The sequence below is a fragment of the Pezoporus flaviventris genome, unplaced genomic scaffold (assembly GCF_033815535.1).
Source record: "Pezoporus flaviventris isolate CSIRO_AGI_PZ_B2104156 unplaced genomic scaffold, CSIRO_AGI_Pfla_v1 ptg000070l, whole genome shotgun sequence".
Lineage (NCBI taxonomy): Eukaryota > Metazoa > Chordata > Aves > Psittaciformes > Psittacidae > Pezoporus > Pezoporus flaviventris.
Window position 1 is genome coordinate 5,645,339 of NW_026892618.1, and position 58,171 is coordinate 5,703,509.

Sequence of the window (58,171 nt, forward strand, 5' to 3'; positions counted from 1 at the left end):
AAGAATGTAAACAAGCTGGTCTGGTAATGGAGCTTGAGGATGTTTTCTCATGTTTTAAATTCACATTAACTACGAGAAAGAAAATTCATTACTGATTCCTGGTATTAAGTAAAGGCAGCTGGCCCATAAAAACAAATTTGTTACAGCAATGTTGCTTTGTTTCACATTAGACATTAAGAGCTGTTGACCGGGTCTAAGTGCTACTTTGATATAATAAAAACTAAATGAAGGAGCCAAAGGATGTGGGCAATGTAAGAATCTCTTCCCTCTACATAGCTAAAGGATATTATATTCTACATAATACATAACACAAAAAGGTCACTCAATATTTTTAAAGTCATACATGAAAACATATCAGTCAACTCTACAGTGTGATGGAAGGGAAAGAATATAGGGTGCTCTTTGCCCCATTTTGCCAATCTTACTGCTTTCAACCTACCAGCAACATTAGCCCATCCAAGAAAAGGCTGATGCTACTCTCCTGCCCTCCCTCTTGGCACAGATTGACTTAACTCAGGGCACTGAGCAAAACCTAACCGTGCTGAAAGAGAACCCATTTTGAGCTGTTTCAGCTTCTTCAAACAGCTTGCCACCCAGCTGCTAAAGCATCACAGACAGTACATTAGAGAAGATAGAAGAAACAATGGCAGCCCTGAGCAACCTCAGTCCAAGCTAACGGGGCAGCCAGCAGCCTTAGAAAGGATGAGTTTGCTAACTAAGATGTAGGTTTGAAGGTGTGCCATCAGGGATATCACTCAAGGCTCTACCCAATAACACGCTAGTACCTCAGGGTAAAGAAAGGTTTACGTCAAGAAGAGCATGCTAAGTACAGGTGATGGTTTCCTTCACTCATGTGAAGGAACTCTGCTTCATCACACAGCGCAGAAGTTACTGAAGCAGAAAAATACTTGGAAATGGCATTTTTGGAAAATAAAACAATGTATCTAGGAATTAAACCCACAGATGGATTAAACCAGCTGCTTCGCCTTTGCCACTTGATTTTCCCTGAAGTAAACACTCATCACGTCTTCTCATGGTAGAAGACAACTCAAAGAAAAGCTGTGCTATATTCCAGCAATAATTACAACCACCACCGTTGTAAAATTGGCATAATTGGCATAGTGGAACAGACTAACAGAAATTGCAACACTTGAAAAAGGCTAACAACCCAAGGGAAATTTGGCTGCAAAAGCATGGCTTGCACTGAAAGCAGCATTGAGAGATCAGAAACGCAGCTGAGAGCAAAGGTGATGGTAGAACAGTTGTGGAATGACTGAACAGCCCCAGATTTACTTACAGCATTTTACTCAAAGAAACCAAAACATGAACATGACTAGAACATCACAGCAAGGAAAACAACTGAATTTAAATAATTAAATTACATATGACAGGTCAGCTCTCTCTTCTATGCCATTCCCCTTCCAAAGGAATGGTTCAGAAAAATTTGACTACTCCTCTATGGCTTAGATTCTGCTCCACTAAAAGCAATGTAAAATCTTTCTGGCTCTATTTTCAAGACCACTTGACTTTGCTAATTCTTTAATCAAACTGTAACCTAGCAAGAATGTTAACTTTGTCTGCACAAATAAAGATGTGTAATGAACAGAGAGGGACATGCTATTACACTTACAAGAAGCGAGCATGTTGCTATCCAGTTACGTATATATATATATATCAGAAAAGCAAAGGCCAGAAAAACAAGGTGGTCGTTGGAAGGATGATGCTACAGACAGTAAAGGATATGCCTCTTAAAGGTAATCATAAAAAGCTGACAAAACTTGCTTCTTGAAGGGATGCTGATTCATGACGAAGAATTAAGATCAATGCAAGCAGAAGAATGCTGACCTGGTCCCTTAATATAAAAGATTATCTCAGAAAGAGTCCTTACTGCTAAATGTTTTGTCGTACAAGATCATTACAGTACCAAGTGCCCCTTTTCAAATCCCAGATCGTGGAAAAAAGTACACTTCATTAACTCCTGTTAACAGCAAAAAGAGGAATTCTCTTCTGTTTTGGAAATTTATGTCTGCACGGAGCGTTTACTCCTTTGCCTGGTGTGCTGACAGCTCCCCCTTCTGTTTCAAACCTACTTTTAACCATCTTTCAGAGCATACACTTCCTTCCGTTAGGAAGCTGGTGTATCTGCTATCTATATTATGTCCCGTGCCCCTTAATATATGCAGGTCAAAAATACTATGCCCACATTAGAGAAATACAACCTGACTGCAAACCATAATCCACTCTCAGAAGCACTGTTTCTTCTATTAAAAGCCCTTTCAATAACAGCACTTTAGTAGCGTTTCAATGCAAGAAATACTTCCTTTTTGCCTTAATTAACATTCATACTTAAGCTTGAATTAAAAACCACCTATATTTCACACTAAACAGTATAGAAAGAATCTGAGACGTAGGGATTAGACACAAATAATCACCATTCTCAGCTCAATGCTCCCTAGTGCACTTGGCAATAAAATTTGTTACTGTCTTGCACTGTGTTTATGTTGAAACTGTGCTGCTATTCCGGTATGCCACTTAGTTTGGCATTAATGCCCCAGAATCAGAGCACCCTTCTTGCGGTTTCTCAAGCAGAAAAGTGAATTAAATCGGGGCTTTTTAGTTGTTCAGCATACGCTCTAGTAGTCTGCTATACACAATACCAGCACCAGCTGAGAAAACCTCATTGACCTAAGGTTTTTCAAGTATCTGGGGGGGGAGGGGGGGAGGAAATACAGCAACGTACCTTAAAAAAAAAAAAAAATAAATTAGGAATTGAGGATTTGAATCTTCAGCTTGATCCTCTTCTTTTATTGGAATGACCACTCGGAAGAGGAGGACTGGGGACAAACCCCAATGGCCAGCTCTTCCTCTCAGCTAGCTCTGAGCAGGTTTCCTGTGCTGCTGCAGGTTCCTCAGGGTGCCAGGTGGTTGAAGCTGCTGCTGCCCCTGAGAACCCCGGAGAAGATAGGCACTCACCCCAGATCACACCATCTTGTACCAAAGCCCATCGCTGTTTCTAGTGCATACACTTGAGACACCCTGCATCTCCATTACTAGGCACTGCATCAGAAGAGGCAACGCGGAAAAACTGCTCTTGATGCTTTATAGATAAGGCAATGAGCTGAAGGAAAGCACTCAAAACCTTTGTTGGAGCTCATGCCAGTATTTAGCCCAGATATTTCAAAACCACCAAGGAACAACAAAACTTCCCTGCTGATTGCAAAAGAGACTCCCACAGACAGCACTAATTATTTGGAGAGCCCATGTTCATTTACATCACCAGTAACTGGCCCTGCCAGATCGCTTCAGACAACTCTCCAGGCCACAGCTCTTCCACCAAGATGCTCAAGGGAGCAGGGCAAAGCCCAGTGTTGTTATTTCACCAGCAGCGCGGAGGCTCTCCCTGCTCTGAGGAGGGATAACCAGACACAGGCAGAGCAATCGTAACCAGGTATTCGCTGACGCCCAGGCCCTAATGACACACCGAAGGACGACCCTCACTCACTCGCCATGCCCCCGCCAGAGCACAACCCCAACCGCGCATGCGTCTTAACGGCTGCCAGGGAAATGTGCACGCAGCGCTCCGCACATGCGCGGTAGCGTGTGACGCGATTGCGTCAGACGTAGCCTCGACCTGGGGCGGGGGGGGGGTGGTAACGGCGCGGTTTTTCAAAATGGAGGTGCTGGGGGCAGATAGCGGCCGCGGGGCCCAGGACCGAGCCGGTCTGGGTCGGGCCGAACGGCCGAGGGTGCCGTAATGGGTAGCCGCGGCCGGAGCCCCGAGGAGAACTGGTAGCGGGACCCAGGGAGAGCGGCCGGCGCCATGGCGACCTGCATCGGCGAGAAAATCGAGGTGCGGAGCGCAGTCCCCCCCGCAGCTCACGGCCGCACCGCCATTTGCCGGGAGCGCGGGGCCGGTGGCGGGGAGAGGCCGGGCGGCGGCTACGGTCCTCTGCCGGCCGGTTGGTCTGTGGGAGGTGGTGGCAAGACGTCGAGCGCGGCTCCTCCCTGGCCCACCGCGCCCTCGCCGCCTGTCCCCTGGCTGTGGCGGGGCGGACCGAGGTGCCTCCCGGGCTGGGCCGCTGGCCGAGCAGGTGTGGAGACTCAGCCAGCCCGCCCCCTGCCCTGGGGCTGTGGAGCCGTGTTCCCCTAGCCCCGCGGAGGGGGGGGGGGGGGTGGCCTGGGCGGAGCGCCCGGGGTGGTGACACCCGTTTGGAGAGCGGCAGCTTCGCCGGCGCGCGTTTTGCGCGGTGATTTCGGCCCCCGTGGTGCTTTGTGTTCTCTGTGCCAGTGTTTGCGGGGCGTGCGGAGGTCACTCCCCACCCGCCGCTATAGGAGCGGGAAACCCAGGCGGGTGTTTCTCGGCCCCCGGGAGCGGCGGGAGATGCGGCGGGAAGTTGTCCGTGCCGCCCTAGGTAGCGCGTAGTGCCAGAGCCAGTGCAGGCTGGCCGCCGTGCGGGGTGGAGGATGCGGCGCGGTGTGCAACACGGCCCCGCCGCGGCCCGCCGCCCTTTCCCGGAGAGCTCCGTCCAGGTAGCCCTGGGGCGGCTGAGGGACTGCCCCAGCATCGGAGGTGTGGGCTCTCCCCAATTTTTGTGGAGAGTTCTGCGTGGGAGGGGAGGCAGGCTTCAAAGCTGGGTCTGACGGGCATGGTTTGTTCGTGCTGCAGGATTTCAAGGTGGGGAACCTCCTGGGGAAGGGCTCCTTCGCAGGGGTCTACAGAGCAGTATCCCTGAAAACCGGTCTGGAAGTGGCAATCAAAATGGTAAGGCAGCTAGCCAAGGGAATCTCTTGTTTTCCAAGAGACTGAACAAGGTCGAGGTTACATGAATGGCCATTCATGCCTAGGTTCCTTGTTTGTATGTAACTATTTAGATTAGGATTTGATCCTGAAAGATGCAGTACAACCAAATAGATTGTGTTGATAATTAACATAAATGCTTACAGTGCTATTAAAAGAGCTTAAGCTCAAATATTCAATGCTGGTTGACCAGCCAGCACTATAGTTCTTACTAAGAAATTTGTGACCACAAAAACTTCATTCAGAAGCTATGTGCCTAAAGAAATCCTGGAAAAAATGCCTTGAAAATTTTCCCTTATTGCTAGGACAGACTTTGAGAAGGGAGCTTGTACATTGCAGGTGTTTTGCCAGATTTACTTACAATCTATAATACTTAAGTTTAACCACCTTTTAACTTTAATTATATGTATCATATCTGCCTGTCAAAATCAGAATCAGGTTTCTCTGCATAAGTACCTCATGAAAGTTCTTAATTAGTATTGAAAATGCTAACACTTGTCTACTTTCAGAAAGTTGTGTTTTCTCCATTTACGATACTTGTTTATGAAAAGCATATATGAGGTTAAACTATGTGAAAATTTGTTTATATTTAGAAGTTTTCAGGCACATGTGCATTGAACATGAAAAATGTCAAGTTTGCTTGAAACTGATGTTCCTGTATCAGTGTTGCAGTGCTTGAAAAATATTGTGATCCATTTGCAGATAGATAAAAAAGCCATGCACAAAGTTGGAATGGTACAGAGGGTTCAGAATGAGGTGAAAATACACTGTCAGCTAAAGCATCCATCTATACTTGAGGTAAGAATCATGTTCTTGTAGAAAAGAGTATATGTGACTCGCTGGATAGTCAATAAAGTACATTTAAATGTTTCATTGTTTTATTAAGTTGGGGCTGTTCAGCCTGGACAAGAGAAGGCTGTGTGGAGACCTCATAGTAGCCTTCCAGTACCTGAAGGGGACCTATAAGGATACTGGGGAGGGACTCTTCATTAGGGACTGTAGTGATAGGACAAGGGGTAATGGGTTAAAACTTAGGGGAAATTTAGATTGGATGTAAGGAGGAAGTTCTTTACTGTAAGGGTGGTGAGGCACTGGAATGGGTTGCCCAAGGAAGTTGTGAATGCTCCATCCCTGGCGGTGTTGAAGGCCAGGTTGGATGAGGCTTGGGTGACATGGTTTAGTGTGAGGTGTCCCTGCTCATGGCAGGGGGTTAGAACTTGATGATCCTAAGGTCCTTTCCAAGTCTAACTATTCTATGGTTCTATGTTCTAGCTTTATAACTATTTTGAAGATAGCAACTACGTGTACTTGATACTTGAGATGTGTCACAATGGTGAAATGAGCAGATACATAAAGAACAGAAAGAAACCCTTTTCCGAAGACGAAGGTAAGATTATTTTTTTTTTCTTCTTCTATGTAGCTCTCAATGCATTAACTTTTTGGCTTATTCAGTATTTAATTCTAGTGAAGGAATATTTAAAACTGCCATCACTGAACCTCCTATAGCTTAAAATTTTGTGATATGTGATAATCTAGAGATTAAGTGCTATTAACGCATACATTCACTTGAATTTCTTCTTTTGGTTTTGTTTGTGCCATTTTACAGTAGCTTGGGCTATTCGGGGTTTAAAAAGAGACAGTGATTTTAGAAGGTGGAAGTACGTAGAAGGTAGAGCTTGCTTTAGTACATTCAGTGAAGTTGAAGTGTAGGTCAAGACAGGGAAGTTCCACAGAGGAATACTGGCAACTTCACATCCACAGATCTGTTCCCTTTGAGCTGTACCTCTTCACCTCAGCATTACTGTGTTGCATGTCACCAGTTAGCAAACCTTCCAGATTAGTTTGCTTGATGTGGTATTGGAAGTATTTACTGTGTTCAAGCTGCGTGTGGAAATGAAAGATAATGCACTTAACTGTGTTGCGAATGGCTAAGTTAGCAAGGAGATATCCAGTTTAACACTCCATCTAGAATTTTTGAAGGACTAGTAGCTGGGGAAAAATTCTGCTATAGTTTTACGTACGTTTCTGATGGAAAGCACTGAAATATCTATCTTTCATTGAGAGCTTGCTGTCAGAGTAACGCTGAAACTTTGTGGCTATGTTATTCTTTCAAATAGTGCTTTGAGAATAAAGTCTTGCAAATAAGAAATCATTTCACTTATGAATTTACTCACGTTTCATTTTCTTACAGTTGACAAAGGATTTCAGTTAGAACACAAGACCACTGAAAGCCTAACCACAATAGTTAAAATGAACAGGAAGAACCCCAGCAAAGCAAGCTGCAGTGTATAGTGTTTAAGGGTACAGCCAAACAAGCTGTTCTGGTTACAGCTGATCTAGACTCGGTGGTTATTGCCTCTACTGCTTCTAGACTTGCCATAAAGCCTCTTCGTTTGAGGAGAGGTTTCTACTGACATTTGTTAGGCACCTGTCTTTGCCCACTGCTAAGAGAAGAAAGAGGGTTGTAAATAGGTTTGCTCTAGAAAGAATGATTCTTAAAATTGCTGTAACTGCTACATCATAAATAAATGATACTGTTTTAGCCTGGATGAGGCTTTGCTATTCTTGCTGTAAGCTGTAACTCTTGAATATTCCCTGATTTTCTAATATAATTGAATGTAAAGGCTATCCCAATATCGTGAATTTAGAACTTTTGAGAATTTTTAATACTATAAGCCTTGCCAGTCTGCTAATGATAAAACAAATATCATCCAAATTGTCTTCTATATTTTTTAATATTTTTGCACATAGTGAAGGTGCTTGCTTTTGTGTATTTTCTGTTTCTGAAAATGAGGAACTACTTAACTTTTTTAGTTCTTAAGAACCTAATTTTAAAAAGTTTAGGCCAACTGAAAATATTTCCAGTCCTGTTTACGTTATTCTGTTAGCAATGAAATAAATATGATTACTGCATTAAAGAACATGTTTTAATGAACTTAAAGTCATGTTATGTTGCTTAAAGCAAAAACCAAATTCTATTCTCGTTAGCGTGATGTTTGAACATCCTTGTAAGCAAGACCAATAGCAGACTTCAGAAAGTTACTTTCACTGCTTTGATTTCACTTACATGACTAAAACATCTGGCTTTGTGTTTTGACAGCCCGACACTTCTTGCATCAAATTATCACGGGTATGCTCTATCTTCATTCTCATGGAATACTGCACCGGGACCTCACCCTTTCTAATATCTTACTCACCAGTAATATGAATGTCAAGATTGCAGATTTTGGACTAGCAACTCAGCTGAAAATGCCTCATGAAAAGCATTACACCATGTGTGGAACTCCAAATTACATTTCTCCAGAGATAGCCACAAGGAGTCCCCATGGACTTGAATCTGATGTGTGGTCTTTGGGCTGTATGTTTTACACTCTTCTTATTGGAAAGCCACCTTTTGACACTGACACAGTCAAGAACACTCTGAATAAAGTAGTACTAGCAGATTATGAAATGCCAGTCTTCTTATCAAGAGAAGCACAAGACCTTATACATAGGTTACTTCGCAAAAACCCAGCCGATCGTTTGAGTCTTTCCTCAGTGTTGGATCATCCCTTTATGTCTAGGTGTAGCTCTGCACGGAGTAAAGATTTGGGAACTTCGGAAGATTCCATGGACAGTGGAAATGCTACCATCTCTACAACTTTCACAGGCTCTTCCAGCATCAGCACCAGTGGTTGCTTGAAGGAAAAGAAGAAGCTGTTAGTTGGACAGCCACTCCCAAATAAAATTACTTTTTTTCCTAAAACCAAGAATTCCGGTAGTAATTCTTCAGTAGATGGAAGTGGTTCTTTTCATCAGTGGGGAATTCAGGGAAAAGAAATTGGCATAACTGGCAGGGGAAGAACCGTGCAACTTGAAGAGAGACCACATTCACGCTACCTCCGAAGAGCCCACTCTTCAGATAGGTCTGGCACATCCCATAGTCAGACTCAAGGCATATCGAATATTGTTGAGAGATGTCACTCTTTGGAACTGCTTTCTAAGCCTAAAGTAGGAACAAGAGAAAATACAGAATGCTTTTCACCTGCAAACAGCTATACTGATATAGGAGAAATATTTCAGGAGAAGATTTCCAGTAATTCTGGTTCTTTTGAAGGACAACTATCTCCGCCTGTAAAAGATGAACCACAGTAAGAATCAGTTTTTATTAAATTTATAGCTGCCTTATCTATTAAATGCATGATTTTTCTTCTGTAAGCTGTAGTAAGCCCCCAAAGTCCTTACGCGTATAGATAAAGTATACCACATAAGAGAGAGCATAGTTGATGCTGTTGCAGGTTTACCTCTGCACTGTCCCTATCTGAAAGTTCATAGATACAGCACAACAGCTAGCTAAATCATTGCTTTTATTTATCCAGGTTATACTCTATTATTATTTCTATGTGCAGCAAGTTGAGTATTTCTTTTCCCACAGTAATTGTATTAGCCTTGTTAATTCTTCTTTACAGAAGAGACCTAGACTAGGGTAGAAGGCATTTAGAGTGTTACTACCAATGTTTTTCTTTCTGCTCTGTTTGCTTTTAGGGGTTGCTTTTTTTGGTTGGTTAGCTGTTTTTTTTTTTCCTGTAAAGGTTAGACAAGGTAAAGGACAAACCCAAATTAAGTACAAGATTAAGTGACAGGTTATAAAACTGGTGTACTAGAAAGTTATCTTGGAGTATTATTTTTCTATCTGACCCTTGGTTGTGTCTTCAATTGTAGTTTCTGTGTAAAAACCTGACTACTTGCTGTATGCTGATAGACTTGCCCAGCTGATAAAAACTGATTCAGGTGTCAAACCTGCAAATGATGCTGGGATGCTTCTTGTGTTGTTGGAGGCCTCATCTTTGCCTCAAGGGCAACAAGAGCCTTTCTTTATGATAATTCAGTTGATGTTTGTTGTGGTTTTTTTCCATCAACAGACAATGCTTTCTGGTTTGAAGTTTTTCTTGACTATTCGTGTTTGACATAAAGCTTTGTTCAGCAAGCTCAGTGGACATGTGCATTCTTTCTAGTTTGAGAAATGTTTGATGAATCAAGAAATGATTTAAGCAAATGTTAACATAGTGCTCACTTGTATTCTCCATGACTCTTAATAGAGGCATGCTGAATGTAAATGTGGCAGAATATTAATATAAGTATGGGGATTAACTAAATGGTAACTACTTTTTTATATGATTGATTATATGAAAGCCTCTTGCATCTATAGTTGACTTGAATGACAATCTTAAATGGAAGGTTTTAAGACCTAAATTATATGCTTACATGTGGGAGGGGCTGGGGAAGAACTGAGTCCTTAGTGAAGTAATGATCATTGCGAGAAGAAAGAACAGACAAGGACAGGCTATGGGGATAGAAAAACTCACAGGAGTTTAGTGTGAATTTACAAGAGGTCTGCAGTAACTGGTTTTGTGTGTATTCTTTATTCCTCAATATGTGGATTACAGTTTGAGTTTACCTGTCACTATCTATGTGTCATGGTCTAAAAAGCTGCTAAAAAAAGAAAGCCCTTTGCAATTTTTGGGGTTTATTATATTTTACATAAACTCAAATTATTTTAGGTGATAAGGTTGCCTATGTATTTCAACTGCATATTTGTTAATGCTGAATGAGATCCACAGGGCATCATCCCTGTGGCTAGGCTGTGGATTAAGAACCAGATACAGGAACAGCCACGGCTGGCAGCATTATCAATGGCTCTTTCTGTTCATATGTGTCAATTCTAAGAGTCTACTAGTTAGTGCTAGAAGGCTTAAATTTGTCCTAAAAATTAGTAAAAACTTTAATTCCATTTGGTTTTTTTGCTTGGTTTGTTTTTTTTAATGCTTTACCTAGTGAACATTTCCCATGAAAAAAGAATATGTCCTTTGCTGTCTAGAGCTGCAAAATGCCACCTCTGTCTCTTAAATATTCTTAGAGTCTTTTGGTTTCTGCAGCTGTAACACTAGCTTTTGTTGTGCAAGTGCCTTTGCAATCTTGTTTACATGTGTAACTTTTATTTTGCAGCTCAAATTATCTCTGCCCAATGAAGCCCCAGGTTGGTTTGTTAGAGCAGAAGTCCCATGCTGAAACAATGCAGCAGTGGCTTGGAAGCATGCAAACAAATGGTGTGTTACTAATCAGTTGTGTATTTTTGCAGTCAAAAGTTGTATTATATTGTTGGAGATTTCCCAAATGAAAAGGACAGGAGACCCTAAACTGACTTGTCACTGAACAAAAAAATTGACACAGATGTTGAAAGAGGCATAATGATTTCCAGGATCACTAATCTGTAGAATCATAACTAAGCAAGAAATATCCCATTGAAAGCATTGCTCTGTTTTCTCTTTTTGTCTAAGCTGTCGCAAATGTGTTTCCTGAGACGGGAAGTTGGAAGGTTTTGTAGCTAGGTGTTCCTCTTAAGCTGTTGTCTTGGTATAAAGAATTGTATGTAGCTGCCTTCATAAGAGTGAAGATATTGTACATTGAATTTGTATACTTAGCTTCCTAAAGTAAGGTCATTCTCTTTTAGTATTTTAGAAAAAGGAGGGATTAAAAAGTAGGGGAAGAGGGGGAAAAAAAAAATCTTAAACAAATTCTGGAACTTGCCATAATTAGTCAGTTGTGACCTGAAGTGTGTAAGTAAATACATAACAAAAGATTGTCAGGTGACTCAAAAGCACTGTTAATTTAGTTGTACAAATGTGCCTTAAAAGAAAATGGGACTTCAGTGAATGAGAAAGATAATGAGGCTGCAGAAGGAGAGGTGGAGGAAAACACAAAAGACACAGAAGGGAAGGTGTTCTTTGTTATGCATCATGTTACATCATGTACAAATAATGTAATTTAATCATAAAACTAAATCACAAATCCATTCTGAACTTTTTTGTTTTAATATTACTGGACTCCTTCCCTTCTGTCTAGAGGGAATTGGAATAATATGACATATGGTCTGAATAATCCTATTTGGGTTTTTTGGTCCCTTCTCAACTGTTCTGCCACATGGCAGGAGGAGTGAGGAGAAAGTTGATGAAGGGCTTAAATATCAAAACTAGGGAAGCAATTGTAGGAAGTTTAAATATAAAACCAGGGTTTTGTCTTTTAACAAGTGACTGGAAATAAAACAAGGGGTTTGGAGCATTCATTTAACATCTTGGTTGCTAAAATCTCTGATGCTAACACACTAGTTAGATAAGCTGGAACTTAATGGTACTAGTGGTTATCTGAGCGCCAAGTAAACTGTTCCAACCAATTAAACATTCGTGCAAACTAATTCTTGTTTAAGTATCTATTTGAATTCAGTATGTTGTTTATGAATTATTTTGCAAAATGAGTGGATCTATATTAAGACTGAAGGCACTCTTAACTGAAATCTAGTAACAGTTTATTTCAAGTAGCACTGGAATTTTGTTAGCACTGGTATTGAACCATACTAAATTCATAGCCTAATGATATGGCCTAAGGACTAAAGAAATCCCATTCTCCACTTGAGCCTTCTAAGATGATACTTTGAAAAGCCTTTAAAAACACAATACCAGTTTTTTCTTCTGACTGTGACTCTTTGAATCTACAATGCACTTTATGATGCTTTCAGTTCCACTGAGACCACCTGCAGACCTAATGGGAAATAGTAACGCACATGGAGGTTTTCGGTATCATCTGGATGTGCAGCAAGATGCATCAAAAAATGCATGGAACACCTTAAAAGATATAAGGAATCACAATGCATCTGGTGACTGTCCACATTCTTTAAACCAGAGAAACCCAAAGAAATACAACCCTGGAGTTCTCTGTAAATCTGAGAAAATCCAGCCATCGTCTTCTACATGTGCCCTTTGGTCAGCTTCAGAAGAAAACCAAACGTGGGGCAAAGAACCACCAGCACATCAGAAACCTACACTGCGAAGTATAGTGTCACCTCTCAATGCTCATAGGCTTAAACCCATCAGGCAAAAAACAAAAAATGCAGTGGTATGTATCAGTTCTTAAATGGGAAACAACTTCACTATTAAATACGATGTGATTATCTCTTAAAAATCACTTGGTAAATTAAAAGCATTTTTCTCAGAAAACTTAATGTAATTTTAAATTACATTATAGATTAGTAAAATGCAGTTTAGTTTTTGCATGTGGAATATTTGTGGTCAGTTCCTGCAATGACATGGTGTTGCTTTTAGCTTACAAGCAAAGAAACTGTAAAGTAGACATAACAAATACTAAGTGCATATATACTTCCTACAGTTCTAGAACTTTACTGCTTAGCTGTACAGCTGCATTTAAGATTTTAACTACATCAAACACTTTAACAGATTAGATGAATAACCAGATTAGGAGTGAAAACAGTCTTGTTCTCAAGTGAAAATGTAAATCTTTCCTGTAGTGCTGCCTTTTCCCATTGGGTAGGAAAGGAAAACCAATTCTTTTAATCCTTACTGATTGCATGAATTTTTTGGTTAGTTCATTGCCTTTTGTTCCATTTCTTATAGTATCACTTATCCTGTCATTTTTCCCTCCCCCCCCCCCCCAATGTGTTCTTTTAAAGAACATGATAGATCTGACCTGTCTGTGTTTGATTTGTCATTCAGGAAGCCCCACCCCCACTGACCAGGCTTATAACCTTCAGTCATGTTGAAGTGCTCTGTTTTAATCGCACTAACAGCAAAAGTAATGGTTGTGTTGTTTAACTTGTATATTTAATATATTTTAGGTGAGCATTCTAGATACTGGGGAAGTGTGTATGGAGTTTCTAAAAGAACACCATTCACAAGAATTTGTGAAAGAAGTTCTCAGAATATCTTGTGATGGAAACATAGTGAGTACTCTTTCAAGTTCTTCAGTGTTGTATAAAGGCCTTGGAGTAGTCTGTTCTTTCATAGGTTTTTTATTTTCGTTTAAGTGATAATTTGCTTGGAGATGCAGTGTTTACATATGTACAGATGTAAGCTCCTTTTCCCCCTCATAGTGCAGCTACACAAATGCAGGTATCAAGCAATTACTAACAAGCAGAATTGGACTTGACTTTTGCAATAGGTGAAGTATTGTTGAGAAACAGCTGCTGTTATATAATTACTTAGAGAAATAGAGCAGTCATGGTAAATTACGGTAATTAATTAAACTAGGACTTAATTCCTTAGCCCTTAACAGTAGGGAGTGCTGTTGTAAATTGCAACTGTAAACACATTTTTACCCCTTTTGTAGGTTGCAGTTTATCATCCAAATGAAGGAAGAGGCTTCCTTCTTGATGGCAGACCTCCTGCTCCTCCGGAAGGCATCTCTATGTATAATTTTGACAACTTGCCAGGTAACCTGAAAGTTATTTAAAAAATATGATGATGAATGTGATGTTTAAGTAAATCTTGTTTGAGACTTTTTAGCTTTTAGCCACTGCTTTTCAGATAATTGTGAAGATAAAACTTTCAGAATAAGGGTCAAGCTACAGTTTAACTGGGAATTACATTCTGAAACTTCACAAGGGAGGATTTTAATTTATTTTGTGTGGAAGTTAAAAGGAGTCACCCCTTTACAATGTAGTGTACTAAAATTAAATCTTTCCTACTCTTATTCATATTGGAAGCTGCTTAAATAAGAGTGGAAGAAATATTATCAAGTCATTTTAAAATCAGCAATTTTATATTGTGCTTCTTAATATCCATAACTTGGGGGAGGAAAAGGAAGAATATATATTTGAAAGCGTTGACAGAGTATTTAATGTAGACAGATGAAGAACAAATATAAGCTGACAATATTAAGTTCTTGAGGCAAGCAGATTTCTCTGCTAACTAGAGATCAAAGCCAGGTTTTACCTAAAGCTGGGAAGCCAACTGGACTACAGTATCTAGTTAAATGGTATGTGCAGCACTATACTGTTATTCAGGTTCTGAACTGTGTTAATTAAAGCTATTCATGTGAAGCTATTTAATATGCATACTTTTCTAAAAGTTGGTGAAAATAAGCCTGTTTCTTTGAACATACTTCCATGAGGTACTTAAATACTTGATAGACAAAGGTTGTGAGTAATGCATATTTTCAATTAATACTTTTCAAGCTGGTGCACAGGGAGAAGTCTGACTTCTATCAAAAAGTTTAAAAATTTTTCTTTTTCAGAAAAGTACTGGAAAAAATACCAGTATGCAGCCAAGTTTGTGCAGTTGGTAAGAACAAAAACCCCCAAAGTTACTTTCTACACAAGATATGCCAAGTGCATGTTGATGGAAAATTCACCCACTGCAGATGTTGAAATTTGTTTTTATGATGGTATGTATTAATTTTTGTAATTATGCAAATAGTTATAGCATGTTATTAAAGCTGCACTAAAATATTCCTGAACACTAAAAATAAACAATTTGGGTTGAAGAAGACTCTATTTTGCCACTCTGCCTTCTTTTTAGCATCTGCAGATGACTTTTATTATTCCTTAGTTCCTCACTGATGTCTTCTCCAGGGAATAAGTGTTGCAAAAGTGTCATTTAAATTACACCTTGGTTTTATTAATGAGCTCTTCTTTGCATCTTCATTTGGTAGATAACCTGTTAGTGAAAGATGGGTCCCTACTCCCAAGCTTTCAATGTTAATGAGGTATAGTGTTACAAAGAACACTTGCTGGAGAAAGCAGTTGGCTGCCTTTTCCAACTCTGCCCTTTATAAACTTGACTGCACTGACAGTTGTTTTCTCACTATAGACTGCTATCAACTAGTTTCATTTGCCACATGCTTAGATAAACCCCAACAGGATTTATGACAAAAAAAATACCAGCTCTGTGATTCAGTGTAGAACTGTTATTGAAAGAATGGGTATCTCTTTTAAAACCATACTAAGATACAATAGAGCCTACTCTAACCAATTATTAGAGATGTTGGATTTGTCTCAGATTAGTGTTTAGAAGGGTAGCTCTTAAAATACGTAGTAAATGCATTATTCTGCCCATTTAAGTGGTGATCTTTGGCCATAGAGGACATTCCATTAACATCCCAGTCCCAATTTAAGTGGCTATTTATTTCTGCTAGATATAAAGCTTATGAAGGAGTGGTTTTATTCTTGCAGTAAGCAACTCTGTGAGATACACTTTAGTAGAGTAGAATGTAATGGCCAAAATATGTACTTTATAGATGCTGGTATCTTATAAATTCACAGTCTAAGCTTTTACCTGTTGTTTTTCCACAGGAGCAAAGATACATAAGACAGCTGGTGTAACTCGTGTGATTGAAAAATCGGGGAAATCCTTCACTTTGAAAGGAGAAAGCGAAGCAGGTTTGAAGAAGGAAATACAAGTTTATATGGATCATGCAAATGAGGTAAATTGTTTCATATAGGCCTTTTCCAATACAAAGCAACTTTCTGAGAATTCAGTTTCTCTTTCACAAATGTGCTTCTGATGCTGCTTTTCATAGTTTTCATTACACTAATAAGCAGGGATGATAAAGAGCAAATATCTATGTGGAGTAATGGTAACAATGCCTCGTTATGAAGACTTAGAGGAGAGTCTTACTAGTGTGTAAAGCAGGTTTGTCTGTTTGGAGAAATGATTTGAGCAGAACAGATGAAGCTGCCTTATACAAGCTTAAAAACAAACCTCTCCAAAAAAAAAAACCCCAAACACAAAAACCCACCCAGTGTCTGTCTAGCCTTCCTGCTGTGCTTTCCATCTCTTGTTTTATGGTGCCCAATTAGAAGTCAGAAGAGTAATTTTTCTGTTGATGAACTTGGGAAACAGTAAAAATATAGTACAAATTTCCTGTTTGGTCCTCCTGATGTTCTGTTACTTCCTGGACTAGAATTTGGGGGTCATCTAGTCCTGCTAAAAGGGGAGGACGCAATTATTAAGAGCATAATTCCAGATATGCTGAAGTTATGAAGAAGTCTTGCTGTAGTATAGTTTTTTGAGTTGCCTCCATCATACATGAGTGCAGCTATTGAAAAAAACTTGTGTTCCTTGTGTAGGCTCACCTGCCTTTATTAAACATGTATGAAATAGTTACTCAGTTCTCAGTTAAAATCTTTAACAAGCCCCTTCTAATTCCAGGGACATCGTATATGCCTTGCCCTGGAATCTGCTGTTTTGGAAGAAGAAAAAAGGAGTGCAAGTGTTCCATTTTTTCCAATAATTGTTGGAAGGTAGTATCTTTCACTTGGAATATTCAAATGCATAAGTATTTTCTACTAAGCAGCCTAATGTTTGCAGAAGCCAGAGTTGCTTAACAGAGGCTTATAGCCACTAGCAAGATAAATATTAACTTGAAAGCATGTATGAACACCTTATATTGGACCTGCAAAGCCTCCTTTGATACTAGGACAACATACACTTGTAGACTAAAACAGGGCAAGAATTAGCATGTGTAGAAAGAATTGTGCAGACCAGTGCTGTCAAGTGCTTTCCACGGTCCGTGGTAAACTGAAGGAAAAGCTACATCTCCTCACCTGTTTTAGTCCCTTTTGTACAGACCCTTTCCCAATTTTTCTCATTATTTTTCCAGAAAACCTGGCAATACTGAATCACCACAGGCTGTAGCACCTCCACTGCTGGACAATATCAACTGTGTAAAAGAAGCTGTGGCACTGGATGGAAATACAGCTGCTGGTTCTACTCCAGTTCAATCTCCAAACTGTACTCCTTCTGTAAGTACACAAGAATATACAGTAGTGGACACTACTCTCCAGTAGGAATTCAAATATTGCTAGTTTATTTGAACTAACGGAATTATGTTTGCATGGGTTGTAAGATTTTATTAGCCATTTGTGAGCATATTGACTAGAAATGTTAATGTTGATTTCAGCTAACTTTTGATAGCTGGATTCAGAGTCATCTGAAAAGATCAAAGTCTTCCAAAACTTTACCACAAATTCTTCATGAGAACATAGTTCGAAAATTGTTCCGTGTTACATAGTGCATCTTCAGTTTATTTTGGACAGCACTAACGTGCCCTCAGGCCTGTATATCACATGGTAGTCACAAAGGATATTAGCACTTGAGGCAGCTGTTCGGAAATAATTAAGTGTTAGCACATATAAAAAAACGTGTAAATGAACTACATTTATATGTACGGCCAACAAGGCTTTGTGTGTAATTTCATTTAGCTGGTTTAAAAGACCCACCAAGATTCAGTTTCTGCATCACAGCCCTGATGCAACTTCCCTAGCTGGACTGAATTATGTTGGGGTCTCGGCACACTGAGTTTTTATCATCCTACCTTTGCTGAATTTATGTGGCTGTGCATTTCTGTTCTTTTTATTGTGTAGCACATGTCCTCAGTGCAGAATCTGCTGGTTTTTGCTTGGCTGAAATGAAGCAGGCAACTAAAATGCCTGCGGGTTTCAGTACTAGTATTGATTCTTACACTGATTTAAGGTTACCCATCACCAGAGTTCCAATTCAAGGGTTCAGCATTAAAACTCATTCTTTGTTTGTCATATAGACTTCCACTGTTTGCTTTCTCTTCTAAAATGTCTATTTCTAAGCAAAATATCACAATGGCTGGTTGCCTTTCCACCTTACTCTTGAATCTTTGTCAGTTTCTTGATACTTGAACTAGGTCTCTGTATCCTGTGGTACAGCTTGTTGTTTCTTTCAGGTTCCTGTAATTATCTGGATCCTGATCTCTTTCCTGACCAAGCTCTCCTATCTCAGAGGCATCCCCTGACTTGCATCTTGTCACTGAACCCTGACTCTTAAATACTAATAAGCACACCACCTCATCTGTCTCCTCTCCGACTATGGGAGGAGGTACCGTAGTAGTAGAACTTCTAAGGAAGCAGATGTGTTCCTCCTAGGCATTAGTGGTGGTGGTGTCTTGAAGTCCTTAATACATCACTGTTGCTCTGTAAACCTAGAACAGCCTTTGCATGTGCTATAAAACTCTTGGATTTATGTTTCATACTCTAATTTCCAATTAATAGCAATGTCTATATGTCTGTAAAATATTGTGGTCATCTGAGTGAGGGCTACTGTGCTATTGATCTGTTATATGCTGAACACTTGCTGCAGATAGACAGTGTTTTGTGATAAATAAGGAAAAAAAAATGGGGCATAAGTAGAAAACGTCTGCTTAGGGAGGGTAATCCCTTTGAGTACAGGGAAGTGGTAGGAAGATCTGTTGTAATACTGAGTCTTATGAAGCCCTGTGGGGTTTTTGTAATGTAATGCTGGTAACTGAAGCATACAGGCTAAATATTTCTGTATATATAGAAAGATTAAAACGGGTGGTAGTTGACCACTTTAGTTCGTGTGTAATCAGTTGATTGATACCAAGGCTGCTAATACTACGTATTTCTGGGTTTTAGGTGGTGTCATTTGAAAAGCCTATGTTCCTGACTAATACTGTGGAAACTACATGCTCCTCTGTTCATCAAACAGAATGCAGCCCAAATACAGCCCAACTTTTAAAATCTGTCTTTGTGAAAAACGTTGGTTGGGCTTCTCAGGTGAGGAATACTCATAAAGGAGGGGAATCTGTTCTTTTCCTATTAAACTTGAGATACATATTTTTAAGTCATTAACTTTAAACTTGATCTGGGAGGGATGCACTCATACGTGCTCTGGTACAGTTTAAATCTGAAAACGGGTATGTGGCAGAACTGTTCCTAATACAGATCTTGGATAAATACCATGCTGAACTAGGTAAGTAGAAGAAACCAAAATAATACTGAAGTATTTCAGTTATCACAGTTTTTCTGTGGTAGTTATTGCCTATTTCAGGAAGTCTGATTCTTGAGACTGTGCGAGACTGCATACTCCAAAGTAGTATACACGCAATCTTTAAAAGACTGACCACGAGACTTTAAGTCACTTCAATTATTAGAAAAATTCTAGGTATGTAGTCTTTTATGTCCTCAAATCATGATGCAATTTCTCTCATTAGCTGACCAGTGGAGCAGTATGGGTTCAGTTTAACGATGGATCCCAACTAGTAGCCCAAGCAGGTGTTTCTTCCATCACTTACACATCTCCAGATGGCCAGACAACGAGGTAAGTCTATTACAGCTATAAAAATAGTTGCTGTCAGTTTAAGGTGGTTAGACATAAGATATACTTCAACTTTATAGCTGCTATTCATTTTGGTTTGGAAATATTAGAACTTAGCTTTTCAATCACTTCTCAGTTGATTAGCTTATATAAGCTTAATAAAGAGAAAAAACTATAGTTTTGACTGAGCTCTGAATAAATAAACAAAAACAAAATAAAACCCAGCTGCAAATGCATTTACTTGATCTCCAGAGTATAGCCACTGTTCATGTACAGTATTTAAAGGCAGGAGAGGGAGAAAAGCAAGGTTTTAATATTTGTTGTTGTTGTTTTAAGATACTGACAGATTAGGGAGACAAGATGTTGACACTGATGCAAGGCAAAGCTTTACCTGAGCACTATGGAGAGTGGGCACTTCCCATATGAATGCAGCCACTGAGTAACACGTTTCCTCTGTGCAAAGCTGGAGACAGTAGGATACAGTCTGTTCAGATATTAGTGCAGCTTAAACATTGTTTAGATATTTTCTTGATCTGAAACACTTTTCAGAATACATACAGGGAAAGGGAGCCTAGAATTCAGCCTTCAAGCTCCTATTAATGTGTCTTGATATGCTTAAAATCTCCTTGATTTAGTGTCTTGTCTTTTTACAGGCAAGTATCAAAATAAGCTGTCCAGATACAAATTATTTCAAGCATCTAATTTTTTTCTGTGCTTTATTTGCCTTTCTAGGTATGGAGAAAATGATAAGTTGCCAGAATACATCAAAGAGAAGCTGCACTGTCTGTCTTCTATTCTTGTGATGTTTACCAATCCAGCTGGTCCCCACTGATTAAAGCAATGCAGGTGTCTGGACAAAAGAGCTTAATAAACTCACTCACTGACTTTCAAGTGATGTGACTGTTCTTACTCAGCTTACACAGAAATTCTTCCAAAAGCTGGTAAAAAAAGGAAAAAGAAAAAATAGGAAGGGCAGAGTTGCTCTGTTTACGTGTAGCCAATTGCTTGTGAAGTTTCATACAAACTTTTTTCCCCCTCAAAATGATGGATAAACCTGCTCAAGCAAAACTTTGAGCAGCTTAGTTCTAGACAGCACCAACTTCTTGGAAATAATCTGAATCTGTTGGATTTTTTTTTTTTTTTCTTCCCCACTGCTTACTGAGTGCCAGCAATCAAGGAAAATGCATCTGTGCTGTTGAAGTGTTTGTATGTGTAAATAACTTATTTTTTACGTCTTGCAAGTAATATATGTAAATATGTATATGTTTTATAACTGGTTTTAGATCTTTTTGTAGCAGCAGCTTTAACTTTCCTGCACAAGCATTTTATATAAAAAAAAAAATAAATGCAGTGGCAATTGTCCAGATCTGTTTCATGTTCGTGTGTGGTTTAGTGAAAGCCCTTTCCTCTAGGTATTAAGCTACATTTATAACAGGAGCTGCTCTGGTATCTTAGAGCAGTATGTGGCTGGAGTTTAGGATTGCTTGAAGCTTGGGAAGACATGGTGTAAAACTGTTGAATGATGTTAATTCTAACTTGCTGAACTGACAAAATGCACTAGGGTTTGTGTATTTGATATTTTTACCTCTGGTCTATATATGAATAAAACCAGAATCACATTTGATAGGAAAACAAACTACATATAATATAGTAACTAATTCAGTTTGTTACTTTATAGAAATTTTATTAACTTTAGACACTTTTACCTTGTCTTAGACATTATTAGCATTAACAGTAGCACCTTTTAAACATTTTGCTTGACTTTATTACAAGTCTTTGATAAAGCAAGTACTGTCTGTAGCTCTTATGCACACTTTAAGGTTTTTTGCATGTACCTGTAGATACAAACATTGTAAATGCACATAAATGCGGCTTTTTAGAAGAAATGTTTTTGGTATGTTACTCTTAAATCAACCGAGTTTTGAAGTAGAAAGTCAACCTTGCCAAGATGTGGGTCAGCACTGAACGTGAGAAGCTTGCATTATCAGCCACACTGATTATTTTTACTTCATATGCAATCCAGTTTGATGCGCGAGCTGAAGGTACAAAGAGTTGAAGAATGCCTAAGCCACAGGCAGCAGAAAGGCATAAAGGCTTAGAAAAAATAGTTGGTAAGATCATAAGAAACGGGGTGATAATCCACTACAACCAAGCCACATTTTAAACCACAGCTGGCCTAAGGAAAATACAAACTACTCATGGCCAAAGAATTTAAAGCTTTGCTTTCTTATTTTAATCATGTAAACATACTAATGGGCCTGGTCTACCTTTTTTTTTTTTGGGGGGGGGGGGGGGGGGGGGAGGTGGGCAGGGAGATGTTGTGTATTCTACAGATATTCACTGCAGAGAAGAAGCTTGAATCTAGTTTTATCCTTAATCCTTTAAATAAGTTACAGGTAAAGCAATCCCTCCAAGTACCCAAGCATATTCTCGTTAAGTTTGAAGTTAGCTAGCCTGAAGAACAACAGTAAACCACCTATGACATACACAGTTTGTCCTAACACTCAGCACAAACTGCGCTGTAGAATATGCAATCTTGTATTAGCCATTTTGAGAACTCCTGCATTTCTCACCAGTTTCTCATGGCTGAAGGAACTTTTGGTTGCTGAAACCAAGCAGTTCATATGGAAGCTTGTCTCCATCACTAAAACACAGTGTTTCTTGTACCATTTATTATGAATTGGAATATAAAAGATATGCTTATAAAAGCAAAGTCTTTTCTCACAGCATTTTGTGATTCTGCAGCAGGAAAACCCCAGAGAGAATAAAACTTGTTGATTCCCTTCTGTCAGTATTGAAAAAAAAATAACCCTTTCATTTTAGTATTTGAACAATTGATGACATGGGAATACTTAATTACATTTATTAAATTCAGTAAGCATCAAGTATTAGACACAGTAAACAGCAGCTACAACTCTCATACTGAAGTTATTACAGATTTATTTTTACCCAACAGTACTGAAATAGATAAACCCATACAGATAAGCTTAGGCCCCATTATGAAAGAAAATAATCTCACTTTTTAAAATAGAGACTGAATGATTCAACCACTGTAAATTCCTGTTTCTCATACTGTATTATCAGGAAAAAAATCTACACGTAACAGCACGTGAAGAGCCAGTGTTCTCTGTAATTAATATGAACTGGTTGCTCAGCACAGTGTATTCATTCTCTCAAATGGCAATGAAAGTGTAAACTATCATGCTTAGTATTTCCTTCTTGTAGTTAGGAAAGGCTGTGCATTATTTCAACTCTGTGCAGGTTATATTTCTTGCTACAAAAAGGCATTCAGCAAAACAGCAGAAAAAAATTGCACATACGGTTCACTGTAGTTCAAGTAACACCCACTAAGGCTGCGATTTTCAGTGGCTCTTCACCAACTTAAATACCCAAATCCCACATGAGCAACTTGTGAAGTAGGCACCTACCTTTCTCTACAATTCTGTCACATTTCATTTGAAGTCCTGGAGAAGACGTGCTGACAAGTACCAGTTTCCAAGGTAACGGATGTTGTATTAACCAGTGCTTACAAGCTAGCAAACTGAACATCCGGAGGTTCACTGAAGCAGTGATGTTTCCATACAAAGTGCATGCAGCTCAACTAATCTTGTAGTTAGAAAAGAGTTAACTAATCCCGATTCACAGAATCAAGATAATACTTCTTTTACTTCTTTCTGGAAAGGATGCACGTAATCTGCGACCTTCACAGCTGCATTCCATACACAGGTGCATCATTTAAACTGTACATACTTCAAACGTTCACATCTCACTTGTTCGCATCTCTTCCTCTGCTGCTAGAAAGGCAGAATACAAATGCTCCATTGCAGGCAGGCATAACCATCTATTAGGGTATGGCCAAGTTACGTGTTCTATCAATGTGTAAGTACCACATGTACAGTTCTTAGCATACAGCCAACAAGGTCAGGGAGTCCTCATTAAAAAGTAGTAATAAATTTAAGTATTGTTTCTGGTTGGTTTGACTTTAAAAAAAAAAACGCACATATTTAACAATTCTCTTCTTGCATTCTTCCGTATCTGACAGAAAATGCAATTAGTCTCTTGTATACTATCTCCAAGAGTAAGAGAGAGATTACAACTACACCACATATTAAGCTAAATGCCCAGCGTGGTCCCAGATGAGTGTATATTTGGCTTACAAAAACAGGCCCAAGTATTCGTGCTCCACTTCCAGAGGCAGTTAACCATCCCATGTAGACACCCTACAGAAGATCAAAAGCTTACGTTAGTGATACAGGAATTATTGGGCTGCCCACCAATTGCCACCAGTTATCCTAACTGGAAAATTTAGAAGTGTTTAAGCAACTGCTTCTCTTTGTTAACTCATGAAGATACTGAGTACTTTGTTTCCAAGAGTACTGCTCAGCTTCTTTTAAGCATTAATTCAGATTCCACTGAGCTACATGCACTATAGCTTAAAGCATTTAGTTTCTTACAGCAAAATATAACATACAAAAAAATGAGGTAACTGGTGAAGAAGGAAGAAAAATTTTTTTAAGCAGCAATATCAGTTTGCTATGTGTTTCACCACTGTAAAATATCAAAAACTGGAGGTATCACAATATTTCTAATCTTCATGTAATAAACTTAGTAAGAGGAACATTATTCTGTACTGATGTTCCAAATATATAATTGGTTGTTACAAAAATGGCTCTTCCAGAACAATCATGAAAGCCACAAGCTTTGGTCTTAGCTGTCCTGAAATTTCCACACTGTAGGATTGTAGTACAAGCCTTGCTTTTCAGTTCCTCTTGGGAGTTGCCTTGAGTTTTAATAAAGATTAGAGTCCTGAAAACTTCTACTCTGGTTGAAATATACAATTATTTGGCTGATGACAAAATGAATTTTAGCTAGATCCTTCATTCTAATAAAGAGGGTGCAAGTCTTGGAGAGAAAAGGAAATAAATTGTTCAGGCATCATGCTTACCTGAGGCTTTGGTCCTAGGATTTTTGAGTATAAAGTGTAGGACATGACATTACAAACAGGATAGCCCAATCCTATTAGTATGTCAGAGCTGATATACTGGGCCAGATAGATCATGGGAGTATTCAGACACCAGGACTGTGTGACAGGGCAGCCCACAGGTTCTACTGTGTGGTTGGAGGGAAGTGGCTTTGCTTGCAAACTCCAGAAAGGCATTAACATTTCAGTGGCAGCTGTTCTGGGAATGGAGTTATTCCTTATTTCTGCAAAAATAAGTTATGCACACCATTAAAAAAAAAAACAAACAAACAAACAAAAAAAAAAAACAACAAACCAACAAAAACCAAAATAATGAAAAGTTTTTTTAAAATCCCTCCCACATTCTGATGATAGTTTAGACTTGACAGTTTAGACTTGAATACCTTGCCACTGGATATTTGGTAGCTTTTTCCCCCAAGGCAGCAAGATAAAGAATCCAACCAAGACAATCAGTAAGCCTCCATGGAGTATGGCACGCTCACCAGTCCTATCAAACAATGAAATTACAATTAAATAGATCATTTAATTAAGGTAAAATTTATAAAGGATCTAACGAAATAGTCCATTGGTTTGTGGAAAAGATGCCTGGCCAAAACACCTGCAAGAAAAATTTAAAAATCACAGTAACCTGAAATCTGTTTTTCTTGTGATCCCAGGGTAAAAGGAAGGGGGTTATGTTAACAGAATAAAGAACAACCACAGCATCATGGCCACGTCAAAATTCAAAATATTTCATTATCATAGTGAACCCAAACTCATTAATGAGTAAAAGATCAGAGTGATACAGATTTGGCCCTCCCATAAAGCTTTTCACATTTAGCTAACATCAGGAAGAAAATTCCAAAAAGCTCCAACAACTTACTTTTTAGATAGCATTTTAACCACCATGAAAACAATAACGGATTCAATGCCAACCATGCTAAGGATTATTCCATTGTAGAAAACAGCTTCTTTCCTGGTCCAGGAATACATATCCATCGTCAGTGGAGTAGCTATACTAAAGTGACAGGACAAAATTACATTAACTTAAAAAAAAACCTTCTTTTATGCAGTTGTTTTCACACCTACGCTGTCCCAAACATCACATACAGCGGTAGAGAAGCCTTTCCTTCTGATGGGAATATCAGAAAGTACAGGCTAGTTATAAACTAATGCAGTCCTACATCATTTATTAAAACTAAACCCACCAGACAAAGTTCACAACTGTACCACACCAGCCATACTCTTATTTCTGACAGTTCATGAAAAGATAATGGAGTTAAAGCAAAGCAAGAGCAATAGAGATAGATAAAAACTAGGTCCTGTGAGTATAAAAATAGTAAACATCGAATACTGTTTCAGTTTTAGCAACTAATCAATCTCTAGGAACTGAATTTTCTAAAAATAATGCAATTAAGACAGAGACATATTGTTAAAAAAAAAAAAGAACCACATTAGAGCTTGAAAACCTCACAAAATAAATCTTACATCCTTCTAAGTATTTTATAAGTTAAAAAGACGATGTATACTTCAGTCTGAGGTAATGATAGTTATGTTTTACTTCTTTTCTTGCGCACGGAAAACTAGGAGTGAATAACATACCTCCTGAGGTAAAAAAAAACAGCCTTGTAAAACAGTGCAGCTGAGAATACAATTACATTTACAGTATCAAACAATTGTTCTAAACATTCCTGGAACTTTTGGAGCTAGTAAGAATCATACTAAGAAATTATCCAAAACTAAAATAAAAAGGTACTCAAGACAGTTTTCTCTGAAGATTTTTGGTAGCCCAAGTTAGGCTACTTTTTTTGGTTTTAAAACATTTAAAAAGCTGAGAATATGGGTCTGCATCCATTTCAAAAGCTTTTACATTGTTTCATGTACCACAAACTGCATGCTACGTATTTTTAGTTATTACTGACCTTTAATTCATTACTCTATATCAGTATATATCAATTCAATTGCACATGGTAATGGATTTCTATTCATGAAGAGTATGGTCAAGAAAATGAGTCTAACAGAAAAGCCTTTACATACATACTCAGTCTAAATACATTACATGGCAAAGTATTTTGAGAAAAAAATAGCCAAACTTACGTTTCAAAGACAGCAAACACAAACAAGATGACAAAGAAAAGAAAATTGATTGCTACCACAGCAACATGGTCAATGTTTCCTTCTGCATCCTGATCTGGAACATCACTTTCTGCAACAAAAGAATAATCTAAACTTTAAACTGATCTTTGTTTTCCACCATCACCAGTTACAAACAGTCATGATTTCTTTACTTTGTTAAGTATTTAACATGCAGGTTGGTAGGTGGCTAGGCAGTTATTGAGAATCTAAGGATAATGTTTTTAAATCAAAATGAAATTGTTGGAACTTCAACTCCTCTGACATGAAGGGAAAAATGATTTTCAAAATGGTTGTACCATCTGTTTTCCCACTGTAACGCTGGGACTGACAAGTCCTGAGTGACAGCAAAATAAGCAAACTTCTTTAAATATCTTAATGATGGAAGCCAAAACACTTTCTCTTCCTCTTGCAAGGTCAGAAGTACACAGTAGAATTCTCTGTTCTCTACACTATCACAGAGCCTCTGCTCCTCTAACTTGGGCATACGTTTTCATACACAAAACACCCACGTGTGGTGTGCACACAGTTCCCTTTTCAATCAGAAAACTAATACAATACCGAAACTGGTGACTTCCATCGGTTTTTAAAAAGGTTTAAAACAACCTTTTATTTACTTTTTTATTCTTTAAGTGAAAGGGATACTCACAAATGTTTTTGAACTGTGTACAAAAAGGGTACATATTGAACATAACTGTTGCACTATGTGGCAGTTACTGTACTTCAGTCTCACCAACCAAATTTAGCTATACAACTTTTAATAAGATGCCGTATGTGAAAGCTGCTATGCAATAACAATATTGCTCAGCATGATACAAAAGAAGAGAGAGGTACGAATGCAGAGTTGAAGTTACGGGAGATTTTTTTTTAATGTCCATACTCACTTAATCTTGTCTCTTGGAAGAGACAGTCCCAGGGTACCAGACAGCACTATGAACACACATGGACATAACATGGACATGAAGCAACTTCTGGACCAGTTAGAGACATATAGCCTATTTTCCACTTTAAGATCCCAATGCATCAAACTTTATAGTAGTTCTAAATGCTTGTATGTAATAAATTATAGTCACGGAGTAAGTTTTCAAGTAAATGTAGATACCTTCTCCTTCAAAACTGACACTCTTGCACTGCCGTCCCATGTCATCCACTTGATGCTCTCTAGAAGTTTAGAACTGTTTTCATTAACACACATATTTATTTGGTCTACTATTGTGTCAATTTTCTATTAAAATAATTCTAAATAGCATAATCTTATATTCTAATTACTCCCACTTCTTTTAAACATCATCTGTGTAGTTTACATTTGAGTGCAGTGAACACCATGATATTCAAGAAAGAAAATATTCTAGCAGGTTATCACATATCTGTGTGCATCTCTTCCCTCCCCTCACCGCCACCAATGGGATAGTGCATAAAAATCCCCCCTCAAGATTCTTAAAGGAAAGACATAGAAAATGAGAACCCTACAGACAAGCTAACCTTATTTCTCTGTAGAGAAAACACATACGCAAAAACCATCAACATAAAAAACCTATCAAGGCTAAGTGAATAATCTAGCAGCTCTAACTTTTTTCATCAGTTACATTCCAGCTGTAACATCACTTTGATTAATTTATGAGCTTAATGAAAAAGACAGGTATTAAAGAAGAAGAAACCCTGAAAAATAAATAACAGCTTCTAGTTTTAACACTCCATATTTCAATCTTACTACTTCTTCTGAGCAGTATATTGTTTGTTACAAGCCACCCACTAAAACAAGGTAGAATATTTCTTTTTTGACCTGATTACCTGAATATGGAAAAGAAGAGAACAATATTAATAACTCCTAAGAGAGCCGCAAATAAAACTGGTGCCGTATACATGTTCAGCTGAAGCTGAACTAATTTCCATGTTATTCCTTCTTCTCCAATAAGGGTAAAACATGTCTGAAAAACTTAAAAACACAATTGTATTAAGGAATTATTGAGAGTCATTATGAAAATCTGAGAAAAAAACAGAATAAACATAAAATTGTCAAGTAAAATTTAAACACTCTACCTGTTAAGCCTTTTATGTTTTGAGAATCCTACTCTAGATAAACTGATGGGTATCAGTGGGATCTCAACTAGCCAGAAAACTATTTGGTTACATACAAATACACTGTATAAATAACAGCATGACACTAAGAACTGGAACTGACTTCTGAGTGTACCAATGGTTAATTTTCTTGGCCATGTGCAGACAGCTGATCTCTTTTTCCTCTTCCTCCTACATGGAAAGCTTTGGTCCTGCGACTGAACTCTCCCACCCACTAAGGGCAAGCTAGAGAGAAAAAAAGTTGTGGGAGGTTTTTTAATTAAAATTTAAACTGGTGCTGAGAAAAAGATTTTAAGAATATTTGCTTACTACTGTTAGGAAGCAGACTGAGGGTCCCTGTCAAATTAGGAAAGGGAATTACCTAAACTTATACTCTATGCAAATCACACAAAGAAGGCAGAGTTTGTTCTTGTAGATCTTTTAATGCTCCATCAACAGTACTAGTAACAACCAGCTGGAGAAAAAACTTTCAGCCCTAAATGTTCACTTCATTATATTACCATACAGAGAGCACTTCAGTTCTACTAATTGCATAATCATAATCTCCAGCTATAGAACACAAGTAATCAGTGCAGGCTGTTCAGGACAAAACTGCTATTCTCTCTTTACAACACAAAGTAAGTCTAACACATTTCTCCATAAAGTAGACAAGAGTATCTGAGAAGCCACAATTACACCTGATTCCCAACATGGCTGCTGAGGTTTACTACTTCCAATGTCCAATTTCATCCTAAAAAGTATTAGAGGTGAGAAGAGATGCTTTACCTGGTCCTAATATAAAGCCAACCGCTTGACAGGCACTGGTATTGGCCATGGTACTTGTTCTTTCCGTAAGAGAAGTGGCACCTGCAATATATGATCGAACTACAGCCACATTTCCTTAAAAAAGAAAAACAAACAAACAAATAAGAAAGCATTCATACATATACAAAGTTATGTTCTTATTCTGAAATAATATAAAACCCAGCACTTCCTCTGGTATTTATACACAACTGCACAATTATAAAATTTTATTATAAAGTAATGTTGGCTGACTCCTTAAGTAATACAGTATCACTCACATAGTGGCAAACCTGGTACTAAAATACAACATTAACTACCTTACGCAAGACATAGGATTTAAGAATTTTCAGAAATGTAAATTGTGCTGTGGTTACCTGCTCCAAATCCCACCAGAGCACGTGCAGCCAACATGTAGTATCTGTTGTGTGAATGAGGAACACGGACGTAGGCATAAAGACAATTAGCAGCTACTGAAATAGCAGTAGAAATGACGAGAGGTTCTCTCCTTGGCCTGTAATTGGACCACAAGCCAAAGAGGGGAGAGGCAACCATTTGGCCAATGCTATATGAAGCTATAATCCAGCCCAAGAAACTCGCATCTGCTGTTGGATCAATCTGCAGAAACAAATTAATCAGTGCTATGGATAAAGTATTTCAGTATTTTATAAGATCAACAAAACTGTTTCAGAATCAATACCTGAACTATCTAAGACTCTCCACCATAATTCTGAGCATATATGGCACTATGCAATGCAGTGTCAAACCTAAGCTATTGTCAAATGAGTTGGTGTGTCTGCATGGCAATGTGCAGTGTCTAACTTAAACACACCGTTCCACCTCTCAGAGGCAGTTGTTTTCGTGCAGTATTTTGACTAGGGAAAATAAAGCTTGGCTGTCTTCAGCAATGCATAAACCCAGTAAAAATGCTTTGCTTCTGAGACTGGAAATGGCTTACTTGCAGCAAACTCAAAGTAGTTTCCATACAGCACTGCTGCTATTACAGACTGTAGACATAAACATAAGCAGTATAGTAAGCAGTTTACATGCCAGAAGCAAGGAATCACTGAAGTCATCTCTGCACATGCCTAAATCTTTCCTGATTTGTGAGGCTGTTGATGCATGTTCTTCTTCAAGAATTCAGCACCAGCCTCTAGGACCCTGCCCAGGATATGTTATTCCAAATTTGCATTTGAAACTGCCTTCTACAATTCCAGGGGCAGTAAAGTCCTAGCACAGATTAAATTAAGGTTTTAGACACCTTTTATGCTCCTTTTAACAAGGATGCAACAAAGAGGGAATAAAAAAAAACCAAACAAACTTAAAACACTATCGAGGAACAATGGCAATTCCCTGTTAAAAATATCAAGAAGGTCTGTGTGCAACAATCTGACATTTACAGAGCAACCGCTACCTTCAGCTTCCCTTTTTCTTTTTCCTTTTCAAAATGCAAACAAGTCTTCTGTATGTTTTAATACTATAAATGCATTCATATAAAGGGATTTCTATTGATTCACTGTCCAAGAAAACAGTGAAATTACACTGAAAAACATTTCTGGATTATGATGTACCTTTATCAATTCAGGAAATCAGCTGACAGATTTTACATGAAATAAGGAAAGCTGTCTAAATGGATGGTAAAATAAAAGTCTCTTATAACCACACACTTCCTTTTACTGTTTCTTTTCCTAAAGAAAATGCCAAGTTTTGAATTACATACTGAGAAGGAATTTTCTATTCTTATTAATTAAAAAAAAAAGATACAAACCTTTTGGAGATATGGCCACACAGACATAATTACAATTGAGAAACCTGCAATGCAGTAAAAACACAACTGAAGTTACTTTATTTGGCACGTTTATCACTAATTCCCTTTATTGAAACACCAATTACAGGTTCCTTCTGCTCTTAAAGTGCGTTATAGTCTAAAACTCTGCAGCAGTCTGTCATCTGAAAAAAAAAAAGTATTATATGCTTATTTTAAGGAGTGATAATTCCTCCTAACAGAAGAAACTATTTACAAAAGGACATTTTATAGGTGTGTACACACTAAACAGAAAGAGTTCCTATGGAAGGAATACTGAAATGCCAAGCAAACTGCATGGGATTTTTCCTCCCAGTGGAAAGACAACAAGGTCTCCAGAGTAAAAATTACTTCTTGATATACTGACATATTTATATTAATTTATAAAAGAAACTGTTAATTCATCAAATTAAAAAAATAATCATTGAAGTATGCTATTATTTTCAAGATAATTTCTAAGCCCGCAGAAAACCCCCAGAAAACAAAATCTACTGAAGCCATGTTTCCAGGGTCAGTTCTTTAGGAATGAGACAGTAGCATGTTCTGCAGTGGAGATGCAAAATCCCACAGGAGAGAATAAGCTCTCATACACATTGTGAAATATACACATTCCCACAAAGATCTTACATCTTAAGAACTCAGCATTATTTCTATTTTCGTTTCCTAGAGGATTCACTTTTAAATAAATAATAAAAGTGTGACCTTTGTGCTGTTTGGTTCTGCGCAATAATTTTTCTGTGCCACTACATTTTATTCCAAACTATTACAAAGCCATAACACAAAGATTTAATATACCATTTAGTTGTTACTTAACATACCTTACTAAATATAACTTTTTGTTTGATTTGCTAGTACTGTCTACTCTTCTGAAGAGTCAGAAAATGCATCTTTTTAAGGTTATAAAAAAACCAGTATCATTAAGGACACTATGTAGTTGAAATCTAGGAAACCCTGCAATTTTCAACCCAAAATACATTAAGAAAATAACATTGAAATCCACCTCTGTTTACTCACCTACACTACTGAGGAACATAGTAAGATACATAATCCAGATGGATCGCCACCTGCTCTTATAATGCTCTTGTGTTTCCACAACATCCCTGTTTTGAAAACAGAAGTCAAGAGAGAAAGAAATCATTATCAGATTCTCTTCTAGCTGTTCTTACAGCACACTGAAAACATTTTTCACAAATGTCTCAACACACTTGTATGAACTGTCATGCAGGAATAAGCTTCCATACAGCAATGAATAAAAAAAAAATATTTTAGAAGCAGGCTAATTTTTCACTGAAAAATACCAGATTGACAAATAATAAAAAAAAACCAATAGAAACACTGTCATGCACCACTGCATTCAAATGTTACACAAAGAGATCTTTATCTAAAGAGATCTTCAATTCTGCAACCTCTTTGTAGACACTTTGGAGCACCACATACACCATAGGCATGCTTTCAGAAGTGTGTTATAATCCATAAAACCCTAGACATCTTCTCAGAACTGTGACTTTAAAGCAAAAAAGCCCCCATCCTGAACCACTATCAATTAGACTAAATGGTACGGCCAGTCTATTCTTTTACATTGCATACTTATACACTGTAAAAACTGTGTGTAAAAGATATTGCTGAAGATTTTAAGGGCTGCAAAACAAAAGTCACAAACTTGGTGAGCAGTAAGTTATTTTCCTAAAATTCCTAAGCACCTTCCGAAATCCACAAAGTTTTTCAGAAGCAAGAACATTCATGGTTCTTCACTTCTTTTGAAGTATCCTAAATAAAATAATCTCTGTCCAAAAGATGCAGACCTAGGTTATGTATGCTTGAACATAGTTTTATGAACATGTTTGTATAGGTCCTACATAGACTTAGGCATATGTGCAATTTTAAAGCTAACAGACCATGATTTGTACGGAAATGCTTAGACAATTTAAGTGTTTTGGTTCAATTATACCTGAACCACATAAATGATGTTTCTAAATACAGTTCGCTCTCTTACTGCGCATCATGCTTGGAGAGAAGTCAGTCAAACACGTGGATATCCTATGTTTGGTTACTGCCAAGATTTTGGTTATATCAAGCGGTACGCACTATGTACGAGAACACTTCAGCAAAAACGGCGGCAGCGGCCACCCTCCGTGTGTAACATTTCAAGTCCTGTTGTTTTCCTGACAGGAGGGAAAAAGCCCCAGGCGACCACCTGCTGCCCACACAAGAAACGCACTATTACACACCGCGACTTCAGCACCACAGTAACCGAGTCTCGCCCTTATTACAAACTTCCCAAGCAAGTGCGGTTCGTTCCCGACAGCCGGAACCAGCCCCCGCCGTGGCAGCGGCCGCTCCAGGTCCAGGCTGACGACCCGCCGCCGCTCCGAGATTCCGGCAGGGCGCAGTGGGCTCAACTGTCCGGGCTACCGCAGCGGCCCGACCTGCCCTCCCTATGCCGGCTCCCGGGGAGGGCGGCTTGCCTCAGGTTTGGCCTTCCCTGGCTGAGTAAAGCGCCCACACCGGATGGAATGGGACTCGTCACACACAGGTGCTCCTCCAGTCACTCGCGGGGTGCCGCCTCACCACCTCAGAAAGGAAGGGCGCAGGATCGAATAAGCCCCTACCTGCCGCTGTCCTCCCCGTCCGCCTCTCCGGGACTCAGCAAAGGCTCCTGCCCCTCAGCAGCCACCTCCGGATCGAACACGGCGGCTGCCATACCGAGCTGCGGCCGCTTCCAAGACCCCCCCGGTGCTGCGATCCCCCTCACGGCCCGTCCCAGCCAACCTTCGCGGCGGCCTCCGCCGTCAGGGGGCGCTGCCGCCAACGGTGGGCGGGGGCGAGGCCGGGGCCGGGAGGGGTCGGTGTGCACTGGTCGCGCGCGCGCTTCCGCTGAGAGCCGTGCGTGCGTGCGTGCGAGCGTGCGTGCGTGCGTGCGTGCCCGCCCTCCCCCGCCCGCGCCTGGGGCTGGCCCCGCCCTTCTCCCTCTTCGTCTGTCTTCCCGCCCGCCCATGTGGTGCCCGGCGCCGGAACGCTGGTTCTCAGGTGAGTGACCTTCGTGGGGCGGTTCGTGTAGGAGGAGACGGGAAGGAAGGGAAAGGTGGCTGGCTACCAGCCTGCTCGGCTGTCCCCTGAGGGCGAGGAGGAGCTGTGCGCCGCCGGGGCTTCCCTCACGGCTTTGCCCAGTCCCGGGGGATGCTGCTGGTACGTCGCAGGCGCTGGCTGAGGTGGCCTTGCCCCGCGGCGAGTTACCGACCCCTGTCCTGGCTAGGGGGGACGCACTCCGTGTCCGGGGGGCCGCTGAGTCCCCGACGCGTTAACTGACTGTTAGGGGCGTGGCAGCCTGAGTGGGTTTCCCCAAGCATCCCGTGAGATATACGGGTGTCGGCGGGAAGCCGGCTGTTGAGCCCTGCACTTCGGACCGGGAGGTACTCGGGTTGGCACCCCAATCGCTCATAACTGAGCACAGGGCGGGTGGATTTAAAGGCGGGAGGTAGGCAGCGATTGGGAGCCGCTCAGCGGGCGGGCGGTGTAGCGCTTCAGGGTTAGGCCCCTTTGTTTATCCGCAGGTTCCTCTGTATCTGGCCTGTGAGATTGTTGTGGGGCTTGTTTCTGGCTTGTCAGCGTGACATTTTTGTGGTTTCTTGTCTTTCTTCTACTGAAAGACTGCTTTAAAAAAAACCGAAAAAATAAAGCATGACCTAACGTTAACTGGGAGAAAGGTTCTTAAGAAATAGTAATGGGGCAGGGAGTTTAAGGACTTGGCCTTCAAAAATAGGCATATCTTCTTTGCTTTTTCAGCTTGTTTGCTTGATGGGAGCTGAATGTTTGTATTCATGAATAGAAGTACTCTGGGCCTTTAATAAAGTCTTTATGTACTTTCCAGTGGTGTTTTTCTTGTAAGCAAAATGGCATTCATTGGGTAAAAAGGAACAGCTGACTTTTTATGTATTGAATTTTGGATGAATAATGTGTCTGTTTGTATGAAATAAGTCAACATGCCAAAAATGTGTAATTAATATGCAGCATGAGGATTCTGAAAGCAAAGCAAAACATGCTTTCTACAGCAAGGACGTAAGTATAGTTTATCTGTAGGTTTCCATGTCTTTATCTCTGGAAAATACTATATTAAAGTGCAGGGGGGTTTTAGTGCCACTTCTTAATGTGCCTTTATCTATTACAATTTCTATTCACAACTTTAAAGTTACGTAAAGCTTACAGCGTTAGCAGTATATTCATTAAATATTCATAACACAGGTACTGTATCTTGGGCTATGCAACTATGTGGGATCTTTATTAGGTCACTGTTTCCAGCTGGCCTGTCTTACAAAGGGATGGTGACGTGACACATGTGGAATCAAGTTGTGGAACAAACTCAGGTCTTATTCCAAAGCAAGCTCTGCTGATTCTTTTCTCAAGTTCACACTCTCGCTGCTAAAATACACTCTTTATTTCTACTGTGAAGTTGTAGAACTTCAGCCTCCAACAGCTGGGTTTGCCTTTTCTGACAGTGAAAGTATTTGTATTTGTCTTTCTATGTAGACACTGATGGGCAGTGACTGAGGCATGCCTGACCCTTTTGTTACTGAGATAAAAATAGGGCTCATCCTTCTGTTTTGTTTGTCTTGCTAATGTTTCTGAGAAGTTCCATACAACATACTTCATGTACTTGAAATATTATTTTTTGTTTGGTGTTTCCTGTACACTTTCCAGTAGTGGTGTAATCTTGAATATGGTTAATTGAAATATCCTGAATTACCTTGGAGTCTTTATTCAGTCAATGAACTAGAATATTCATAGGATGAGACAACTCTTTTTACTCCAGTCAATCTTCCATTTAAATATATTGGATTTGCTTAGAAACTTATTTTGGCATACTCTTGGTGCAATAGAGAGAGTTCATCAGGCCAGCTTTTGAACTTGCAGCAAAATCAACATCTTTGTGTTTCTCTCTTATTTGGCTTTTTTGGAGAGGATTGAAAAAAAACCACAACAAAACAAACAAAAAGGCCTAAACAACCAACTAACAAAACATATGAGTCTGCTTTGTTAAGCATCAAAGCATTAATTAATATTTCTTTTCACTGTTACTGGTAAGCAGTGTACCAATAGAAATGCAAACCCAGTTTCAGTATATTTTTGACAGCATTGATTTACTCCTGTGTACTCACTCTGAACTGTTTTCCCAGCCCCGTAGAGGGTCTGCTCTGTATTACTGTCCCTGTCTCTGCCACCCACTTCTCTTCAAACACCAGGAAAATGCCAAGCTGTCCCCCTGCTCCAAAAAGCAGAGGAGGGACCCTGCAAAGGCTACCAAACGCTTCCCATCTGACAACCCAACAGCATGTGTGGTCAATGGATATCTCCAGAATGGGCAAGGAAAAAGACTATATTGAAGTTGTGATTCTGTTAGACCAAGCAGGTACGGGTCAGAATAATGAGCTGACAGAGTCAGCTGTTTGCGACTGGTGGAGTACGAACTCGTGTTAAAATATGAGGTCCCTACTTTGACTCTCTGATGGTTTCAAGTATTTATTTCTGCCCTGTGGTGACAGCATATAGAACTGTGGTGGCTTTCTAGAATGCTTGTTCTAGTATTGATGTACCTTAAATTGTCTATAATTTCTGTTTTGGTAATAACTTATTCTAGGTGTTAAGAATCAATATATGGAAAAAAGAAAAACACTTTAAGCATTGGCTTTTTAGAAGTGCAAAGAAATGTGTTTGTTAATCTGACCACAATTTTTACTCGTTATATTCAGACAAGTGTATTTTAAGAATAACCATGTTAAAGTGTGGCAGAATAAATGAATTTTGGATTAAAATGGAAAAAAAAAAAATACCCTGCTTTGGAGTGCAATGAAGTTTAGTCCATTTAGTATGGAGGGACCTGGAAATACTAGAAAATAGTTGAAGGTCACTTGCTAACCATTTATTATTAAAATCTGTTGTTTTCTTAGGTGTACACAGACCTTGGAGGTTTTTTTTAATTGAATCACCTGTATCCTGCTAAGCAAGAAACCAAATTAAAATTCTCTTCCCACTTCCACACCCCCACCCCCCTCCCCACCCCCCTCATCGGGAAAGCACAGTAGTGGCTCCCTGTTTACTTCAGTAAGTACTGCTTATGCTCAGCTTGTCTAAAATCTTGTTTCCTTTAGCTATATTCGGGCTAGTGTATTTGCTAAAAGAGAAATTACACTGGTGAGGATTTTGATGGTGTGATATCTTCCCTGAAGGAAATGGGAGTATCACTTTCAAAAACATAAGGAATGAGTTGGTGAAATTTGAAAAGGAATGAGTAAAATAACGGTTAGGATATATGTTTAAGACTCCAACAAAGACAAGCTTACAAAAACAAGCTTTCTCTGCATCAGTACTTTTTTTTTCTTTCTTATTTTTTTAATCAATGAATAATTACATAGCCAGAGATCTAGTCTTCTAATTGTTTGAATATTATTTCAAGCTTCCTTTCTGAGATATGTTTGTGAAAGCCTTGTGTTGACTGAAAAACTTTTGCTGTTGCTGCTATATTGACAGGGCAGAGATCAATGCCACTCTTAGTTTTATCAGTTCAATTAAAGTACAAGTTGACTTTAGGACTGGTTGAAGATGTCGTTCTGTGACCTTGTGTGCCTCTTCATTTGGCTTGTCATCAGTTACTTAATAAATTTCTGCTTAAATTAGGCATGTTAAAACCCTACTCCTAAATGCCATTTTCCTAAAAAAAACAAAAAAAAAAAACCAACAAAAAAAAAACCAAAACAGGCAAACAAACAAAAAAACCCTACCTGGAGTTTGTATTACCTGCACTTGTATTTTGTTTAACATGAAGATAATTGACCTGAAGGTCAAGGTTAACTTCCTTGGAATAAAATGGTATGGCTTTTCATTAATAGAGACAACAGAATAGGAACCTGGTCTGTGTTACAATCAATGAACTTGCCACTCAGCCCGTTTAACTGCCTTGTTTGCATTTGTTCTTTTTTCTAGATGTCAGTTTGCTGCTAATGGGTGTAAGTAAATTAGATGTCTTGTACAGAAAGCTTCTCCTCACTAAACTTTTCATCAGAGGATGGGGAAAGCCAGAGGATCTGAAAAGGTGACTTGTTAAGGAATAACAGCATAAACAGTACTTCTTATTAAAAAAACCCTAACCCATCCCTTGAAGTATCAGCAATTGTTACTGTCCTGTTTTTAAAAACAAACAAAACTGTTTGTTCTGTTTGGAAAACCATTTTTTTTTTTAATTTAAAGGGAGAAACTGGTTTTAAAAGAAGTCTTTGAGTGGTTTGCTCAATGTTTGTGTTTTAAAAGGCTCTTCTTGAGAGAATGTATGTGTCCAGTTTGATTTTTCACTTATGCATATATAATAACATATTTCAAGCAGCATCTCTGAAAATGATTTTCTAAAAACAAAACTTGCTGAATTTTTGCAGAGGAGTTGTTCTGTGTAACATTAAAAAGGATCTGGCTAGCTTTCTATAACTTCTTAGTAATAGCAATGAGCTTTACAAGTGTAAGATGTAAACAGAAGTTTCTCTTGTAGCCCAAAGTAGTAAACTTGTTCTTTTTAGATTTCTTGAAAATAAGGAAAAGAAAAAATGGGAGTTAGTTCTTACTTTATTAGCTGATTTTTATTAGTTATTATTAAGAGTAACACCTGGAAGTTGAGCATGTGCATTTCTTAAGTTTAAATATTAAGTGAATGAACAATATGTATTGTGCATCACATAAGATTTAAATAGGAAATGATAAATTTTCTTCTAATAAGCTATTTCTTATGTATTTGAAAGTCAATAATGAAAATTTTAAAGTGAAATAAAATTTTGTTCGCTGTCGATAGCAATGAAATTATGTGGGAGATTATTTGTTTTTAAGTCCAAGTGAAATATCTCATCTTGAAATGGCACTTGGATTGCTTTATACGTCTCTTTAGTTGATTTTTCTCTTAGTAGCAGACTTTCCTGCAAAATAAGAATGCTGGCTTTTTAAAATGTTTACTGTTGTTGGAATAAGCAAAAAATGTTGGGTGTTTTTTATGGCAGCCTTTCTGTATTATGTTACATGTGCGTGTATCTGAAATAGTACATTTTAGTGTTATCAAAACCCTCTCTTAAAAACTATTAGGTTCTTGGTGAGACATGAAGTTTAACACCCCCATCCTCATTGCCCCCCTCCCCCCCCAGCAGAATTACTATCTATGTAGGGAAACTTCTGGCTAATTCTGCTTTTAGCTTTTGCAATTCTAGGCAAGGCTTTTCTCTTGCATGACATCCATAAGGGTACTCACACATGTCAAACAGAAATAAGGAGGCATTGCTGGTAGTAATAATGGGATTGGCTATTCATTTTTCATAGAAAGGGGGGAAGCCTCTCACATGAGATCAGAAGGAGTGGGGGAAACATGAGGCATGCTTGCTGGCCAGCTGATCTGGGACGTGGAAGAAGAATTTGTTCTATATATTGTTCCTGAATGGGAAGAAGATGAGCTGTTCCCCCACAGTTTGGATTCACGTGAAGAAGAAAGAATACCACCTCCTCCCAACTCCTCACACTGTCTAGTGGGAGGAGGGAGCACCACTCCCTATATGCATGCCAGAAACAGTGTCAGCATTCTTTCCCTTTTTTTTTTTTCTTAAGTGATTGCTGTGAGGCTCCATTAGAATAAATTATGTAATTTCTTAATCTTCAAGCATTAACTGAGATTAATTGATATTACAGACTACCCTGCCTACATGTAATCTGAAGTTTTGTGTGCACACCCTTGATGTGATGACTGTTGATGTCCTAATGCTTTATCCTTATTGACAAGAGTTGAAATTCCTCTGACACGTGCAAGATTTAGCCTTCATTATCCTCTTAACTGTAGAGGAAGTACATGAATGCAATATTTTTGGAAGATTGAGTGTGAAACAGAACATGTCTGCTTTTAGTTTACCTCCACACTCACGTGTGTATTTACAAGCACAAGAACAGGCAAGCTATTCTTAGCATAGAGTTATTTAAGGTTGAGGGGCCATCTTGAGGGCATCTAGTCCAAATCCCATTTCAAAACAAAGCTAACTTCTTTCTTACCTGATTCATGTCAGTTGGCAACGCATTCATTTGATTTAGAAAAAAAAATAAATCCCTTGAGGATAGAGATTATTTATAGTTTCCCTGGGCAACTTTTCTGGTGCTTGAACACTGAATAAAATCTTTTACTCTGTTCCAGTAGGAATTTCCTATGTTGTAATGCACAGCCGTTGCCTCTTGTCCTCTCGCTGTGTAACTGTGAGGAGAGTCTTGTTTCATTTTTTCTGTAAGACGCTGCAGCCCATATAAATAGCAGAAGAAAGCAACCAGATTTCCCCATTACCCTCCTGTTCCCCAGGCAATGCAAACCCTCTTCCCTCGGCCTGCTGGCTGCTCTCTTCCTTAATGCAGTGTATACTGTTGGTCTTCCCAGCTGCAGGGGTGCACTGCTAGCTCACGTTTAGCTGGCTGTCCACCAGAAACCCTCTGTGTTTTCCTGTAGAGCTGGGAAGTTCCCATCCTGTATTGTTGCATGGTGCTGTTCTGTCCTAGGTGCAAGATTTTGCAGTTTAATCATTGAACCTTAGGATGTTTGTTGACCTATTCCTCCAGCTTACCCAGGTGGTGCTTAATGGTAGCCTTACCTTCCAGCTATCAACTTTGCCCTCCAGTTTTTGTCATTCATGAACTTCCCCGAGTCCTGCTTGAAGCTTGTTTCCAGCTAGATCTCAGACCATTGTATTGGCAACAATACTTTGGTGTGGGCAGCTGAGCTATTTCTTACTTTGGCTGAAAAATTACATAACTTTTCAACATATCAGGTATAAAATGCTGTTTAAGAGCTGTGCAGCCATAAGCAATATACCTGAATTGTTTTGGGTTTTTTTTGAACTGAAGAACATTCTTATATACCTACCCTTTGGTAACTGATTAATCTGTAAATGCACAACTGGCTTCATAACTTTTATTTTCTTTGTGGTTTACTTTAGCTCCTGAAATTTCATGCATGTATCTTCTCTTTTTTTTTAGATTAAAAGTTGAATCTTCTCTACTTGTTTCCTTTCAACAGAATATTCGAATTCAGAAAGATTATTGGAAACAGGGAAAAATGCCAGACACTGGTTTCAAAAGATTACCCAGTGTTCATTGACAAGGTACTTACAAGCAAGATGTGATGCAGTTTAACCAAATTTATTTTCCCGATGGTACATAAAGGTGAAATTAACTTAATATTTACCAGGCTGCTTTTATAGAATTGAATCTTAATATCATGTGAATTTATGTTTTCCTGATGTCTGAATTAAATCTAGGAAGTGTGCATAGGGGACAGAAATTAAGAGTAGTTCTAAAGTCAGATAAATGTACTTCTGGTCAATGCTGTGGAAAGCTGAAAGCTTTTAACAGTTTGTTGTTTTGACTTTTTAATATTTTTTTTTAATTGATCTGCTGTGGATAGAATTTGGATGCAATGGCAAAAAAGTGAAATGGGCTTGGAAGGGATGGAAAAATGAGTGGTTACGTTGGCTGCTAGAGGAGAATGAAACTGAGAGAATAGAGCAGTGGCTATACAGCTCCTGTTTTATTTTTTCCTCAGTAATATGATAGTTGGGGTGTGGGATGTCAGATCTCAAAGCTCAAAAAATGCTGAAAACTTAGTATGTGTTATGAAAGATATTTAAAATGGGACAGTATTACACTTTATTCATTAATTCCTTTAATAGGTGATTTAATAAAAGCAAAGTTTGAAACAAATGTTTGGACTGTGTTGATAACGTGTATGCCTATTTGAAACAGACTTCAGCTTTGGGTTTTTTTTCACTACATTTTTATCCTATAACAAATTTGTCTGTTTTAAGAAATTGGCTTTCAGAGTAAGTTAAATTCTCTGAAATGTATGCTATCATCCCATTTTCTCTGTAGGTTGAGGAGCAATCTGACTGTAAAATCCTTGAGGGGCACTTTATTTCGCCATTGGCTCATTATGTCCCAGGTATCCTGCCAGTTGAATCTCTTATAGCAAGGTGAGAGAAACCAAGTGCTATTTCCTTTCTGAAACTAGTACTATAGTGAAATAAGAATGGTCTGTAAGTAGTTTTATTGTGAAGCTAATTTATTGTGGTACAAATTCTCTGTAAAAGATTTCAAACTGGTTTTTGTACTAACGTTGGAATAGATTTTGATCTCAAAAGTGAAAATAAATACATGTAATAGTTTAATTAGTGCGTAAATAAATTAAAAGTCCCCTAGAAAGTACATACTTTTTTGGTGTAGAAATCATATTGCACAAAGCTTTGGAATACCCTGTTTTTTTTTAATAATTTGGTTGTTTGGTTGTTTGTTTTTTTTTTTCCCGAATGAGCAGGATACTGGAAATGAAGGACAGTAGTTCTTTGTTTTATAGGTAGCAAGAGAAGCTGTTTATGTGAAAGAAGCCTGTCATACTATAATTGAAGGAACAATTCCAGTTTTCCATATACACTGAATACAAATATTGTGTACAAAGGTACCCAGCAAGCTGGATTATCCCTAATAATCAGAAGAAAAGGGAGCATAATTTCTTTTCGTTTTGAGCTAATCTTTTGTGATGTTTTTTTTTTTTTTTCCCCAAGCTTTGCTTAGTAACTTAAATGTTAAACATAGAAGTTTGTCAGTGCAGGTTGATACTGGCATTGTCAATTTTATCGGTTGGTGGTTTTATGTGCAGTCAAACATGTAGCACTAAGGAATGTCAGAAAAAGTTTGATAGTCAAAATATCAGTTCTCTTTTGCCCCTCCTTGGGTTAGAGAAAGAAACTGTCTCTTAAGATTGTTGGACGAATTAGTGCCATACTGGAAAATATAGTATACTGATTGTTTCTTTATATATGTTCCCTTACACTTTGTAGACAAATTATGCTAATTGTTACATTGAACGGTATTGTTACAGCTTTGAAATGCTCTACGAATTTCCCTTAAGGTCATTGTGCATCGTGTGAATAATTTTTTCCAAAGTGTAACGCAGCTGTAGGTAACAGTGCTCCATCTTGTGGGGGAAATGCTAGTGGCTCAGAAGTGATTTCTTCCCCCCGCCCAGGAGTTAGGCTGTCAGTAACTTGAGTAGCAGCAGCAGATGTTGAGTAATTGTTGTTGTGTATAGAACAGCTTCATTGTTTGTATGTTGGGGTTTTGATTTATTTTATTTTATGTATTTATTATTTAATTTAAATATACTGCTTGTCTTAATCTTCAATTTCAGCTGTTGTGCCTCAGGAGAGAAATAGCAGTGCTGCCTAGGAGAGCTAGTCATGCTTGTTTAGGCTACTCCTCATCTGAAGTTCCATTTCTCCAGTCTGCAAAATTTAAATAGTGATGATGACATAGTGGTCTTTTTTATGGACACGATCTTGCAGCTTGGGTCCTTTTCTTGTTTGGGATTTACTCTGTTTTACTTTTGGATTCCTTTCTTTGTTGTATGTGTTTATGAAAAATTATATTGCTGAATCTCTGGCAATTTCCCTGCATGGGTTAGAAAAATACTTTGTCTTTTTAGACTAATTTCTGTGGTATAGCTTGTAAATAGATATACTTACTGCGCTAAAATAGATATTTGTTTCTCACAGATTTCAGTTCATCATACCCAGAAGATGGAACAGCAAGCACAGACCTGTGTGCATTCATTTAGCAGGCACTGGAGACCATGTGAGTATGCAAAATGTAAAATTGATTGTTACTGAGTAATTTAAGATTCAGATTTTATCTTAATATATGTTTGTGCATCTTATCTTTAGCACTTCTGGAGGAGACGCACATTAATGGCACGCCCAATGATTAAAGAAGCCTGTATGGCTTCCTTATTGCTAGAAAACCCTTATTATATCCTTCTGTGAAAAGCACCATAGTTATTCTATTCTCATTGGAAGGTAGAAGACTTATGACACTGGTATAATATCTACTTTGTGGATTGATTTCCAGTGGACTTCTCAAGTGGACAGAAGCAAAGAGCAGTGTATTGCAAAAACACATTGTGGAACACAGTTAATACAATGCACTGCTTTTATACCAAGTACTGCTTTTCTGATTTTTGACGTTTTTAAAAATGTCTTTGACAGCTTCTTACTGTAGTCATTAAAGTCCTGGTATGAATCCATGTGCTGATCAAAGTACTGGTATGATCCCTTTAGCCATGACAGAGTGAAAGCTATGCCTTCATTCGGCATCATACTGTGTGCCTTCTGGATGTGTTGATGACAGGAAAGAAGGTTGCCTCTCTGGCCTTCCTTTCTCAAATGCAGCCCTTTGGTACCTCAGGGACTTTGAGGAAACTTGTTGCTACCATTTAAAATTGGGGTGGGTTGAAAAAAAAAAAAAAGGTGAATTTCTGTCCTGTCATCAACTCATCAGTAAGTTCTATAATACTGCTATTCAGTTTTATTAAATACGATGCCTAGTTACACTTTTTTCCTACCCATATGCCTAACAAAAGTAAAATCTTACATTGCAGACTACATCATTAAACTACATGTAAGTTCCAGTTAAATGTTTGGGGTTTCAGTTCCAAATTTTAATTAATCTGTGCTATTTGTGATTTATTTAATTTTGTTTGTTTGTTTGTTTAATTGCCAGTTTTTATGTAGAAACTTTTTACTTTCTTTAACTTGAGTCTTCTACATGGCTGTAGAAAACCTAAGGATCAATTGTAAGTATTACTGTTACATTCATAGATGCTGTCCTTTTGAAATACCACCTTTCATTTTTCCTTCAAGAAGCTCAAAGTGGTGTAAACTTTGATAATTTATTAAGAAAAAAATATGTCCCAAGCATAGAGCACTTGTAACCTGCTAATGTGAAATTGTCTACTCTCTGCTAGACTGCTTTGTCATTTCTTGTGTTAAGAGATCACAGTGATCAAGGAAGTTTGCACTGGGTGAGCATTCAGTGTAGAGTGTGATGAAGCAAATTGTGTGAATGCACGCACCAGTTTATTGAAATGTATGCAATGCATGTACCAATTTATTTTCCTGTCCACAACTGTACATGTACAAATACTGCAATTATAATACAGACAACTGTGGATAAGCTTTGTGCAGATAGTGTATTTCCCTATTATAATTGCTAAGATTTTGCTTTTCCAAGGTATTTTAAAGATTTGCAGTCAGACATGTAAATAAATGTGGTGTTGCTTGTTTGTTAATCAGTGGAAGCTGTGCAATGTTCAGTATTTTACAGGACTTCCTTCCTCAGTTTCTTAAATATGAATTCAGAAGCCTAATTAGGTGGTCCTGGTTTTTTGCTTTTCACGTTTTCTGAAGCACTGGAGTATTAACAAAATTAAGCAGGGTATGTGTCTGAGACAAAGCTGCAGTATTAGTCAACTACTATTTCTTGAAGTCCAAATATGAGTTGGTGTTTTAATCTGAACTTGGACATTAACATGAGTAGAAAATGCATGGAAGGTGATTTATTTTTAACCCTGTCCTTTCTGTTAGGACTTGACCTGGAGCACTGTCTCATACTACAGCATTTTACATTTTCTAGATTTTATTTGGATTTTCTGAATCCAAAAGCTTAAAAAAATACTTTAAAGGAAGAAAAAAATCCATTTAAAAATTGTTTCTTTTTCAAAGCAGTTGCAGATTTCTATCTATTTTGGCGTAAGGATCACTTTTTTAAAGAAAAAAGTTTGACATTAACCAATGAAGAGAATTGTTGTAAAATTGCTTTTTTTGATAGGAAAACTGCTTAAATGTATATTTATTATTGCATTTAGAAGTAGAAGATTATAGGAAAGTGACAGGCGAGTGTGTTTTGAAATCCATCCATTGGTGGGTTTTCTCCAGTTACTGAGAGTCTGATGCAGAAGGATAAACTAAGTATTTTGGTGAGGATATTTCTGGCTCAGTTCTCAGTTGTCCAGCTTGAGGACTTTGTATATGCGTGTTGTAGAGGAGGATTCTTTGAGAGGGGAGTGCTCAGTCTAATACCACAATCAGCAGTTGTTACTTCTTTGGTACAAAGTTGCAGAGCAGCAGCTTAGGCTTAGTTAATATGCTTGTAGCTATTTAATAAATATAGCAGCTGGAGGGAACTGAAGAATCTCATAACAAAGCTGTAGGAAAGAATTACATTAGCTTATAAATACTGGCCTGCAGCAGCGCAGTTCATTTCTGTGACTCGCACAGTAAGCTTTGTCCTTGTGCTTCAGAGTGTCTCAAATGTGATTGCATGCTGGCAGAAGAAGCCAGTAAGTAGCCTTTTGTAACCTGTGTGATACTGAAAATACACAGCTCCCTTCCCTAAATTAGAGGTGTGTTAATTGATTTGTAAAACACTTCCCCCCCCCCCCCCCCCTTTTTAGCGCCTCTGATGGTTCAGCTGAATAGCTTTTTACCTTTTTTTTGTTTGTTTCTTCTGTGTTTTAATGCTTTACAGTACCCTACATGAATTTCTCAGTACCGTGCAAACTTCCCGCTTCACAATTTCAGTCTTACAGTGACACTGATGAGTGCTTGCAAAGCTGACATACTTATTGGTCTTCAAATGTTGTGTGCAATTTTTTAATGATGTAAAACAGGTAAATAATAGGGAAAAAAAAAGAAAAAGGAAAAAAAAAAACAACCCTGTTTCTGCAAATGAGATGTGTGAGTGTAGTCTAGGATTGTATCGCTTTGATTCCACTTCTGAAAGATCTGTTATAGGTTTACAGGACAGAAGAGTACTACTAATGAGATTCTAATGTTTATTATGCTGGAAGCTTAGCAGGTATCTTGTTTCTAGTCCTCACTTAGATGAAAATGTACATGTGCCAGAGAATCTGGACTTGCTTTTTTTCTCCTGCTGAATCAACAGGAAAGTTGAGCTCCAAAGTTCTCTGGGACTGTAAAAAGGCTTTGTATGAAAGTATGTATAGAGTGATGAGAACTGTCAAAATCTAATCTTAGAAAATAAATGCTATATTTTCCTTTTCTTGGGAGAAAAGACGGTCATGTTTAAAGAATGTCTCGGACCTGTTCGTGATGGGAGGAGCTCTTGTTCTAGAGTCGGCAGCTCTTTTGCACTGGCTAGAGAGAGAAGGCTATGGACCACTAGGGATGACAGGAATATCCATGGGAGGACATGTAAGCCTTTATATTTCAGTAATTTTTGTTTTAACTTCTCATTTGATCATTTAGCATATGGAAATAATTTGTTTTATAGTGTTCCCCTCAGAAGTATTTCAAAGTAAACAGAGTTGTGAGGAAAAAAAATTTTCCAATTCTCATGTTCTGTGGTGCTGAATCGGTATAATCCTCATGGAACCCTTTGTCAGCTATCTCCTGGCAGCCTTAATAAGAATATAAGCTATAATTATGGTATTTTCCACAAGGAGAGGAGGGAGAAATGTTTTCTGAAAGAAGGTCTGTACTGATCAGTTGATAGTTTTCCTTCCATCCTTCTTGCTTAAACTTCTGTGCTTGAATGCGCTGTGTGAAATACCTCCTGTTTGTAGTCATGTTGTAATTGAGGTGACTTTTGGTGTCAGTTCTATTCTCAACTCATCTTGTTTTCCTCAGTTGATCACAGAAGATTTCTGTGGTGAAGTGGTTAAGATTTTGTGTATCACACTGTTGCATATTCAAACTAAAACAGCAGTGTGTTAGTAACATGCTTGAAAGACTAATGACAGTTAAAATATTACTGCTTGCGTCTTTACAGATAATCATTTGTCTATGCAACATAGGTACAAAGCATATTAAAACAACATATCTCTGTTTTGCTTTGGCACTGTGTATTTGTTTGATACTGTAGAAACAAATAAATTGAAGGTAAAAGAGTACTTTTTACCATATTGTGAATTCTATATTAAAATACGTAATAAGTGCCTTTGATTCTAGATGGCTTCACTGGCAGTGACAAACTGGCCTAAACCATTGCCATTGATTCCGTGTCTTTCCTGGTCAACAGCTTCTGCAGTCTTTACTACGGTAATTAACATGTATTTTTGTTCATATGCTAGAATGTAATCAGATAAGTAAGTTAAGAAGTTTGGCTTGGCCACATTTACCTTTTCAGTTAGGGCATTTAGTCACCCTTCGGCCTCTATTAGTGACTGGTGGCAAAACCCACCCTTCCTGCTCAGGATATACAACACATGATAAGGAAGGTAGCTTGGAGCTACTTCAGTGGGTCATTTACCAAATGAGGGGCTGGGGCTGGTTTGTGGGACAGTGATTAGAATCCTGCTCTGAATTGTGAGGTGATGAGGAAGCATGCCATGAAAACATGTTTTCTTCTGTTCCAAGCCTGGCTTAAATAAATGAGTAACAATGCCACTACTACCATGAGTGGTATCCTGTTATCGCTGCTGCTGCTGGGGTAGGTGAATGAAAAAACTGGCTTTGACGCCCATCATGGGTTTAGCACAGTTTAGATGTGTGTAACCCCTACGTTGGACTGTTTTCTGCCTTCTTTCCCCCCCCTTTTTTGTGTTGCTTGTTTTTTTAAAGGTTGGTAGGTTTCCATGTCCTATGCTGTAATAAGTGGTTATGATTGAATCACAGTATATTTAAGGGTTATCTGGAAACTTGAGCAGAATTCCACTGGAAAAATCAAGTCCCAGAGAGGAACAGATCAATTTTGTCTGAGTATCACTGAAAATGATGTATGGGTTTTACTTGTGTACCAGACACTTGTGTTTATCATCTCAGGGTGTGCTGAGCAAAGCGGTGAACTGGAGAGAGCTAGAGAAACAGTATTTTACACAAACTGTTTATGAAGAAGAAATCATTCAAATGCTTGAATACTGTGGAGTAAGTATAGTTTATTTTCCCTATTGGCTAATACTGCTGATCTTATAAATAATGTCACTTTTTACTTTCAGGAAAAGTAGCCAATTGTTAACTAAACCATGTTTGCCTGTAGTTTCCATAAGGAAACAACAATGTAAGGAAACAAGCCTTTGATAAATTTAATCTTTGAAGGAAAACCTTCTGAAAAACAGAAGTTAATGTTTTGTGTGTACAATGTGTGTTAAGTATAGACATTGCTACAAGTTTTTTCCCGTGACTACATGTAGTGTAATCTGCAACATAAAATTAATTTAATCAAAACATTGACACTGTAGATAACATTTCCCAGTAACTGGCTTTATAGTCTGGAAAACCAAGAGCCTGGCATGTAAACATTAAAACATGACTTATTGCCCTTTGAAGCAACTGCTTCCAAATATTCAATGCTGTAGAATATTTTTAATACATAGCAACATTAAGTTACTTTTCTAGGTCTGTCTATTTCTGTTTTTATGGGTGCTGTTAGCCCTCCCTCAGCTTTAGACTTTTAATGCACAGGCATTTGGGATACACATGAGGGAGAGCTTTGTAATCGGCTACTTCCTCCTTACGAAATAGAATTTATTGTCTATGTATTAGTTCTTGCTTTCTTGTTTCTTTTTTACTAGGGTTGAAAGGCTTTTCCCAAGGGGAATTTTGTTGCTTCATGGCTCTTTTAGATTGGAGTGATAACTTTTTGAGAATTGTTTATATGTTGCAACAATGTCTTCTAGCCAATTCTGATAAATCACTTTTCCTAAGATTCTTAGCTTTGTGACAGTCCTTTTTCAAGTATCCTATGACTAGAGAAGAGGGGCTGGGTTGGAGATAGTTACTTAAGCACTTGCCGTTTTAAGTAAAATACACGCCAGGAACACTGATGGAGCAGACAAAAATGAAAGATGTTCAGCTTGTGTCTTCCTAGTGGTTAGAGATGGTAGATTTTTCAGTGCTAAACCTAACATTAGACCTGGTCACATGTGTTTATTGCCCAGAAATTTAAGCTTAAATGAATGCAATTATAAATTCAGGTTTAATATAGAATTAAACCCAAACATTTGTATAATAAGCTACTATATGTAAATACTTAATTTTTTAAGCCAAAAGCAAGGCAGAATGAAATTATAAAGAGGTTATAACGATCAGGATTTAATGCTGGAAATAACAAGTACTGTGAACAGTACCATTTATATATATTTTTTTTCCTTTTTTTGATACTGAATTTATCTTAAAAATAAGATTAATCAACTGTTTTAAAGGGGAAGCCCTTAATGAATAATGACCGGTTGTCTTTGTTTAGACGGATTCCTTCAAGATGGGACAAGACTTTGTTAAAAACTTCCCTGACAGTGTAGACAGCCTGAAGGATGTGGACATGACTTCAAAAATGTTCAACCTTGATTCCTCAAGCAAAACTGTATCTAAAGAAGCTGTTCACAGCTTTACCACAAGTACTCTAAGTGCCTCATCAGAAAGACTCTTAGCACAAGATGCTCCTAAAATGCAGTGCATAAATCAAACATTTTCAACCAGTAGCAATAGCAAAAAAAACTTAAGCAGCTCACAAGAACACAGGATAAATAAAAAGAGAAAGAGTGACACTTTACAGAGAGAATCCTTAAGGTTCATGAAAGGAGTAATGGATGAATGTACCCATGTAGCTAACTTCTCAGGTATGTATTTACTTGTTTTAATGTTCAGTTTGGGAAAATGAATAACATGATGGAAAGAAAGGTATTTTCTCTATTCTCTGTTGTGTAAACCTGCTGGCAATTTAGCTGAAATAGAATATCTTGAGAGTTATTCAGTAGCAGCTCTTTACCACTCCATTTCCTAATTGTTTTTCTGTTTATTATTAATGGCCAACTAATGATAAAGTGAATTAAAAATTTGCCTTTCAGTACCTTTACTCATTTTTAGCGTGCATTGCGGTTGCTATTTTCAGATATGAGTTAGTGCACATTTGTATTATTTAAGAATAAAAGAATCTGTGTGATGTGAGTAATATCTAGAGGTAGCTAACCTCCTAATAGATTCAAGTAAATCTCGTAAAACAGAAATCTGTTACTGATTTCAGCTAGAAAGTACCCTAAAAGGTGAGAACCAAGCTTGGATTAGACAACTGTGACTTGTAAAAATACACAGAGGTTCATAATGGGACTGTGCAGCCTAGTGAATATTGTGTTTCCCAAGACAGCCATAGAGGGAGCTGTAGCCCAGCAACCCTTAAATCTCATGAACCTGAGTTTCCTTTTGTCTGGGACAAACCCCTTTCAATGGCCCACTTGCAGGCAATGCAAACAAGTGATTTCTTCCTGTTGCTGATTGAAAGGGTTATGCTGGTGTGAGGGCTCTCAACATGTCCTAGAAACGTACTTTGACTTCAGACATGTTTCTGACAGTGCTGTCTTTGAATGGCAAAATGTTCTTGATACTGAGACCCTGGCATTTAGTGCTCCACTGAATATACCCAAATATTTCTGCACTAGCACAGATTTCTTGATTTGGACAATTTCTTGATTTGGACAATGTCCCACATCACTGCTAGCCAGGGATGCTTTGTGACAAATACTAGGTAAGTGCTTTCCTTAAAGCTTTAAAAGTTATTTCAGTAAACAGAAAAAAACCTGTAAGCCTTAATTCTAAGTACAAACATTCCTGTTTATCTAGATACTTATCAATGTATCACTTAGCTAAAGTGTTGGCCTTTCTTGAAACTTAAGAGGATCTGTGATCCCAATGCACTTGTCCAAGTGATGTAGTCCTTTGTGTCACTTGTCTCCTAGATCTCCATGCTCTGGGAGACATTGCATCCCCTACCAGAGTATCCTTGGAGTGTGTCTAGAGAAGAGCTTCAGAAAGTCTGCCTAGCAGTCAGATTTCATGGAATATTGAATGGAAAACTAGAATCTATCTTAGTATTCCATGTACTCTATATGTGATCTGATATACATGAAAGGAAAGGGTCTAAATTATTTGTGAGCCCTCATTGTAAAATATCTTGGCTGGTCATTCTTTATCATACCACATATATTCTTTGTGAAGGTAGAACTGTGCTGTGTTCAAATTCATTTTTGTGTTATTTTTCTCAACATCATTTTGTTGTTATTTCTGTTAGTAATATGATTAGTGCAATTCTGGTTATGAGTAATAAATATATATATAATAATAAGTTGGGATTTTTATGTTTTAACTAAAACGTGTAGGAAGCAGAAAAGAAAGTGAATACACATTGTACTTTGTCCTCTCGTGTTAAAAGTTGTCTTTTTTCTTATCCTTGAGGAAAAAAGAAATCATATGGAGCTCCTACTTTGCTGAATTTCAGGTGTCTCTTAGTTCTTTTTGCTGAAAACAAAATCTCAAAGAACTCATCTCATTGCAGTAGAGTTTTGTTGATAAAGACAATTCTCATATTATTCTCCAAACACTTGTGAAATTGTCTGCTCTAAGGAAGGGAAAGGGATTGATTAGTTTGTTTTTCTACTAATGGCCTCTACTGGTGATAGTGTCTACTGTAATGTCAGAAAACAGATAAATTCCACTAGAGACTTCAGGAAATATAATTTTATTAAAGCTTAGAATAATTTCATTTTTTTATAAATAGAGAGGACTTTTACAACAGAAATCTCAGCTGATGTGTTTCTGTTTTTTACCTGTGATTAATTCAGTTTTGATTTGTTTTTTCTTTAGTTCCCGTTGACCCAAGTTTAATCATAGTTGTACAAGCAAAGGAGGACGCATATATTCCTCGAACTGGGGTACGCAGTCTTCAAGAAATCTGGCCTGGATGTGAAATTAGGTACTTGGATGGAGGTCATGTGAGTGCCTACCTGTTCAAGCAAGGACTCTTCAGGTAAGATAAATGGGAAAGTTTAACTATGATTGAGAGCTTAAACCCAGAATTTTAAGACACAACATTTTTTTTCTAAAAGCAAGTCTGCAACTATTCTAAAGTAACAAATGTCAAATACTGCTTTGAAGAACAAATTATCAGATCTGAATTTACTAAATAGTTGTGCTGTTAATTTTAATATAAGGAATTAGTAAGGCTGTACATCCCATTTAGGAGGTCTAAGCAACAACAAAAAGGAATAGCAATTTACAACGTCAAGGTATGCTAACCACTAGTTTAATGCTGTTTAAAATTTCTGAGCCTTATTTGCTCAGAAATTATAAGTTATGCATGTGTCTGACCCATCTCCAGACATGTTTGAGTGGAAAACTCCAAATCTGTTAATGTTTGCACTTGTATTAAAGTTGGTAGACAGTTCTACTCATTCCGAAACCTAAATATATTTACAGAAGTGAAAGAGAAGGAGAAAAGGTTACTTAATATCTCATTCTTATTGAATGTTGTTTCGAAACTGTGATAATAGCTTTGTAAATATACTTGTAAGTATATGGAAATACACAAATTGTATCTGCCCGTTCCCAAATTATACAAATTGTCTTCTTTTTATCCTTGTTTTAGACAAGCAATTTATGATGCATTTGACCGCTTTCTTCAGAAATACGCAGTTTAAAAATCTTCATAATGTATTCAAACTGTTCTCATTTTCCACTCACTGGAACTCATATTTGGAAAAGAAGCCTCTTGCAACACTGAGTAGATGATCACTGATTTTGACTGGTTTAGGTAACAATTATCAAAAATGGTAAAGTACCAGCACTAATTCCATTTCAAACAGATGCTGTTCTGACATGCTTGCTTCATCTTTACCCATGAAAAACAAATGGCAGTATTTGTTAGCTCATGAATGATTCATGTACTTTGTGTTTAATCACATTGTGTGTTCCTTTAATTCTGAATGAATTCTGGATTGTGTATCAGTTGAAAACAGACCACTCTAAGTATTGAAAGAATGTAAAATTTGCTGTTGGGCCAAGGTGCTCTCTTGCATTCAGTATTTTTCTGGTTTGTTCCAGGTACCTCTTGCTTCCTTGTCTCCTTGCTGTCCCTATTGTGTTGTAGAATGGCTTTGGCAGCACTCAGTCTCTTGTGTTTGTCACTGATTTTCTCTTATTACAAATTGAAAAAGAGCTATAGTAGAAAAGGTAGCAAAAAGAGACTTTCAAAGTTCAATAGAACGAGAGAGAGGTATTTTCATTCAATGAGTTTGAGATTTTTCTGCCACTGAATTAAATGGTGCCATTCTGGAAGAATCATGTAGCAGTTTGTTGAACAGTTACACAAGACCAAAATAAGTGAAAATGGAGTGTTTAGTAATTAATTGTTTACATGCATTTGGTTGGATAACATGAACTTGTTCTTCTGGATTTTTTTTTTTCTTTTAGAACATGAGAGGAAATAAAAATATAATATTTTTTATTTAGAAGCAGTGCCACAAAGAGTCTGATTCTAAGCAGTAAAGTCAGCAACAGATTACATGGTGCTATAAAGACCTGTTTTTTAGGTCCTTTTTAAAGTGTACTCAGTGCTGAATTGCAAAATACAGTTTCACAATAACATTAAACATGCATGTGAGACTAAGGGTTATTAAAACGGTTAAGTTAGCTCCTCATTTTTCAACACTTTTTTAATTGGGTGGGAAATTTAAAAAAAAGTATTATATTTCATAAAATCCAAAGTCTGTTGTTTCATCTTTTGGGGATCAAAAGTGCCAACAAACTACAGTAGAATGAAAGGTTGTCATGCATCAGCTGTCACATCTTATTTCATGGTAATCTCCTGTGACATTCTTTTAAAGCTAGTTTGCAGAGAAGTTGCAAACTGAAGCCTTCAGTATTAATTTTAATACTGTAGTGACCAGTTGCATGGAAACAAACAGAAAGATCTAGCCATTTCTTGGGGTATGTGACTCCCACACCTTTCAAATCAAAGCAGTTCATTGATTTCTGTTATTAGTGTAAGGGTTTTTAATAGACAAAGTATGAAGCAAACAAAACTCAGTTTGCATAAATATATTCTCTTGAATTTTAGTCTGGCAGACAGGACTAGTGTCTGGGAAGAAAACATGGTTCACTAGAAGATCAGATAAGTTCAGGTAAAACTGAACTGCAACAATTTGTAATAACCCAAATTATTTAACATACAAATTTACTGAAAATGCAGAATAAGTTACATTCTGTTGGAAGTTGCTTCTTTCAAGTGTTTCTTTCATAATTTCTTTACACATTTTTGGGTTTTATATATATTAGGAGCAAGTGTGAAGTGACTAGCACATTTAAATATATTAAAACACTATGTCAGAAGGTTAGGAATCAAATGTAAGTAAGCTTACAAATTTAAAAACTGAACACTTGAATACTAAAAGATTTGTGGGGTTTATGTTTTACAAGCTCATTCATCTACTAATGGTGTTTTACAAGACCATTGTCTGCTGTTCACCAGCTTGTTTAGATCTCGCATTGTAAATGTATTTGTGTGCTTTATGTTCTGTTTCTGTTGCAGCTATGAGAAAAGGAGATAACTGATGGCAAGGGAAAGGCATGGATAGGTGGAAAAGATAGATTTTGTAAGGAGAGGAGTAAGCACAAAATCCATCGACTTCTCTACGCTACAAAAGTATAACATGCAAAGTAAATATTTTCAAAGCGCACAATACTAGGAATTACACAACTGATGGGAACTTGACATCCTGAGGTTAGTGTTGTGATGATATTACTAACAAGGTTTAAATTGCCAAAAGGGCGTGCAATTCACAGAACCAGATTTATGCTAAGGCAACTCCTGCTTGTGGGAGTGTCTTTTGGAATAAGTAGTGAAAAACTAGTCTCTGAGAAGAATGAGAAATCACACTTCGTTATGTGACTGAAGTAATGTTGCCAAAAGCGAAAGCCCACTAAGAAGCATGTAAGAAATTTCTCAGGTTAGAATAACAAAAAGGAAAAATGAGCTCTATGATCTATTCCTGCAGTTATCAGACACGGGAAGCTTTTAGCTGGTCTGGGAAGGGGGGAATATTGCTGTGTAAATGTTTTTTAACCTTTGGAAAATTGACTTTTTAAACCAAATTTTAAGATTAAATCCTAAGAAAACATAATTGTTAATCCACTTTGATGTTGAATGAGAATGTGATTTTTAATGCAGCAATTGCATGAGAAAAATGTTGGAATAAGGTTCTTGCACTAAATCCAAAGAGCAGGTAAGCCATCCTGTATGTCTTGAATTTATTGTAAAACTGGCCTTGATCATTTTTGTTTGAATGTTTTTCAATTAAAAAATAAACACAAACCAACAAACTGGGTGTGATTTTTTTTTTTTAAATTTCTTTTTCTTTCTGATTAACAGGAATTCAGAATGCATCTCAATGTCATCCTCTAATCCTTTTTATTCCTACTAGTACTGTGTAGCACAAGGAGTTAATCTACAGTACAAGATAAGCTTCATGTAACAGTGAGACTGCTGTCATGTTTTTCTACATGCCGTGCCTAATAAAGAGAACAAGCTTATATCATCTAATTAAGATACCATTGTCATTCCACATTTGTACTTTTCAGTGGCTTCATTATGCTGGAATTTCCCAGATCTATTTAAAATCCCTTCTGCTTTAAGAGGGTCTAAAATCTGTACATCTTCCTGCTTGCTGCTGTGTTCTGAGAAAGGGTGTGTTGTATCACAGTGAACTCAGAGCGTAGTGTAGGACTGTCCAGCAGCAGCTGAAAAAATTACCCTTGCTGCTGGTGGTTGCTCTTGCAAAGTGGGACAGTGGTGGTCAGATTTTGGAGTGCTGCTGCTGAAAGACATCCACAGGAAAGGGGGTATTACATGCTAGCTGAAAGGCTGCTTTGAACAGATAGCTGTAAATGTTATGGCAGCTGCATCTTTGAGGATCAATTTTATTTTGGTGCTAAGTTATGCTGTCTGAAAAGTGAAGACTGTGGTAACACCTCTGTGTACTAATACTAAGACTGACAAAATACGAGGACAAATAGAGTGGGTAGTGCATTTTGTCTGCATTTGAAAGGGTTAGGTCTGATGTGTTACCTGTGGGTAACCCAGGTAGTTTTAGTGTTTTGTTTACATGTTTCTCTCCTGGCACTTAAGTGCTGATCACCATTCAGAACAGGTCTATTCATTGTCAGATGGAACCTTTTGTAATTTTCTTCAATCTGAAAAATAATGTTCCTCAAAAGTAACTAGGCAGCAATTGTTAATTTTTTTTTTTAGCAAGGATAGATCACTGTAGAAAGGTACCAGTACATGGAGGAATGGAGTCTTGTTGCTTTTTCTTGCAGGAATGTCATACCGTGTCATGTCCCATCCCTGGCAGTGTTCAAGACCAGGTTGGATGGGGCTTTGAGCAACCTGGTCTAGTGGAAGGTGTCTCTGTCTCTGGCAGTGGGTTGGAACCAGATGAACTTTAAGATCCCTTCCAATCCAAACCCTTCTACAGATCCTATGTATATAGATACTTTTTAAGAAGATTAGAAAGTGAAAATCCCTGGAGCCTTGGAATGCTATTTTTGCTTAGTAGCTGCTAATGTTTTGAGGCAGTTGATACTATTTTTTATTTCTGTTAATTGCTTCTGTCTTGTGTAACTTTTTTAAAATGTTGATCTTAATTACAGTTGGCTGGGAAGGGAAGTTTCTTTATCTCGAGCTGTCAGGTTGTATGTCAGCTCGGCTGTAATGATAAGTTACACCGTATTGAAACAAGGTTCCTATAGTCTGTAGGCATGTAACGCCTCATGAAAAACTGTGCCATGAGTAAAATCCTACTACATTATGCAATCCTGTAGTTTACAGTGTTTCCTGGTACGCTTCTACACAAGATGAAACATCAGCATTAAAATGTAAAGCAGCTCCTAACACTTGTTACTCTCTTGGTTTGGTGTAGTGTAAACGAGCTGCTTTTCAAAAAAACGACTATTTTAAATGCTGTGCCAAGGAAGTCCGACTTGCCCTTCTGGAAAGTAACAAGAGGGATGATACAAAGTGGACAAAGAGTTACTGAT

General features: G+C 38.1%; 3 protein-coding genes across 7 annotated transcripts; 2 read left to right on the forward strand and 1 right to left on the reverse strand.

Annotated features, from left to right (window-relative positions):
- Positions 1-3,641: 3,641 nt before the first annotated feature.
- On the forward strand, positions 3,642-20,598 carry PLK4 (polo like kinase 4). 2 transcript variants are annotated; one of them, XM_061472189.1, is made up of 16 exons: positions 3,642-3,850; positions 4,667-4,762; positions 5,501-5,596; positions 6,071-6,185; positions 7,899-8,928; positions 10,784-10,884; positions 12,351-12,727; positions 13,464-13,568; positions 13,955-14,057; positions 14,861-15,010; positions 15,918-16,048; positions 16,777-16,868; positions 17,228-17,369; positions 19,032-19,172; positions 19,610-19,716; positions 20,446-20,598. In XM_061472189.1, the coding sequence occupies exons 1-16, from the start codon at positions 3,821-3,823 to the stop codon at positions 20,543-20,545; spliced, it is 2,916 nt and encodes a 971-aa protein (XP_061328173.1). In that variant the 5' UTR covers positions 3,642-3,820; the 3' UTR covers positions 20,546-20,598. The 2 variants fall into 2 exon arrangements, with proteins under 2 accessions (XP_061328173.1, XP_061328174.1); XM_061472190.1 differs by having other exon boundaries at positions 17,228-17,366.
- Positions 20,599-23,701: 3,103 nt separating this feature from the next.
- On the reverse strand, positions 23,702-34,193 carry MFSD8 (major facilitator superfamily domain containing 8). 2 transcript variants are annotated; one of them, XM_061472191.1, is made up of 12 exons: positions 34,079-34,193; positions 32,484-32,569; positions 31,434-31,477; positions 30,043-30,283; positions 29,651-29,764; positions 28,598-28,742; positions 27,909-27,967; positions 26,771-26,879; positions 25,557-25,691; positions 25,078-25,181; positions 24,659-24,918; positions 23,702-23,933 (listed from the first exon to the last, which is right to left on the reverse strand). In XM_061472191.1, the coding sequence occupies exons 1-12, from the start codon at positions 34,168-34,170 to the stop codon at positions 23,718-23,720; spliced, it is 1,605 nt and encodes a 534-aa protein (XP_061328175.1). In that variant the 5' UTR covers positions 34,171-34,193; the 3' UTR covers positions 23,702-23,717. The 2 variants fall into 2 exon arrangements, with proteins under 2 accessions (XP_061328175.1, XP_061328176.1); XM_061472192.1 differs by lacking the exon at positions 25,557-25,691.
- A 2,280-nt stretch (positions 34,194-36,473) lies between these two features.
- ABHD18 (abhydrolase domain containing 18) lies at positions 36,474-54,077 on the forward strand. Of its 3 annotated transcripts, XM_061472195.1 has the most exons (13): positions 36,474-37,565; positions 38,445-38,553; positions 41,539-41,623; positions 42,390-42,490; positions 44,069-44,147; positions 44,237-44,321; positions 45,117-45,144; positions 47,425-47,563; positions 48,320-48,409; positions 49,133-49,234; positions 50,553-50,925; positions 52,943-53,105; positions 53,724-54,077. In XM_061472195.1, exons 2-13 carry the CDS (start codon positions 38,462-38,464, stop codon positions 53,773-53,775), a joined length of 1,389 nt encoding a protein of 462 aa, XP_061328179.1. In that variant the 5' UTR covers positions 36,474-37,565; positions 38,445-38,461; the 3' UTR covers positions 53,776-54,077. The 3 variants fall into 3 exon arrangements, with proteins under 3 accessions (XP_061328179.1, XP_061328177.1, XP_061328178.1); XM_061472193.1 differs by lacking the exons at positions 36,474-37,565; positions 38,445-38,553; positions 41,539-41,623; ... (1 more) ...; positions 44,237-44,321; positions 45,117-45,144 and having other exon boundaries at positions 44,064-44,147; XM_061472194.1 differs by lacking the exons at positions 36,474-37,565; positions 38,445-38,553; positions 41,539-41,623; ... (2 more) ...; positions 44,237-44,321; positions 45,117-45,144 and adding an exon at positions 45,252-45,372.
- Positions 54,078-58,171: the final 4,094 nt, after the last annotated feature.

What these genes read in the sequence shown, in the direction of transcription:
- PLK4 (XM_061472189.1), top strand. Translation starts at nt 3,821, where the DNA reads ATGGCGACCTGCATCGGCGAGAAAATCGAG. An exon ending in AGCATCCATCTATACTTGAG is followed by an intron (nt 5,597 to 6,070) that starts GTAAGAATCATG and finishes TCTATGTTCTAG; the next exon opens with CTTTATAACTATTTTGAAGA. An exon ending in CCTGTAAAAGATGAACCACA is followed by an intron (nt 8,929 to 10,783) that starts GTAAGAATCAGT and finishes TTTATTTTGCAG; the next exon opens with CTCAAATTATCTCTGCCCAA.
- MFSD8 (XM_061472191.1), bottom strand. Translation starts at nt 34,170, where the DNA reads ATGGCAGCCGCCGTGTTCGATCCGGAGGTGGCTGCTGAGGGGCAGGAG. An exon ending in GTTAAAATGCTATCTAAAAA is followed by an intron (nt 25,182 to 25,556) that starts GTAAGTTGTTGG and finishes ATTGTTTGATAG; the next exon opens with GACTGGTGAGCGTGCCATAC. An exon ending in TCCTAGGACCAAAGCCTCAG is followed by an intron (nt 23,934 to 24,658) that starts GTAAGCATGATG and finishes GATCTTCTGTAG; the next exon opens with GGTGTCTACATGGGATGGTT.
- ABHD18 (XM_061472195.1), top strand. Translation starts at nt 38,462, where the DNA reads ATGGGTGTAAGTAAATTAGATGTCTTGTACAGAAAGCTTCTCCTCACT. An exon ending in ACCCAGTGTTCATTGACAAG is followed by an intron (nt 41,624 to 42,389) that starts GTACTTACAAGC and finishes TTTTCTCTGTAG; the next exon opens with GTTGAGGAGCAATCTGACTG. An exon ending in GAATATCCATGGGAGGACAT is followed by an intron (nt 47,564 to 48,319) that starts GTAAGCCTTTAT and finishes CTTTGATTCTAG; the next exon opens with ATGGCTTCACTGGCAGTGAC.